This window comes from Pongo abelii, chromosome 5 (genome assembly GCF_028885655.2).
Source record: "Pongo abelii isolate AG06213 chromosome 5, NHGRI_mPonAbe1-v2.0_pri, whole genome shotgun sequence".
In the NCBI taxonomy this organism is placed as follows: Eukaryota; Metazoa; Chordata; class Mammalia; order Primates; family Hominidae; genus Pongo; species Pongo abelii.
This window is the reverse complement of record NC_071990.2, coordinates 18,985,251-19,057,339: the sequence shown is the minus strand read 5'-3', so window position 1 is coordinate 19,057,339 and position 72,089 is coordinate 18,985,251.

The following is a 72,089-nucleotide window of genomic DNA, read 5'->3' as shown; positions in this document are numbered from 1 at the left end:
TAGGAATACAGTGCTGAATACAAAAAGAGGGTCATCAATTTTGTCTTTCTTTTCATTTTCTCTCCTCGACCCTTTTCTCCTTAACTATTCTTCTAATTTTTTTCTCTAGCTGACATGTTTTCCATGTCTGTCACATACACAGGGTTTCTTAGGGACTAGAAATGCATAAGAAGTTTAACAAGGGGCGATTTGCCTGCTTAATGTTATTGTTCACATAGCACAGTCATTCATCATCAATTCAATAATGTTTGTTAATCACCTTGATGTGAGAGACACCGTTCTAGACATATTATATCCTACAGAGCAACATCTCATAAGGTATATGCTAAAACAGAGAGAAGACACAGACTTCAGGCAGGTCCATTCTGCCCTGATTTGGGTTTGAAATCAACAGCTCCATATTTGTTTTCATTTTTAATATAAATTTCATCGTGTATAGTTAGTATACAACGCGATGTTATGGGATACATATATATAGTAAAAAGACGATTATAGCAAAGCAAAGTAACCTATTTGTAACTGTATTAGTCTGAATACTCTTGAATATTGACCATGTGAATGTCTGTCACTTAATTATTTTCATTTTCTTAGCCTTACATCTTGAGAAATATTAAGTTCTCAGAGTGGAAGCAGTTCAGATGAGCTATACTGTAGGAAATACACTGAGATTACTATAAAGGATACTTGCAGGAGAGCTGTGTGCATTTCCTCCCTCAGTGTCAGCCAAATACACATATCAAGTTGGGGCAGTGATACAATTAAAATGTTAGTTGAAGGATGCCTACAAGACCAGGCACAAAAGTGTCACCTGCCTGACATCCCTACCATCAGCCTCTCCTTCTTCCTATTATAACAAAAGGCTTTCTTAAAAATATAAGTAATATTTACCACTTATAAAATTTTAGTTTCAGCTGTGCAAGGTAGCCCTCACCTGTAATCCTAGCATTTTGGGAGGCTGAGGTGAGAAGGTCGCTTGAGACCATCAGTTTGAGACCAGCCTCGGCAACTTGGTGAAATCCTTTCTCTATGCACGTGCACGCACACACACGCATGCACACGCGCGTGCACGCACACACACGCATGCACACACACGTGCGCGCGCACACACACACACACACACACACATATATTAGCCAGGCATGGTATGAGTACCTGTAGTCCCTGCTACTAGGGAGGCTGAGGTGGGAGAATTGGTTGAGCCCAGGAGTTTAAAGTTGCAGTGAGCCATGATCACACCACTGCACTCCAGCCTGGGCAACGGAGTGAGACCTTGTCTCTAAAAAACAAACAAATCAAAATTCAGTTTCTTAAAGAACATCTTAATAGGGCTCTGAGCCATTTTTCAAATCACATGTATGTTTTCACAGGAAATAGGGCAGGGGGATAGGAAATAACTGAAATACAGGCTGTATAGAGGAATATCCGCATGGGAAGACAGAAGTCAGCAAAAGAGCATGGTATGGAGGATGGTCTAACTGAGAAAGAGAGACATTACTAGAATATAAGATCTGCTGCAGTTAGAAGAGACCCAAAATAACATTGTGTCAAATGGAGACAACTTTATCTCTGTTGTTTAATGGCCCAGAGAGACATGGGCAGGGCTAGCATTGTGAGTCGGCTCCATGGGGTCATCCAGGGACCCAGGCTCCTTCTACCTTGTTGCTCCACATCCCTAAAGTGTTACTCTCCCTCCAGGTCTCACTACTATGGGCTGAAAATTCCCAAGTTTATTACACCTGTGCTTTCAATCAAGTCTGCTCTGCCAAGCCCCATTGCCACTCTACTTGGCCACATCCCTGGTACAGCCTTCTTGTCACTACTAGATACCCAATAGGTGGCAACACTGGCACTGATGGATCCTACCGGGTTCTGACAGGCTCTAATGCCCACTGACTGTCTGTTTTGCTAAATCTGTAGGGTTATCTGTGGTTAGGTAGGGGAAAATGCTTTTTTCTCTTCTGGTTACACCATGGTCTAAGAGTTTCCAAAGTAAGATTGTTTATCCAGTGTTCTGTAAATTTTTCTCAGAAAAAAACTAAATAAAATAATTTCAGCTTTAATGGACAGTCCCTATTCTCCACTGCTCTAGATATGTATCCAAGAGGAGCTAAGTTGTAAGATACACATGGAAGATAACAATCACGCTGTGTTCAGAATCACTTCCCCTAACTTACAACTATATCTCTATTATACTAAGCTCATTTACCTAGGCTCCCCATTCCCCCAAACAAGATCTCCTGTCCTCATCCTACCCTTCTAAATATCTTCTGTTAGACCTTCCCCACCAGTTCAGTGGCATGCTCTGATCACTTATATTTAAAGTGAAGTTCAGCTAGACACAGCATTGGCACAAGGAAATAGGTTGGGGCATAATACTTTGAAAATCGTAACACATGAGAAACAGAACAATGCATCAGTTTGTTCATTGGGAGCCCCTCATAGCATGAGGTATACTATTCAAGACAGTAAAAGTGTCTCAAATTGTGACATCTGTATTATTCAAAGTAGCCAACTATTGGATATAGCATCCTGCTTGAGTGTTGGGTCTATTGATTGAAAGTTCTATTATAATTCTAAAGTGGATTTAATCTACCATGTTGTAAATGTCAGTAAATATTAATTTTGAAACAAAAATGTCATTTTTTAACAATACAGCAATAGTACTCCTTAGTATTTACACAAAAGAGTTAAAAACTACAATAAGATACTATCTCACACCAGTCGGAATGGTGATTTTTAAAAATTCAGGAAACAACAGATGCTGGCAAGGCTGTCAAGAAATAGGAACGCTTTTACACTGTTGGTAGGAGTGTAAATTAGTTCAACCATTGTGGAAGACAGTGTGGCGATTCCTCAAGGATCTAGAACCAGAAATACCATTTGACCCAGCAACCCATTACTGGGTACATACCCAAAAGATTATAAATCATTCCACTATAAAAACACATGCACACGTATGTTTATTGCAGCACTATTCACAATAGCAAAGACTTAGAACCAACCCAAATGCCCATCAATGACAGACTGGATAAAGAAAATGTGGCAAATATACACCATGGAATACTATGCAGCCATAAAAAAGAATGCATTCATGTCCTCTGCCGGGACATGGATGAAGCTGGAAGCCATTATTCTCAGCAAACTAACACAGGAACAGAAAACCAAACACCGCATATTCTCACTCATAAGTGGGAGTTGAACAATGAGAACACGAGGACACAGGGAGGGGAACAACACATATCAGGACCTGTCGGCAGGTAGGGGGCAAGGGGATGGAGAGCATTAGGACAAATACCTAATGCATGCAGGGCTTCAAACCTAGATGACAGGTTGATAGGTGCAGGGAACCACCATAGCACATGTATACCTATGTAACAAACCTGCATGTTCTTCTGTACATGTATCCCAGAACTTAAAGTAAAATTAAAAAAAAAAACAAAACTTATGTCCAAACAAAAACTTCCACACGATGTTTTAGTTTCATTCATAATTGCCAAAAAGTAACCAAGATATCCTTCAGTGGGTGAATGAGTAAATAAACTGCAGTACATGCAGACAACAAAATATTATTCAGTGTTTGAAAAATGAGTTACCAAGCTACAAAAAGACATGCAAGAAACTTAAATGTATATTACTAAGTGAAAGAAGCTAATTGACAAAGACTACATACTGCATGATTCCAACTAGATAACATTCTGAAAAAGGCAAAACTACGGAGACAGTTAAAAGATCAGTGGTTTCCAGGAATTAGAGAGAAAGAAGGGATGAATAGCTGAGCACGGAGGATTTCTAGAGCAGTGAACCTACTCTGTATGATACAACAATGTTAGACACGCCATTACACATTTTTCCATACCCATAGAATGCACAACACAAAGAGTGAACCCTAATGTAAACAAACTATGGACTCTGGATGATTACGATGTGTCAATACAGGTTCATCAATTGAAACAAATGTAGTACTTTGGTGGATATTGATAATGGGGGAGGCTATGCATTTGTGTGGGGAGAGAGTATATGGGAAATCTCTGTACTTTGCACTTAAGTTTGCTGTGAACCCAAAACGAGTCTAAAAAGTCAAGTCTACTTTAAATGAGGGAAAATGTAGTTCATCTGAAACAACTGTTAATATCCTCAGTGCAATCCAGATTCCAACAACACAAATACAGCCCTAAAGTCCACCTGTGGACATTTCTATTCCCAATTTATAAACACCAATATTTTGTCAATAATAAATTATATAGATGTAGGTAAAAATTTTGTAAAAGTTTCCTGAGTAATTTAGAGAAAACAAGAAAAGCTTCACACCCTTCCTTTTGGGGGATCACAGGAATATATCCCATACGTTCCAAACCTGAGATATTAAATAAAAACAACAATCTGGATGACAGCCTGCCTCTAGGGAGCACAGGGGAGACTGATTAAATGTTGGAACACGCCAGTGTATGGCAGCAATATGAAATGCATTATATCATTTTAAACTCTAAAGTAACTTTTAAGCAGACATTATCATTCTCACTTTATTAAAATTTTGCATGAGGTAAGGTCAGGATCTGATGTTACAAACACGTTTTATTTTGTAGTCTCATTCTCCAGGTACTCAAATTCCCTGGTTGTAAAAAGAGACAGCATTTTTATCCAGCTTATTTGTCAGGATTATATGAAAAAACTGAACTTGGCCAGTGGCCTTGAATAGGAGATAAACCTGTAGAAATAGTCCTATGAACTAGAAGTAGGAGAGACTATAAACGAGGCAGAACTGGAGTTGAAGAATCCTCAGAAAGGAAAGCAGCATTACAGAACCAAGAGAGGATAAGAAAGGCAGTTATGGCAGGGCATTCTGGCTCACTCATGTAATGCCAGCACTTCAGGATGCCAAGACATGAAGATTGCTTATGGCCAGTAGTTCAAGACCAGCCTAGGCAATATAGTGAGACCTGTCCCTACTAAAAAAAAAAAAAAAAAAAAAAAACAAAGGAAACAAAAGGAAAAAAATGCAGCCATATTCTCAACTGGGAGGAGAAGGTTGAAGTAGGCTAGAGATGAATATATATACATATATTATATATACATCATATACATATACATATATATCTTTATCTCATAAATATATGATAAAGACGAAGTTGGGCCAGAAGTGGAGGCTTCCACCAGTAGTGGGCCAGTGACAGGGGTTGGGGAGTAGTGGTGATCGCAAACCATGAGGAGGAGGAAGGAAGGGATAGGAATACAAAACAATTTTTTATGTTTATTTTTCACTCCTGAGTCTCAGCTCCAGCTTGAAACTGATCTCACTCTCATCAATTGGTGTCTTAATATGGAAAGTGGCATAATTAAAGCAAAAGCAAGCTTGCTTCTGAGGCTTTGAGCCTAAAATATTGGGGTGACTCTAACATTGGAAACCTGATCACTTGCTCAACACCAAGATCAGGGTCTTTCCAATCAGCCATGTCACTGCCATGGAGTAGGAACATAAAATAATGATTTTCAATAATTTAGGAACGTTGAAACCAAACTAACATTAACTTTTCTTTGCCTCTCTTTCCCCTCTTCCTCTGGCTGAGTTACAGGTTTCTGGTTCCCATCTTTTTGTTCCACTCCATGGATGAGAATTGCCCAAAGTTGCAGTGGTTCTCAAGCCTTACTACATATTAGGCTCACCCAGGCAGGTTTTAGAACTGAAAAGCCTGGCCCTACTCCAGAGAAACTGAACCCAAACCTAGGAGATGGGGAAAGCCTGAGCAATGGTGTGTTTACAGCACTCCCCAGGTGACTCTAATATGCAGCCAGGGTGCTAAGCATCTTTCTATCTGAACCATTCAAGGGAAAGCAAAAGGGTAGGATGTTATTTAATTCTTGACCAGGTTTCCAATTCTTATATATGAGCTAGGGTCTTTGTTGTGAGACAATTTGTCTGTCAATAAAATTACCTTCCAAATGTTTTGAAGACTGGGATTTCTTGTTCTTAGCACAAAGAACAGCATATGCCATTATCAAAGTACCAACAGGAATCTGGATTTAAACCAATCTGGCATTTTTCCTTTATATCTTTTTCTTTTTGTCAATTCATTATCATATTCTCTAAGAGAAACAGCAAGAAGTGAGCATTTCCTCAGGGTAATCACTTGAATATGAGTGCCAATAATTTCATTCTACAAAAACCAGATACTCAACTAGAGTCTGCTAAGAAGAAAAATAAAATATATTAAATTCATAAGAACAACTTCCAAATACTGAACCTTTAACATTATCTCTGATTATAGGTCGTTGTCATATCTAGGGTGTAACCAGCAATGTCAAAAAGCTATAGAATCCTGGAAAGTGCTCCAGCACTAGAAAATGACAAAATGAAAAACTTACAAAGAAATTCCTGTTCCTAGAAATACAATACCTTGTTAAAAATAAAAATTATTAATTTTTGGAGGGGAGGTGTGTTCCAGGACTCTGTCTTATGACTAAAGTACTTGTTAATTGGATAAAAGTAAAAAGAATATTAAATCTCAGTATTTGATGGCAGAAGCCAAGGATGTTTCCCTAGATACAGTCTCCGTTTCTCTTCCCCCTGGGCATCCTGCCATAGGGATTGCTGAGGATGTACATTTGTGATGATGTGCACATCTGGTAAAATGACATACGTGTGACCTTCAGTATTTTCAACGTGTGTGCAGCTTGTAGATTGCCTTTGGTGTTGACTTTCCTTCATCTAGAATTTGCAAGAAATTTCCATAGTTTCTAGGTCACTTCATGGAGCTTTTCACAATCTCTAATTTTAATTTTTAGACAGATATACAAATGTATTCATCATAGAAAAAAGTCCAGAAATCTCACCTGCTATAGAAAGATTTAAGAAAATTAAATTTAAATGTACTCAACTTGTTCATAAGACTCCAGCAGTTATTCCCCACGGATAACTTTTGTGTACTTGCCTGGGTTCACTGTCCCTGAGAACTATATCCCCACCTAGTTTCACATGTAAGGAGCTTGGAAGTTACCACTCTGTCCTAATAACATGGAGAAAGCAGAACAAACTGAAAATATCAACAACGCTTCTTGAATCTGTAAGACAGGTGAGACACAGGGCGAAGCATTGCCCCCAAGATTGGAGAGACAGGTGAATGCAGGAAGTCACAGCTTACTGGAGCAGAGACTCACAAGCAGAAACCTCTGCAGGAATCAGTACCAGGGAAGGAAAAAATCTGAACTGTAATTGACAAATTGCTAGAGGCCCCGTGCAGGCAACTCTAAGACTTAAAAACTCTAGAGGGCACCCAGTCATAGGGGGACCCTCCCAATTTTGTGAGATTTACCTCCAGGATCTTGTCCAGATTCCCACAGTAAATAAGGGAGAAAACAAATCCCTTCGGGCTTTTGGCAAAGGTAGGGGTATTTATGTAAGCATATTACTTTAAAATTACCTTTTTCTCTCTCATCTACATATTTTCTGTTTCAATTTTATTTATTTCCCTCTCAATATATATAGAGAGATTGCTTAAATAATCTACAGGGAATATTAGTGATAGAGATTTCCATTTTAAGTAATTTATTGCTTTAAATAAAATCATGTCAAATTAAAATTACTAGATGCAATTTCAATATTTTCTTTCCAACTTTTAGGTTCAGGGTACTTGTGCGTGTTTTAATTTTTTAATTTTTGTGGATTCATAGTAGGTGTACATATTTATAGGTTATGTGAGATATTTTGACACAGGCATGCGTGCATAATAACACTAGGATAAATGGGGTATCCATCACCTCAAGCATTCATCCTTTGTGTTATAAACAATCTAACTATACACTTTGTCATTTTTAAATGTACAATTATTTTTTACTATAATCACCTTGTTGTGCTACAAAATACTAGATCTTATTCATTCTTTATAATTATTTTTTTGCACTCATTAACCATCTGCACTTCCCTCCCACCACACCCCCACTACTCTTCCCAGACTCTGGTAACCATCCTTTTACTCTTTATCTCCATGAGTTCAATTATTTTAATTTTTAGCTCCCATAAATAAGTGAGAACATGTGAAGTATGTCTTTCTATGCCTGGCTTATTTCCGTTAACATAATGACCTCCAATTTCATCCATGTTTTTGCAAATGGTGGGATCTTCTTTTTTTATGGCTGAATAGTACTATATTGGGTATATGTACCACATTTTCTTTATCTATTCATCTGTTGAAGGACACTTAGGTTGCTTTTAAATCTCATTAAATAGATCAATTATGTGTTGCAGGAAATTGGTGCACAGATTATTTTGCCACCCAGGTAATAAGCATAATACCTGATAGGTAGTTTTTTGACCCTCACCCTCCTCCCACCCTCTACCCTCAAGTAGGCCCCAGTGTCTATTGTTCTCTTCTTTCTGTCCATGTGTATTCAATGTTTTGCTCCTATTTATAATTGAGAATATGCAGTATTTTGTTTTCTGATCCTCTGTTAGCTCACATGGGATAATGGCCTCCAGCTCCATCCACGATGCTGCAAAGGGCATGATTTGAGGGCTTTTTTTATGGCTATGTAGTATTCCATGGTATAAATGTACCATATTTTCATTATCCAGTCCACCATTGATGGGCGTTTAGGTTGATTCCATGTCTTTGATATTGTGAATAGTGCTACAATGAACATACACATGCATGTGACCTATCACAGAACAATTTATATTCCTTGGGGTATATACTGACTAATGGGATTGCTGGGTCAAATAGTAGTTCTGTTTTAAGTCCTTTGAGACATCTCCAAACTGTTTTCCACAGTGGCTGAACTAATTTACATTTCTACTAGCAGTGTATAAGCATTCCTTTTTCTCTGCAACCTCACCAATATCTATTATTTTTTGCCTTTTTAATAATAACCATTCTGACTGGTATGAGATGGCATCTTACTGTCATTTTGATTGGTATTTCTCTGATTCTTAGTAATGATGAACATGTTTTCATATATTTATCTGCCACTTACATGTCTTCTTTTGAGAAGTGTCTGTTCATGTCCTTTGCCCATTTTTTAATGGGGTTGGTTTTTGCTTGTTGATTTGTTAAGTTCCTTATAGAAGCTGGATATTAGACCTTTGTCAGATATATGGTTTGTAGATATTTTTTCCCATTCTGTAGGTTGTCTGTTTACTCTGTTGATGGTTTCTTCTGCTGTACAGAAGCTCTTTAATTAGCTCCCACTTGTCAATATCTGTTGTGTTGCAACTATTTGGAGGGACTTAGTCAAAATTTCTTTGCTAGGGCTGATGCCGAGAAAGGTATTTCCTAGGTTTTCTTCTAAGCTTTTTATAGTTTGTGGTCTTACATTTACATCTTTAATCTTTCTTAAGTTAACCTTTGTATATGGTGAAAAGTAAAGGTCTAGTTTCATTCTTCTGCATATGGCTAGCTAGTTATCCCAGTACCATTTATTGAATAGGTAGTCCTTTCCACATTGCTTGTTTTTGTTAGCCCTGTAGAAGATCAGATGGTTGTAGATGTGTGGCTTCATTTCTGAGATTTCTGTTCTGTTCCATTGGTCTATGCATCTGTTTTTGTACCAGTATCAGGCTGTTTTGGTTTATGTATCTTTATAGTGTCATGGAGTATAGCAGGCATGGCTGGGGAAGCCTTAGGAAACTTACAATTATGGAGGAAGGTGAAGGGGAAGCAAGCACATCTTCACAAGCTGGCAGGAGAAAGAGGAGAGAGTAAAGAAGGAAGTGCTATACACTTTCAATCAACTGGATCTTGTGAGAACTCACTCTCACAACAATAGCAAGGGGTAAATCCACTCCCAGGATCCAGTCACCTCCCACCAGGTCCCTCCTCCAACATTGGGGATTAATTCAACATAAGACTTGGATGGCAACACAGAGCCAAACCTTATCAGGTAGTGTGATGCCTCTGGCTTTGTTCTTTTTGTTTAGGATTGCTTTGGCTAGTTGGGCTCTTTTTTGGTTCCATATAAATTTAAAAATACTTTTTTGTAATTCTGTTAATAATTATATTGGCAGTTTGCTAGGAATAGTGTTGAACCTCTGAATAGTTTTGGGCCGTATGGCCATTTTAATAGTATTGACTCTCCTACTTCATGAGCATGGGGTGTTTTCTGATTTATTTGTGTCATCTTTGACTTATCTGAACAGTGTTTTGTAGTTCTCATTGTAGAAATTTTCCACATCATTGGTTAGATATTTTTCTAGCTATTTCATTTTCTTTGTGGCTATTGTAAATGGGATTGTGTTCTTCATTTGATGCTTAGCCTTGATGTTACTGGTGTACAGAAATGCCACCAATTTCTGCATATAGATTTTGTATTCTAAAACCTTGCTAAAATCTTTTATTTGTTCTAGTAGCCTTTTGGCAGAGTCTTTAGGGTTGCCTAAGTATAGAATCATGTGATTGGCCAAAAGAGATAATTTGACTTTCACTTTTCTATTTGGATGCCTTTTATTTCTTTCTCCTGCCTGATTGCTCTGGTTAGGACTTCCAGTAATATGTTGAATAGAAGTGGTGAAAGTGAGCATCCTTGCCTTGTTCCAGTTTTCAAGGGGAATACTTCCAACTTTTGCCCATTCAGTATGATGTTGGCTGTGGGTTTGTCATAGATGGCTCTTATTATTTTGAGGTATGCTCCTTCGATAACTAGTCTGTTGAGGGTTTTTATCATGAAGGGAGGATTTTGGATATTATTAATCATTTTTTTCTGCATCTATTGAGATGATCATATGATATTTAATGCTGTTTATGTGGTGAATCACATTAATTTGTGTATGCTGAACCAACCTTGTATCCCGTGAATAAAGCCTAGTTGATCGTGTTGAATTAACTTTTTGATGTGCTGCTAGATGCAGTTTGCTAATGTTTTTTAAGGATTTTTTCATCTGTTCATCAGGAATATTGGCATGAATTTTTCTTTCTTCATTGTGTCTCTGTCAGATTTAGGTATTAGGCTGATGCTGGTTTCATAGAATCAGTTAGGGAGGAATCCCTCCTCTTTGATTTTTTGGAATAGTTTCAGTAGGATTGGCACCAGTTCTTTGTACATCTGGTAGAATTCAGCTGTGCATCCATCTGGTCTAGGACTTATTTTGTTTGTAGGTTGTTTATTACTGCTTCAATTATAGAGCTCGATATTGGTCTATTCAGGATTTCAATCTCTTCCTGATTCAATCTTAAGAGATTGTGTGTTTCCAGGAATTTGTCCATTTCCTCTAGATTTTCTAAATTGTGTGTATAAATTTGTTTATAGTATTCTCTAAAGAGCTTTTTTATTTCTGTGGGATAGGTTTTAATATCATCATTGTAATTTCTGATTGTACTTATTTGGATCTTCTCTTTTTTCTTTGCTAGTCTAAGTAGCACTCTATCAATCTTGTTAATTTTTTAAATAATCCACTTTTGGTTTCACTGATCTTTTATATGGATTTTTGCATCTAAATTTTCACAAATTTTTCTCTAATTTTAGTTATTTATCTTCTACTAGGTTTGGGGTTTGTGTGTTCCTTTTATTTCTAGTTCTTTTAAGTGCAAAGTTAGATTGTCAATTTGAGATATTTCTAACTTCTTGACGAAGGCATTTATGGCTATAAACTTTCCTCTTAACACTGCTATAGCTGCATCTCAGAGATTTTGGTAAGTTCTGTCCCTATATTTGTCAATTTCAAATAATTTTTTTTAAATTTCCATCTTAATTTCAATGTTCTCTCAAGAATTATTTAGGAACAAGTTGTTTAATTTCCATATGTTTGTATAGTTTTGAGAGGTCTTTTTGATATTTACTTCTACTTTTCTTGCACTATGGTCCAAAAATGTGCTTAGTATGATTTCCCTATTTTTTTGTTGTTGAGTGTTGCTTTATCACTGAGTATCTGATCAATCTTAGAATATGTTCCATGTGCAGATGAGAAAGATATATTCTATAGTTGTTGGGTGGAATGTTCTGTAGATGTCTCTTATGTCCAGTTGGTCAAGTGTTCAGTTTAAGTCCAGAGTTTCTTTGTTAGTTTTCTGCCTTGGTGATCTATCTAATGCTGTCAGTGGGAAGTTAAAATCTTCACCATTATTGTGTGGTTGCCTACGTTTTTCCATAGGGAAAGAAGAACTTGTTTTTTAAATATAGGTGCTCCAATGTTGGGGGCATATATATTTAGGATAATTCAGTCTTCTTGTCAGATTGCACCCTTTATCATCATGTAATGCCTTTCATTGTCCTTCTTCATTTTTATTGATTTAAAATCTGTTTCATCTGATATAAGAATTGTGACTCTTGCTCTTTTTTGTTTTTCATTGCATGGTAGATTTTTTTTTTTTTGCCATCTTTTACTTTGAGGCTGTTGGTGTTGTTACATGTGAGATTGGTCTCTTGAAGACAACAGATGATTTGGTCTGATGTTTTTATCCAGTCTGTCTTTTACATGGGGCATTTAGCCCATTGACATTCAAGGTTAGTATAGATATGTGTGAATTTGATCCTTTCATCCTGTTGTTAGCTGTTTTTTACATAGACTTGATTGTATCCCTTGCTTTATATTTATGCCTGTGAGCTACGTGCCTAAGTATGTTTTTGTGGTGGCCAATAATGGTCTTTTGTTTCCTTGTTTAGCACTCCCTTAAGGACCTCTTGTGTAAGGCTGGTCTAGTTGAAAGGTATCAACTTAGCATTTGCTTGTCTGGAAAAGGACTTTACTTCTTCACTTATGAAGCTTAGTTTGGCAGGATATAAAAATTCTTGGTTGAAATGTCTTTCCTTTAAGGATGTTAAAAATAGTACACCATTCTCTTCTGGCTTGCAAGGCTTCTACTGAGAGGTCTGCTGCTACCTTGATGGGGTTCCCTCTTTATGTAAATTGACCCTTCTCTCTAGATGCATTTAAGACTTTTTCTTTTACATTGACCTCTGTGAATCAGACTATGTGCCTTAGAGATAGATAGTCATCTTACACAGTATCTAGCTGGGGTTCTCTGTGTCTCTTAGATTTGCATGTAAAATCTCTCTAGTGAGATTAAGAAAATTTATGTGGACTATGTCCTTGATATAGTTTGGATATTTATCCCTGCCCAAATCTCATGTTGAAATGTAATCCTCAATGTTGGTGGTAGGGCCAGGCAGGAAGGTGACTGGATCATGGGGGTGGATTTCTCATGAATGGTTTAGCACCATCTCCTTGGTGCTGTCTTTGTAATAGTGAGTGAGTTCTTGCAAGATCTGGTTGTTTAAAAGTGTGTGGCACCTCCTCCTCTCTCTCTTGCTCCTGCTCCCCAGTGTGAGATGTCTGCTCCCCCTACACCTTTCACCATAATTGGGAGCTTCCTGAGGTCTCCCCAGAAGCAGATACCTATGTTATGCTTTGTATACAACCTGCACAACTGTGAACCAATTAAACATCTTTTCTTTATAAATTACCCAGTCTCAGGTATTTCTTTATAGCAAAGCAAGAATGACCTAATTACAGTCCTCAAATATAGTCTCTAAGTTGCATATTCTCTCTCCTTCTGTCTTAGGAATGCCAATGAGTCATAGATTTGGTATCTTTACATAATCCCGTATTTCTCAGAGGTTTTGCTCATTTTTAAAAATTCTTTTTTCTTTCCTGAGTTGATTTGAAGAAGCAGTCTTCAAACTCTTGAGATTCTTTCCTCAGCTTTATCTATTCTAATATTAATATTTCTGATTGTAATATGAAATGCTTATAGTGAGTTTTTCAGCTCTAGAAGTTTAGTTTGGTTCTTTCTTTAAATGGCTATTTAATCTCTCAGCTCTTGGATTATTTTACTGGACTCTGGATTTGGTTTTAACTTTATCCTCAATCTTGATGAATTTCCTTGCCATCCAAATCCTGGGATGCTGTCTGCCACTTCAGTTACTTTAAAGTGGTTAATAACCATTGTTGGGGAATTAATGGATTCATTTGGAGGTAAGCGGACACTCTAGTTTTTTGAATTACCAGAGTTCTTGCACTGATTCTCATCTGGGTGGTTGGTGTTCCTTTAACTCTGGTTTAAGTTAGGTATAAGCAGTTGGCTTTGTTTCTGTTGTTTTCATAGCGCAAGGGCTCTGTACAGGACCTTTATGTGTGGATGAATTCTTGCAGTTGGGTTCACAGGTATACATATTAGCAGCAATCTTTATGGTATTGTCTTTTGGGCTGCAATCCAGTAGATGTCACTTAAGAGTAATGGTCAGTAGCTAGGTTAATACCCACTCTCACAGCTCTTTTGTATTTTCTGACATTCAAAGTGTACTCTGTGGTTGAGATGGGGCATAGCCTCCTCACCAGGTTCATTCCTGGGACTTGGGGGAGCCACTTCTGATCACTGACAATGCACCCGCATTGCTTTTGTTAGGTGTTCTGGGCTGTGGGGCTCTCTCAGGCAGAAGCTGCAGCAGGGAGATATGCCACACCATTTCTAGACTGGCCTTGTAGAGGAAGGCATGCCCCACTCCTGCCCTGGCCCAGGAACCCATGCATCTTGCCCTTCTCAATGCTCTGAGGGTCGGGGTTCTCGCCTGCTCTTCTGTCAGCCACATATCTCCATATTCCCCAGCTGAGCACCACAGCCCTTGGGACACCAGAACATCCCACAGCTTGGGGTCGGGTTCCAGCTGCACAGGGGGATCTTATGTGCTCCCAGGTCACCAGGAAAGTACTCAGGTACAGAAATGCACTCAGTATGGCATGACAGGGCTGCACTGTGCACCTGCTCCTGCAGTTGGCTAGCCCTGGGCCCTGGGAAGGGCTGGTGGGCAGGGGATCTTGCATCTTCCCATTGGAACAGATGCATCCTAGGTCCAATGGGGAGCTAGCCCTGCTGTCTCCTGGCTCAGAGGTCAGTTGAGACTTCCAGCTCCCGGAAAGAGATGGGGAGCCCTGGGGGATGGGCGTCCATGGCCACTCTCTGGCGAAGTTGCCCAGCTCACGAAAGCTTCCCAGCTCTATGTCATCTGAAGCCTGTCTCTGTTTCTGCTGAGAGGCAGATCCCTATGCCTGCTCACATAATCACAGGGGATGCAGAGTCACCTGTAGCTAGGATCTAAGAGGTCCACAGTGAGAGTGAGCCATCTTTCAGTTCCCTCACTCATCCTTTTCCCATGAACCATTCAGGGCCAGAAACTACTCCTAGTACTCCTAGTACCCCACTCAAGGGTCTAAACTTCCTTCTTCGTTAGCTTCAGCTTCAGTATTGTTTCCACATCCACTCTTGGCATTTTCTATCTGAAGATACACCCAAGTTATGGTGGTTTACTCAATAATTTTGTCTCCTTGGTGGGAGCAGCACTTCCTGGTTGTATCTAGTAGGCCATCTTGTCCCACCTCCCTAGGCACATTATTTTCAAACTACAGAAAACTGAAGATGAAGGAAAAGCCCTGAAAACGTCAAAATAAAAACACTTTACCTTTAGAGGAACAAGGAAAATAATTATATATGACTTTTCCTCAGAAATAATACATGTAAGAAGAGAGTGGAAGAGATTTTTAAAGTGTTGAGAAAAAAAACCCCACTAACCTAGAATTCTGCACTCTGCAAAATTATCCTCCAAAACTGAAGATACAGGAAGACTTTCTCAGAGAAATAAAAATTGAGGAATTTGTTGCCAGTAGAACTGCCATGTGAGAAATGTTAAAAGAAGTTCCTTAGAGAGAAGGAAAATAATATAGTTCAGAACTCAGATTTACATAAAGAAGAGTGTTAAAAAAAAGAATGAGTGAAGATAAAATAGAAATTCTTGTTTTTCTTATTCTTAATTGATTGAACAGACAACAGTTTGTTCAAAATTCATAATAACAGCAATGTATTTGATTATTGTCCTTGTCTATTTTCTGCAGTTATAACAGAATACCAAAGACTAGGTAATGTATAATGAACAGAAATTTATTTGTCACTGTTCTGGATGCTGAGAAGTCTAAGACCAAGGCACCAGCATCTGGCAAGGCCCTTTCTTCGTGACTTCTGGAGGGGAGGAACACTGTATCCTCACATGATATAAGGTGGAAGGGCAAGAGACGAAGTACACTCCCTCTTCCACCTTGAGAATTTTTATGAGTCCTCATCTCATCTATGGGAGCTCTGTCTTTATTACTTAATTACCTCTTAAAGACCCCACCTTTCGATACTATTACATTGCAGACTAGGTGATTGGGTTTCAATCTATGAATTTTGGAGAGGACATAAAAATCCAAACCATAATAATTATGTGTGCTTATTTATATATAATATATAGTTGTAAATATACACTACAAACTCTAGGGCAACCACTAAAAATAAAAATAGAAGTATAACTGATATGCTAAGAAAGGAGATAAAATGGTATCATATAAAATGCTCGATTAAAACCACATACAGCAGAAAAAAGGACAAAAATAAGAACAACAAGAAAAAGAAATAGAGAACTGTTCCAAGTAAATATTAATCTAAATATCTAAATATCAATAATCACTTTGAATGTCAGTGGTCTAAATGATCTACTTAAAGAAAAAAGATTGTCAGAATGAATTAAAAACAAGACCCAACCATATGTTGTCTACAAGATACCTACTTTAAATATAAAGATACACATAGATTAAAAGTAAATGGATGGAGAAAGATATACCATGCTACACACACACACACACACACACACCAGAACAGACTTCAAAGCAAGGAGAGTTATCAAAGAGAAGCATTACATTACAATAAAGCAGTCAATGCTACAAGAAGACATAACAATTCTTAATGTGACAACAGACAGTCGAACTGTGTGAGGCAAAATCTCATACAGCTGCAAGAAGGAAAAGGTGAACTCATTATTATAGTTGGAGACATCAACACCCCCATCAGAAACAGAGAAATCCAGCAGGCAGAAAAGCAGCAAGCATATATTTGAATTCAACAGTACCATCAGTCAGCTGGATATAATCAACTTCATGCAACAAAAGCAGAAAACACATTTTTCTGAAGCTCACATAGAGCATTTACCAAGGTAGACCACATTGTGGGCCATAAAACATACCTGAACACATTTTAAAAAATAAAAATCATATAAGTTCTGCTCTCAGACCAAAATAGACTTACAAACTAGAAATTACCGAAAAAATAAATGAAAAATCCCAAATACATGAAGATTAAACAACATACTTCTAAATAACACACGAATTAAATAAGAAATCTCAAGACACATTCAAAAATATTTCGAACTAAATGAAAATGGAAAACACAGATTGACATTTGTGGGAGGTACAAAAGCAAAGTTTACAGGGAAATTTATAGCACTGAATGCACACATTAGAAACGAAGAAAAATCGAAAATCAACAATACAAGTTTCTACCTTAGGAAACTAGAAAAGGAAAAGCAAATGAAATCCAAAGTAACAAGAAGGAAAGCAGTAATAAAAATTAAAGCAGAAATCAGTGAAATAAAAAACCTGAAATCAGTAGGGTAAAGCAATAAAACCCAAAGCTGTTTCTTTGAAAATATCAGTAAAATTAATAAGCCTCTTCCATGCCTAATATGCAAAAAGAGAAAGGATATAAATTACATCAGAAATGAAACAGAGAACAATACTACAGATCCTGTAAATATTAAATGGATAATAAAGGAATAGTATAAATAACTCTATGCTCTCAAGTTTGGTAATCTAAATGAAGTGAATCAATTCCCTGAAAGATACAACTTGCCAAAAATTCCACAAGAAGTAATAGACAATCTGAATTATCGTCTATCTATTAAAAATTTGAGTTTCTAATTTTAAAATTTCTAAAACACAAAGCATCAGGCCCAGTCACTGGTAAATTCTACCACATGTTTAAGGGAGAAATTATTTCAATTCTCTGCAATCTCCTTCAGAGGATAGCAGCAGAGGCAATACTTCCTAACTCATTCTATGAGGCAAGAGTAACCCTAATACTAAAACCAGCAAAAAGTGTTAAAAGTAAGGAAAACTACAAACCAATACCTCTCATGAACACAGATGTAAAAATTCTCAAAAAAAAAAAAAAAAAAAAGAAAAAACCTAGCAAATCAAATCCAACAATGTATAAAAAGAAGTATACACCATCACCAAGTGAGATGTATCCCAGGTATTCAAGACTGGATAAACATTTAAAAATCAATCAATGTAATCTATCACATTAACATTATAAAAAAGAAAAATCACATGATCATATCCATAGACACAGAAAAAAAGAATTTTAAAAAATCCAATACTCATTCATGATAAAAATTCTGGAATGTGTTTAACTTGATAAATTTTTTTTTTAAATCTACAAAAACCTATAGCTAACATCTTAATTAATGATGAGAAACCTGAAGCTTTTCCAATGATTTGAAAATTGTGAGGAAGGCAAAGATGTCTTCTCTCACTACTACTTTTGAGCATCATATTGAAAGTACTAGCTAATGCAATAGCACAAGAAAAGGAAATAAAAAATATACAGACAGGAAAGGAAAATAAAACTTTTTTTGCAGATAACATAATCATTTATGAAGCAAATCTTTAAAAATTGATGAAACAAAAACACTATTACACAATTATGGCAAATTGTAGGATATAAGATTCATATACAAAAGTCAATTGCTTTCCTATATACCAGCAATGAATAAGTGAAATTCTAGATCTAAAACACTATGCCATTTACATTAGCATCCCCCAAAATTAAATACTTAATTATAAATCTAATAATATATGTATAAGAGCTATATGCAGAAAACAAAATTTTGATCAATGAAATCAAGAATGAACTAAATAAATGGAGAGCTATTCCATGTTCATAGTTAGGAAGACTCAATATTTTCAAGATGTCAGTAACTCCCAAATTGATATATAGATTCAATGCAGGCTGGGCTTGGTGGCTCACACCTGTAATCCCAGCACTTTGGGAGGCTGAGGCAGGCAGATTACGAGGTCAGGAGATCAAGACCATCCTGGCTAATGCAGTGAAACCCCATCTCTACTAAAAAATACAAAAAAAAAAATAGCCAGGCGTGGTGGTGGGTGCCTGTAGTCCCAGCTACTCAGGAGGCCGAGGCAGGAGAATGGTGTCAACCAGGGAGGCGGAGCTTGCAGTGAGCCGAAATAGCACCATTGCACTCCAGCCTGGGTGACAGAGCGAGACTCCGTCTCAAAAAAAAAAAAAAAAAAGAAAAAAGAAAAAAGAAAAAAAATAGAAAAAATAGATTCATTGCAATCCTAACAAAAATCCCAATAAGTTATTGTGTAGATATCAACAAAATGATTCTAATGTTTTTATGGAGAGGCAAAAACCCATAATTCCTCAGGCAAAATCAAAGAAGAACAAAGTTTGAGAACTGACACTACATGACTTCAGGACTTACTATGAATCTATAGAAACCAAGATAATGTCATATTGGTTAAAGAATAAAGAAATAGATCAATGGAAGAGAATTGAGATCCCAGAAATAGACCCACATCAAGATAGGCAACTGATAGTCTTTCAGTGAATGGTGTTAGAACTGGAGAGCCACATGCAAAACAGTGAACTAGACAAAGACCACACACACTTTACAAAAATTAACTCAAAATGCATCATAGACACCTAAGTGAAAAAAAGAAAAACTGTAAAACTCCTAGAAGATAACATCAAAGAAAATATAAAAGACTTTGGGTATGGTAATGACTTTTTGAATAAAACACCAGTCACAAATAATGAGATAAAAATTGAGAAGCTACACTTAAAAAACCCCAAAAACTTCTGGTTTGTTAAATACAATGACAAGAGAATAAGAAGACAAGCCACAGACTTGGAGAAAATTTTGCAAAAAGACACATATCATAAAGGACTATTATGTAGTCCTATTAGTATGATTATATAGGTCTTTATCACATGTCTTTTTGCAAATACTTTTATATCAAAATAATATATTAATATATAAAATAATATATATAAAATATATCAAATAATATATCAAAATACAACTATTTTGATATATTATTTATATCTATTAAAAATTTGAATTTCTAATTTTAAAATTTCTAAAACACAAAGCATCAGCCCCCAAATACAACTATTTGGATATATTATTTATATATATCAAATATATTAAAAACTTTAAAACTCAACAATAAGAAAATAACCTGATTTAAACAATAAACAAAAGACTGCAACACACATCTGACCAAAGAAGATATACAGGTGAAAAATAAGCTTATGAAAATATGTTCCACTTCCTATGTCATCAGGAAAATACAAATTAAAACAATAATGAGATAGCAATACACACCTATTAGAATGGCCAAAATCTGTAACACTGACAACACCAAATGCTGACAAGAATGTGAAACAACAGGCACTGTCAATCATTGCTGGTGGGAATACAAAATGGTACTGCAGCTTTGGAAAACAGAAGTTTCTTACCAAACTAGACATATTCTTACCATATGATCTAGCAATTACTCTCCATGGTATTTACTCAAAGGAGATGAAAACTTATGTCCACACATAAGCTTGTGGACTAAACTCGTACTCAGGTGTTTACAGCAGTTTTATTCATGATTACCAAAACTTGGAAGTGACCAAAATGTCCTTTAGTAGGTGAATGGATAAACTGTGGTACATCCAGGCCATGGAATATTATTCAGTGTTAAAAAGAAATTAGTTATCAAGCCATGAAAAGACATAGAGGAAACTTAAATGCATATAATTAAGTGAAAGAAGACAATATGAAAAGGATACATACTTATTATTCCAATTATATGACATTCTGGAAAAGGCAAAACTATGGGGACAGTAAAAAGATCAGTGGTTGCCAGGAGTTGGGGCAGGGGGCATGGATAGACAGAGCACACAGTATTTTTAGGGGAGTGAAACTATTCTATATGATACTATAATGGTGGATATATGTCATTATGTTTCGTCAAACCCATAGATTATACTGTGGTAAACTATGGACTCTGGGTGATAATGATGTGTCAATGTAGGCTTATTAATTCTAACTAATGTACCACTCAGAAGGGGGATGTTGATAATAAGGCAGACTATGCATGTGAAGGGGCAAGGGTCATATGGAAAATCTCTATACATTTCTCCTATTTTGCTGTGAGCTTTAAATCTTCTAAAAACATAGTCCTTAAATAAATGAAAAATAAAGGAACAAAAGAAAAAGGGAAGGAGGGAGGGAGGGAGGGACTGTGTCCCATTTTATCATAAAAAGTGTAGGGCAAGTAGATGCTTCTACAGCAGAGAAGGACTTTGGGCTCATGAATTACATGCTTCATTATGGTTGGCTCAGTAAAGATCCTTTGCAAGACGGAAAAATATTTAAACCTTGGTCCTCCTTGTGAAATACCAGACAGTGGAAGAACAAATTCAAAAAGATTTCTATTTTCTTTTTGTGAAATATTCAGCAATTTCTAAAATATTTGCAAACATTTAGCTCTTATCTTTAGTATAAGCCTACTACCACCCACTTAGGGATTAGAAGCAAAAGTGTTTATTATGCACTGAACATGGCATCTAGAATATATGATAGAAGAGACTTAATAAATGTGGATTACTGACCTCTTTATTTCTCAGAAATGTAAGTGAACACTACACAGGACTTTCAAGGAGCAGAATTTTGAAGCTATATCTTAATACCTTATTATATTTTTCCCTCAAGCACTGAAGAAGTACAGGATGAAGCCAGTTCTTTGAATCTGAAAGGCAAAATCAGATCCCTATATTTTTTTAAGTTGGGATGTGTAATCTGGTGCTTCTGGGCTGTTTTTATCTAGGATCTTGATGACCTGTTATGAGTGTGCTTTAGCGACTTTGAAAATGGATAACATCAAAATGCAATTTACTGTACAGAAACGGCATGAAACAATGCATCTTTCAAACATGCTCTGAAATGCTGATCATGATGGTGTCACAAAAATTAACAGTAAATTACAAAATAAGTACATGATAGCATAGCAGTGCATTGTTAAATGAAAATGGGTAGGGGAGAGAATGAAAACATAATAGGCATCTTCTTTCTGAATTTCTTATTGCCAAATCTTAAATGAAACAAGAGGCATAATCACAAGTACATTAGGAGCACAGCCCAGAAATTGTTCAGGACAACGTGCTTTTAAAAGTTGAAGGTCATGTCACTTTCTCCATTTTGGCCTCTATTACACTCATGAAGACAAAGGTAAGTATGTTTCTAGTTAATAGAGTAGCCACAAAATCAATATAGAGAAATAGTAAATACATAGTGCAAATGTTACTTGAAGGAAATACTATCAAGGAAAAGACACTTTCAGAAAAAGAGAGGACTTCAGAAGCAATTTTGTTCAACTGTATTTTTATTGGTGAGGAAAATGAAGTTCTGAGATGTAAAGGACATAGGGTATTTTATGTGTGTGTATGTGTGTGTGTGTGTGTGTGTGTGTGTGTGTGTGTTTTCAGCGTAGAATTGAACCCAGGCCCTGTAAGATGTTAGTGTTTCTCTTACCTTTTACATCCTATTGGATTTAAGAGCGTGAATTGAAAGGATTTAAGCATAGCTACAATTTCCTTTCTATAATAGGGCTCGTAGAAAGTCAGGTGGACTTTCGAAAATAAGTGAAAGGCAATTTTCAGCAATGAAAAGGTTTTGATTCTAAACTGTCTCTATTTAATAATCTGTAATTCTGCTCACATCAAAAAGAATGTCAGAAGAGAATTAGAGATGGGTTTTTCACATGAGGCTTAAGTGGATGTGGTTTGATAGAAAACAATCATTGTATTTTCTAATTAAGTTTATACAATTTGGCAACCATATCCATTTCCCAAAAAGAATTTCCTGTGGATTCTACAAACTGGAAGTCAGAAATAATACTGCTCAAAAGTCTCTCCTTCCTTTCCAAATTCCAGTTTAAATTTGTCTTCTTGACACGAAAATCCAAGCAAAGCTTTGCCCAAGCCTGAAAAAGCTTTATATGAGGTTCCAGGGAAAAACAAGGCAAAATAATACAAACAGCAACTCTGACAGCAGAGACCAGAGCTCTGCTCTCTGTGATTTTCCTGGCTGTTCAGTAAAGGTCTTGATGCCTGGTGATGAATAGACTGCATGTGTACAGTAGAAGATAAAAATGATCTCCATTGGCCCTTTCCCAGCTACAGACGCCATTGCCTTGACCTTAAGCATCATATTACAGCCCCAGTTTGCTGAAATGCTCCAAGGCAAAATACTCTGTATCACTCTGCCTCAGTGTGGCGAGAGGCTCCTGGGCCTGGGAATGTGCTCATATTTGGTGATGTCTTCCTGCGTCACTAAAGCAATCAGATGGATCCAGATTGAAAAGACAATAAGGGCTGAACAAAAGCCGATAGGGCAAACAGATGGGTAATAATCCCCTCTTCTATCATTCGTGTCTATAGAGAATTATTCAGCAAAATTGAACTCTGATGAACAGAGCCCAAGATAGCTTTATGCAATGAAAATAATGGGATTCTTCCTTTCTATTTCTTCTGTGCTCTGAGAGAAATGGTAAAATGATATTCTTATTCATGGTAGTAGAAAAAAAAAGGATCTACTGATGTTTGTTACAGTCAGTAGTGTGATACCAGAGAATGAGAACTTTATTCAGTCAGGCTCCCTTTATCATGAATCAGGATGTATATGGGAGATCTGTCGACACCTCTGTCAGTTCCCAGGGCCTCCGATCTGGGATAGATAGCGCCTGGGGAAAGAAACGGAACATCTGCTTTTCTAAGTTGACTCTGGAAATCAAGAGAGCCAAGTGGATAATAACTTCTCATTCAGTAAGTTTTGAAATAATTTCAGTAAACTATGATTTGAAAACCTGTAGCGATGGACTTGGGAAAAGGAAGTCCCCCATATCTAAGGATGTGGAGGCTAGAAAGTGGGCAGGTTATTTGCTAAAATGAGAAGTTCATTGGTTACTTTCATATTTTATGTACCCCCTTCATCCCAACTGCATGCCTCTGAAAGGGTGTTACAGGAACTGTGGGTACCAGTGGCAGTACCTCTGGTGAGGCATAAATCTAGTACTGCTTACCACTGCAGAGGTATCCCTAAACAAATGCTATTGCAGTCTTGCTGGGTGTAGGTTTTGTGGCCCTGTTTTCCCCTGAAACATAGCAGAAAACATCTTTTAAGCTTAGGTTTTGAGTTATCATGGTCTGTGTTTCCACCAAGGGAGAGTGAGTAACGAGCCACTTATGAGAGATACCTGTCAACCAGACAATCTAGAAGAAATTCTTTCAGAATAGATGAGTAATATCTTTACCTTTGCTTTTGGGCTGCTGTTCAACAGAGGTTTAAAAAGGGTAACTGGGATAATGTCCTATTTTATCCCATGTCTGAAAAAAAAATCTATTTCTTATCAAGGATGTTTTTTATTAAAAATAACAACAGCTACTACTTCTTGAGTTATTGAGTCTTAAGGATACATACAGATTGAGTATTCCTTATCTGAAATGCTTGGGACCAGAAGTGTTTTGGATTTGTACTTTTCTTCCATATTTTGGAATATTTGTAGATATATATCTTGGGGAAAGGACGTAAGTCTAAACACAAAATTCATTTATGGTTTTTATACTTTCTACACATAGCCTGAAGATAATTTTATATAACATTTGTATTAATTTTGTGCCTGAAACAAAATTGTGTTGAGTACTTACGTGTAGAATTTTCCACCATGGTATCACGTCAGCACTTAAATAATATTGGATTTGGGAGCATTTTCGATATCAGATTTTTGGATTCTCACTCTGTATATATGTATATGTATATGTACACACACACACACATACACATACACACACATACACACACACTGTTAGAGATTAAGTGACTTGCTTAAGATAATGCAAGTAGTGAACTTTGGGGCCCAGGGCTGCCTGACTCCAGATCTCAAGGTCCTTGTACTAAAACCAAGCTAGCTTATCTCTGGCACTCAGTTGCAATTGATTCTACATTGCCTTCTACTCTTACCTTCACATTTCCTTTACCATACTGTAAGTTCCTCAGAAGCAGAAGCTATATCCTATATTTGTCACTCCCATGGAGCCAGCACCTAGCAAGTGTCATTACCAGACTTCATGTGATGAAAGCCTGTTCCATACATAGAGTGATTATTTGTCAGTGTCATGAGACCTCAAGCCTTCACTGGGTTTGAAAGATAGGTGGAAATAGCCACTCACAGATTACTGAGGTCCTTGCATGCCATATGGGGCTGAGAAAGCTGTTCATTGCATATCCATATGTGCCCTACATTTTCCAGCCCTCAGCTGCCTTTGGGACACGACAGTGCTGAGGAATGGACTGTGAGCAGAAATGACATATGTCACATCTAGGCCATGGCAACTAAGAATCAATTTCCCTTCTCCATTCTTCTCTTCACACACAGGGTGACATGAGATGATAGTATCACAAGATAAACTCAGCCTGAATTTCTCAGTGATCAAATAGATGAGAACTCTTTCATCAGACTTTGCTAGAGAAAGAAATACACTTTTGTTCCCAAACCATTGAGATTTGGGGGCTTATATGTTGCTGCCACAAACCCTGTCCTTTTCTTGTCAATATGCCATGCTATAAAGTTTGGACTTTTAAATATTAACCAAGTCAGCTCATTAGAAGCTTTTATGCAAGGCAGCAGCAATCTAAAGTATCTTAACTATCAAATTAGCTCTTTTTAAGTCATGCCTTCATATTTTCTTTCCTTCCAGCATTTTCCAGGGTCTTTTACTTTTCACTTATTCATTCAACAATTGATTGTTAATTATGTTATCTGACTACTACTGTATGTCTGGTGTGGGACATTCAGGTCACTTAATTATTTGTTAAATATTGAAGTAAAGCATATCATGTACCAGACACAGTTCTAGGGTGCTTGTCAAACATTTAATCTAGAAATGCTAGAAGGCACTATCATCACCCTCATTTTATATATTAAGGAAACTGGGTCACAGAGAAATTAAGGAACTTGCTCAAGAGCTGGTAGTAGGAAATATTGAAACTTGAAAACAGCCAGACTTGGCTTCAGCACCTAAGCTCTTAACCAAAAAACTGTATTGATGATAGTGTTATAGTTGAATCAATGCAGGAGATGGAGTCCTAACAGATCATCATGGCCAACCCAGTCCTTGCCCATGGGCCTTACTGAAGCTGCTGCTTCCCTCCTATTTTATCACAAACATCAGCTCGGCTTTAAGACCAGGAAGTTCTCAGGAAAATGCTGAGAGAACTCTCAGGGAATGTATCCCATCTCTACATTCCTTTAATATCTTCTTTACCTTTCCATCAAGTCACTGCTTGTCCCATATCTTTATTTAGTTAGTTAGTTATATACAAGATTTATTCATATTAGTATGCCCACAGTATTTATTTCACAACATGAATATGCAGAGTAAATGCTTTACAGATGATGTAAATGAAGAATGAGTAAACTAATTAATACAAGTTAAGCCATAATCTACTGCTAAAATTTTGGGTATTTCTGTCTACCCTACCCTATAAATGGCAGGGTAGACAATACATAGCAGTAAATATATCTTTTTTCTGCCTGACTATAAAGCCTAATTATATAACACTATCAATGAGTGTTATTTAATATCTTGTGTTGTTGTTTCCAACTGTGGAGGGATCTTTTACTGTTCTAGTACTGAGAAAATAATAATAGAGGGCATATATTGAGCATTTACTGTGAGTTAGGCAGTTGCTATGGACTGAATGCTTATTTCCCAAAATTTATGTATTGAAGCCCTAATTCCCAATATGACGACACTAGGAGGTGGGGCCTTCAGGAGGTAATTAGGTCATGAGGATGGAGCCCTCATGAATGGGATTCCTGTCTCTTAAAGAGATATGAGAGAGAGGATCTTTCTCTTTCTCTACCATGTAAGAATACAGCAAGAAGTCACCCATCTGCAAACCTGGAAGCAGGTCTTCACAAGGAAACGAATCAGCCAAGTGTTAGTTTGTTCTCACACTGCTATAAAGAAATCTAGACTGGGTAATTTATAAAGAAAAGAGGTTTAATTGGCTCCTGGTTCTGGAGGTTGCACAGGAAGCACTGTTGTTTCTGCTTCTGGGGAGGCCTCAGGAACTTTCCAATCATGGTGGAAGGCAAAGGGGAAGCAGGCCTGTCTTACACAGCTGGAGCAGGAGCAAGAGAGAAGGAGGGGCATGCTACACCGTTTTAAACAACCAGATCTTGTGAGAACTCTATCACGAGAACAGCACTAGGGGTATGGTGCTAAACCCGTCATGAGAAACCACCTGCTGCCATGATCCAATCACCTCCCACAAGGCCCCACCTCCAACACTGGGATTACAATTCAACATGAGATTTGCATGGGGACACAGATCCAAACAATGTCAAGCTAGTAGCTTGATCTTGGATTTCCCTGCCTCAAAAATGGAAAATAAATGTTGTTTATGCCACCCTGTCTATGGTATTTGTTATAGCAGCCTGAACTAGGACAATAGTCTTGTAAGGACTTTATGTATAAAAATGTATTTAATCTTCATAATAGCTTGATGAGTCATATTCAATCAATTCTCATTATTCACAGTACTTACGTTCTGTACAAACAATGAATTGGACTGCTGCTCCTAGAAAAAAATAAATGGTCAGTTTCCTTTGAGCCCCTGGTGACAGCATTTTCATCAACTGAACAATATACAGCCCTGTTTTATGTGTGCTTGTGTTTAAAGACACCTCATGTAACATATAATGTTGTTTTATTTACATTAAACTCATGGCCAACAGCACTATAACTCCTGCCTGAATAAAACTTATCTAACACATGTATTTTCTCCATAAAACACACCACGGCCTTCCTGCACACAGAAGCACTAGACAGACAGCACTTTGGCACTACACTTAGGGCCAGTTTAGAAGGTGAAATCACCAACAGAAATGCACAAAAATGCGAAAATGTGGCATCACCTAGACTGTGGAAAGGACACGTGTTTACAGCATGTGAGCTGAAACCAGAAAGCAGAGCATCGCCTTGTTTGACCTCAGCTGGGAGCATGTATATCAGGTGAATAAAATTGTTCACAGCTCTGTGCATATCTTCAAATAACCATGAAAGTGCCACAAGTATTGATTTTGGAGTTATAAATTGTAGTGAGCAGACAAATTTGCAAATATGAAATCTGTGAATAACGAGTGTTAAAGATGAAATATTTGTGCCCTGAATTGATAGGTAGGTCCCCTATCCCACAGTGTGGATGTATTTGGAGATGGGGCATGTAAGGAAGTAACTAATGTTAAATAAAGTCCTAAGTGTGGGGTCCTGATCAGATACGACTAATTTCCTTATAAGGAAGAGACACTGGAGAGTTTTCTCTTTCTGCACCTCATGCTCTGAAGAAAGGCCATGTAAGGACACAGTGAGGAAGGTGGCCATCTGTAAGACACGAAAAGAGCCCTCACCTAAAGCCAGATTAGCCAGAACCTTGATCTTGGACTTCCCGACCTCCAGAATTTTGAAAAAATACATTTCTGCTGTTTAAGCCACACAGTCTAGTATTTTGTTATGGTGGCCCAAAGCAGACTAAAACAGTAAGTACTGGTTGTACTATTGTAATTCCACTTTAAGAATAAGGAAACTTGGGCACAGGGATGATATGTAACTAATACCTGACTTTCCTATCTACTGTTTAATGGACCTGGTTTCAAACCCATGCAATCTGATTCCAGATGATATATTTTAAGTGCCAGAACACTATGCTAGACTACCTCCTTGAACTAGACCATGTGATGAGGCTGCCGTTCCCTTTTGGTCTAAATTGGTCTGTGAAATCATCAGGTTGAGCTCTGAAGCACACTTCTTCCTTTCCTGACAAAGCAGATTCTCTTTGTATCTCTCCGACTCCTCGATAGCTCAAGATATAAAAAGAGAACACCAACATGACACATTCTTTTTTAAAGCTGAACACCACTTCTCCCAGCTGCCAGCCAGCAGAGTCAATCTTCTCCTGGAAATTTCCTCTCGTTGACCATGTTGTATCCATTAACTAGGGAGAAAGTTTTCCCAGTGCATTGTCCATATTACTGCATTGTCATAATTGAAACCATTAGGTTACATTCTTTCCATATGTGAGAGTGTAGCCAATGCGCCTCATTTGGTGATACTTCAGTTCCTTGGTTCTTAATGTGTTTTGGGTAATGGACCACTCTAAGAATTTGAGGAAAGTTATGGACATATTGCCCCAGAAAAAAAAATGCACATGCAAAGTGATACAGGAGCTTTTGCACAAATTTCAGGGACCCAAGGACCAACAGAAGCCCACTCTCCCTTCTGAAAGCCCTTGCTCTAGTAATACTATTTCATTTACACAGAAAGGATAACAGCCTCTATCTACAATCTATATAGTGGTGACAACAATAAATGGAAAATCTACTTTGGAAGACTTGGCGTTTATGTGAAGCTGTGTTTCTGGCTACTGCAGAACCTCTTGTTACATTGTATCATGCTTATCTTCATCAGGTATTTCAATATTTCATCTTTATTCCCACAGTCCGTTAGCTGTTTCCAAGCCCTTCTCACTAAGAAACGGGCAAAGCACAACATGTACTTGAAAAGAAAGAAATGCTCTGCTTCCCTTTAGAGGGGCATTGGTTTCTGAACCTTGGGAAACGGGTGATGTTACCACACAGCCAGCCAAAGTTTCCAATGGCAACTGAAAGCAGAATAGCAAGAAACCAGTTCAACAGCTGACACCAAAATGCTTTTCCATATGTAAAGCTGTCTTAAACCCACAAGAGACACTGAGAATAAACTTTGTGCTTTCTTTTCTTTTTTGCTTAATACCAAATGGGTCAGGGAGAAGCGCTGGACGCTTTTAAAAATGTACTTATAATTTTGAATCCAAGCTGTGCAAGTACCCATTGGAGACAACTGTTCTCTCATGGCCTGCTTTGAATAAACAATCACAGCTCTGTGTGATATTACTTCTTAACCAGATTCTAGCATTGAGCTGTTGGCTCGCCATGGTTACTTGCATTCTAAACCAGTGGCTCCCTTTCCTTCCCCTTGGCTAAGATTTCTGCCTACTTGGCAGTGGCTCCCTCTCATTTGAACTTTTGCCCTCTTTTAATCTCCACCAAATTTTAGTCTAAAAGAACCTTTCATGGGCACCTTTTGTTACTCTGAGTTTCTTTCTCGTGTGAGAACCAGCTTAGGGAGCTGCTTACTGGAAAACACTCAAGGGCCTGTCTTCCTCCTCTGTGAAGCCAGCAGTGACAGGCTGTTTTGTGTATGTACTTTTCTCCCCCACTTTTTTTTTTTTTTTATTAAGGAAGCACAAGATGCAAGCTGTTTGCTGAAAACAAAATGTTTGCTTTCAAAAGCAAGGGAACACACACATATTTGCATATGTCCGTGTGGCTCCACTATTGTCTGACTCCAGGGCCACTCCTCTTTATTTCTCCAGCATATAGCTCTTTCAAAACTTATTTCAGATCAAAAGCCAAGCTAATGAAAAGTTTTAGTTCTTCCTAACTTCCCACACCAGTCACAATTCAGCAAGGCCTTCCAGGACCTCAACATCCATGGAGCCCGGTCCTCTTTCCAAAGAATAAACAACATTTCAACCCCTCTTCCCATTTGATGGTTAGACAATCTGCTTCCTATATAAATGGAGTCTGCCATTTTATTCAGAACCCGCGGCTTCATCCTGTTAATTCTCTGGATTCTCTCCTCAGCCTGGACTCGTAGCCACTCAGCTTTGTGCTATCGTCCTCTCCTCACCCTAACTAACTGTGCCTAACCAAAGCTATATCAGTTCCTTTCCCAAAAGCAAATCCACCGTCTCTCTCTCTCAGTTTATTTTCCTGAGCCTCACAGCATGGGGGTCTGTTCACCAAAAAATCTGGTGTTCACTCCAGCTGGAACCCACCCTGATGCCTGGTAATTCAGTTCTGCAAATTCTCTCCCACCCTTTGCAAAATATTGTAGACCTCTCCTTTCTCTCTGCCACTCTCAATAATCTTCTTGCCTCTTGACTCAGAAGATAGGGGTTTACTGGCTCAAGCTACTAACTTGTCCCACACTCACTCTTTTTTCACACCCTGGTAAATACTCAGAAGCTGCCATCCAGTCTTGGAGGGGAAGTGAAATTCCTCTTTCCCAAAGCCAATCCCATCTTCGTGAGCTCAGGCCTTCCAGATGCAAAGGGACTATGCTTTATATTTTCTTCACAGTCACAGCCATTTATTCCCAACCAACTCCTACTCTTCTGCCTTCAAACATACTTAAATGTTTGAAAAACAAAAACAAAACACTTCCGAGCAAGCTTTCTTGTTCCATATGCCCTTCTCACTACCATCCAACTTCTTCCCATCCTTATAACTCCACACTTGAATTGCCTGCATCTGTCACTTTTATTTCTTCATCTCACCTCCTCTACTCTCTTATCTCTCTTTTCTCACTTTCAGCTTCACCACCATTCTAAGAATTTTCTTATGAAGGCCATCAATAAAAATAAGGATGTTTCCTTCACCTTCAGTGTCTTTGTCTTCCATGCTGCAAATGGTCTGCTTTTCATAAAACTCTTGTTTTCTGTTTATCCCATTCTCCTGATTTCCTTCTCCTTTTATGCCTACAGCTCCTTCAGCTGTTCCTCTCCCCAAGGCTCTGACCTTAACTCAGTTAAGTTTATCAAACATTTCTTCGACATTGACTCCAACAAAATGTGGAGTAAAACTTTTTTTATTATCTGGAGATTTTAGCTCAAGCTTCAATTCTTTTCAAGTACATGTTGTGTTTTGCCCCTGTTTCTTAATGAGAAGGGCTTGCAAGTAATCCTGAGGAGAATAGGAAATAGGCAGAGCTCTCAGGCACTTGGTTGCTAAAACATAGAAATACTTCTAGAGAACTGATAAATAGCCACTTCCCTGATTCCCACCAAGAGGCCTTCGCCTCTTGCCTGGAACCCCTTGATTTCCTAATGGTTCAGAAACTAAAAGATTAAATTCTAAATCATCAAGGCCTTTACAGAATACTGTTTCAACATTATGGTCTGAATCCATCTAATGACCTGCCATAGGAGCCGTTAAACACACTGGCCGTTAAACACATTGAGGACCACCACTGTCAATAAGTGCTTCTGTGTTCTAAAGAGCGGCCAGCAATCCTTCAAGTGTTTACTAAGGGGTGATCAAACTGGAACTTATTTCTCCCACTTACCTTTTCCATCTATCCAGTATAAGCAATAGACAGGAGTTCCTAAAAAGAGACATAAGTTGGAGAGAATTATCTGCCTAGGGACAAGAGCTGTTACTAGGGGCAAATGCACATGAAGAAAAGGAAAGAGGGCTCTCCCCACCTAACCAAGTAAGGGGAGCTCTGAAAGAGACCTTTGTAGAGATTTTGGATGTCTGCCAAAGAAGAGACACCAGATTGTCCTCTCCAATTGGATACTTTCAACTCACAGACAGTTTTAGGTTTAGTCAGTACATCAGAGTTTGATGAGGGAGGCCTTGGGAGCACTTGACATTTAGGAGGAATTTATTTGTGTCCCCTGAAGTTTGACAGTATACATAAAAATAGATACTGGTGTCTGCTGCCAAACTGGAAAAAATCAGAAGATAAAAGGCTGGCTGGAGCTGTCTTCCATGGCAAGACAAGGAAGGGAGAGTGGAGCCTGGGGGCAGCAGACTACCCAGAGTCTGGCATGGAAATGAGGCATGAGTTTCCTTTAGTCCAAGTGAGCTTAGGCTGTCTCTATGGGATCCTACTTTAAAAAGTGCTGGGGGTGAGTGGATCCTAACAGGATGGATCCCTGTGGACAAAGACTGAAAGGATGTCACTCTAGGTCAGCTGGAAAGCACATTACCCATGTCATCAAATAATAACCTGGAACAATCTCAGTGAACAATGTTTAGAGATATTGGCTGAAGAACTCAAAAGGAAAATAAAGGGAGAAAAAAGAAAAGTTATCCATGACAGAGCAGTATTTAGAAGGCTGCTCTAATGGAGAACACACTAGGCATTTACTATCAGCCAAGAAAGAACTACAAAAAACAGCAGCTAAATAAAGGCTTGAAAGGCTAAGAAGGAAATCTGAAAGTTGAGAACATGGCCCCTCCCCTACTACAGGCCCAGAGCCATGGGTCTGGCTTGAGCTGTGAGAAGAAAGATATTCAAATCAAATAAGAAGTGAGACTGGAATTTTGGCTTAACCTTATCCAGAAATTTTACTTCCTGAAAGTGTCATATGTATCTAAACATTCTTATAATTGAACATTTCTAAGAAACTGTGGAATCGTCTCAGGAAATCAGATGAAGGAAAGAAAGATATGACCAGTCAGGTCAGAAAACGGGGATTAGAGAAAAATAAAGACATTTCATGTGTATATCCCTGCTCAATAACTAGTTATACATGTTTACAAATACCTAGTTTACTGATACACTTTTATTGCTAACTGTCTGCTTTTTTGTTTATGTCTCTTCCAGTTGCAAGTGATGAAATCCTAACTCAAATAGGCTTAAGCAAAAGAGCTCACATAACAAAGATGTCTACAGGTATTTTAGATTCAGAAATAATCCAGGACCTCAAAATGTTATCAAGGTCCTGACTTTCTTGTTATTTGAAATCCATTTGTCTCTGCTTGGCTTAATTTTGCATGCATATTCTTTCTCAGTTGTAGGCATGATGGATCATACCATGCCAGCTTAATAAATCTTGCACACACACAAAAAAAGTGGGGTGGCATAGCAGCAAATTTCCATTGAGTTCTCTAACTGACCTATCTTGGATTCTGTCTTAACTCTAGAGCCTGTGGTATTCTAATTGGTGAAATGTGCATCATATGCCCATTCCTGTGGTTGGAAAATTAGGGTCAGCCTCACATAAACCATGTGAAATGAGTTCCCCCAAAATAGGGGTTCTATTAAGAAGAGGGAATATTGAACAACCCAAAGATATTAAAACAAACATAACAGAAATCCATTAGAATATCCTCATTTGTAGCTTCTTCCAGGTTATCACTCACTGTCTATTTCTCCTTTCAGTTCTGTCAGGTTATGCTTCATGTATTTTGGGGCTCCCTTATTAGGTGCACATGATTTTACTATCATAAAATGTCCTTTTTCTCTAGCAACAAATTTTGTTCTAAAGTCCATTTTGTCTGATATTAGTATAGCTAAAAAATGAGGTAAAAAGACAAAGAAAACTAGATGATGGATTATATCTGGAGAGTGTTATTGAACAGATGAATATGATTTTGAGATTTGCGGTTTGGTTGTCAGGGTATGGCTATTCACTGAGATTGGGACAGAGAAGGAACAATAGATGTGAACATTAAAGAGATGAGGGGTTTTTTTGTAAAATATATTATTAGTTTCAAGATCTGTGAGAGAACCAAAAAGTCCTTGGTGGCTACTTCAGAACTGTATTATTATCTAATTATTTTTATGTAATCCTATTTTGAAATTTCAAGCTTTATGTGGTCAAGACAATAGTCTACTTGAAATTTTCTCATGCTTTGTGCAGAGTTGAGCTCAGATTAGATGAAATGCTTTTAAATGGAAGGATTGATTTAGAAAACTTGATGTTGGGCTGGGCATGGTGGCTCATGTCTGTAATCCCAGCACTTTCGGAAGCCAAGGCAGGTGAATCATTTGAGGTCAGGAGTCCGAGACCAGCCTGGCCAACATGTTGAAACCCTGTCTCTACAAAAAATACCAAAATTAGCCAGGCATGGTGGTGGGTGCCTATAATCCCAGCTACTTGGGAGGCTGAGGCAAGAGAATCAATTGAAACCATGAGGCAGAGGTTTCAGTGAGCCAAGATCATGCCACTGCATTCCAGCCTGGGCAACAGACTAAGACTCTGTCTCAAAAAAAAAAAAAAAAAAAAAAAGAAAAGAAAAGAAAAAGAAAGAAAACTTGATGTCCTTATGAGTGTCTAGCCAGTCTGAACAAGATTTAGTTCCCTTAGCCTAATGGGTTGCTTTTTCTTTTGAATCATGGGTCATTGAACACTCTGCTTTCTTTCCTTAGAATGCCCTTCTCTTCTTTCCATACAATTCACTTGGCTAAGCCTACTTGTCTTTCAGTCCTCAGCTATCTCCTTCTACAGAAAGCCTTTTCTAATGACTTAAGATTTTCTGTGCAATTTCTTCCATTTACCCCACTGCAGTCCTTTTTGCACTGCATTGTTTAATAGCCTTTTCCATGAAGATAGATATTGCTTCGTGTTTATTATCTTAGTTGATAGCATAATACATGGAAATTCAAAAAATTCTTTTTGAATTAACTATTGAACAGACGTATTTAGCTATAAGGAAAGAACTATCTTTCTAATTGCTTATTTTACACTCCTATACCAGAATATCCAGGCACTGAATGTATTGACTTTTGGTCAAAACTTAGGAAAAGAAAACAGTTTCAGATAAAGAGGAATGGATATCTCCAAAGTAGATGTCCAGAGAAATATAAAAATAATTTATTTATGGAAGCTACATCAACTAAATCCTTTTCTGGAATTGAAATTCCATTCATCTCTCAAAGACGCCCAGGAATACGAACTAAGTTGGTTTTGAGATGATTGGCTGATGGATGATGCCATTATCCAAGTTTGGTATCTTTGGGGCGCAGTTATCAATTACACAGCATATTTCATCAAAGCTAAGATAGCGTTCATTGTAAAATGCACCATTATTTTATGTACCTTCAAAATAGTAAAGGAAAACCTGATAACAGTTCTGTGACAGTGACTAAGAAACATTGATTGTAAGACACACTTCAATTTTAGAGACACTAAAATGTGAAAAAGATGTGTGTCTTGAACACAATTAAATGTTAGATAACACACGAATTATAGAATGTGGAAGGACCTAAGACTTAATCTACTCTAGTCTTCACCAACTTATAAATAAACTAAGAACTAAAGATTTGTAAGTATACAGGTACACAAAAATTGGGGAAATCAATCAACCTTAAAAACCAGATGGGCTGGTTTGTTCCAGTGTCAACATTTTATATTTCTGTTCTAATACTAATACTAAAAAGAGACCTAGGAGAATATATGTATCATCAAATGACAAATGTCTCCTTCCTATGTTAGAGATAGCTAATTTACCTCAACAAATATGTTACTTTAATTTTCTATACTCACATGCCTGAATCATAGTATCTCTTCCCAGTGAGTCAAGGGTTTTCCTAGAAAGAAAGACTTGAATCCAGGGTTTGATAGTCAAGCAAATACCTAATGAGATGTATACCAGATGGTACATGTAACTATTTTCCTGCCATTTAATAATATCTCATTTAGGCCAGGTGCGGTGGCTCACACCTGTAATCCCAGCACTTTGGGAGGCCGAGGCAGGTGGATCACAAGGTCAGGAGTTCGAGACCAGCCTGACCAACATGGTGAAACCCCGTCTCTACTAAAAATACAAAAATTGGCTGGGCGTGGCAGTGTACGCCTGTAATCCCAGCTACTCAGGAGGGAGGCAGGAGAATCTCATGAATCCGGGAGGCGGAGGTTGCAGTGAGCTGAGATCGCATCATTGCATTCCAGCCTGGGCGACAGAGTGAGACTCCGTCTAAAAAATAAAAATAAATTTAAAAAAATCTCTCATTTAATATCAAAGACCATTTCCATGGCATGAGACACTCAATATTTCATTAGAAGAACAAATCAAACTTGCTATAATTATGAATTTTGAATTCACGATTTCTAATGGCAACTTTAGACTTAGCTTTCTTCAGTCAATTTTAGTTTCCTTGACACATAATGCTCCAGGTTTTGTTTTAAAAAGCCACTTATTCCCTTTCTCTTTCCTTCATTTCCCCCTTCCCTTAACACCACAATTGAAAAACTCTCCCTCAATTCCACCTCCTCTCAAATTCCCCTACCTCTAGAACCTCAGGCCCTCCTTTCATTACATTGCTAATAACAAAAGCATCTTCATTTTCTCTGGAACTCATGCAGAAGAAACATTTTAAGCTCAACTAAATAATTATCCACCTACTTTATATTTCCTAAAAGAAATCCTGATTGACTGAAAAATCACCAGGCTGTTGTCACCAGAATCCTTAATGTGAAACCTTCCTTACAATCTTTCTTCAACTTTCTGTTTTTGATGTGGGAAGTAGCAAAATTAAGGGAATTTGTGAATTTTATGAGAAAATGCCACCAGATAAATGAAGGTACATTTAATTGAACAAGTCATCATAAATGCATTCAGTATATGAGTGACATGACAAAGGAAACCACAGAGTGTAAGAGGTGCATGGTTGTCTTTCAGTTTGCCACCAACCCTTAGAGTGGGCTGCAAGGTACGCTCAAGGGAATGCACTCAAGGTCAAGATCACAGCACAGGCAACAGTTGAGAGCATGGTGGGGGACAGGTGGAGGTGGGAGTAGCTTAAGAATGACTCACCAAGGCAAGTGAAGACAAAGCCTTTCTCAGCAGGCCTAAATCCCGGTTGCTTCCTCACCTTCATTTTGCAAAAAATACCCTTTGCTTAGAAAGGATAAGAAGAAACCATGATTCCACTGAAGAAGTTCTCTGACAAAACAACCTCAAGATTGTCAATGGATTCTTCCTGCTTGTGAATACATAATATACAAATATTTATATATACATGTGCACGCATACAAAACCAGTATTTTAAATGAGTATAAAGCCCTTTCTGAAAGCAGGGCTGGCCCCTGAGCAAAATAGTAATTTAGCAAAGTTTGACTTGCTGTCTTCTCACTTCTTTTAATGCTACCTTCTTGCCCCTTATCTTACTCAAGAGTCTCATTCCTGTTGTCTCTGACAGCTTTAAGCTCCTCCCTGTTAATGTGCTAACTAATAACTAAGTGTTCTAGCCTATTCAAGCTATAACAAAACATCTTAAACTGGGTAATTTATAAGCAACAGAAATGTATTTCTCATAGTTCTAGAAGCTGGGAAGTACAAGATGAAAATGCTAGCAGTTTTGGTGTTTGGTGAGGGCTCTCTGCTTTAATGATGGAGCCTTGGCCAGGTGTGGTGGCTCATGCTTGTGATCCCAGCACTTTGGGAGGCTAAGGCAGGAGGATTACTTGAGGCCAGGAGCTCGAGACCAGCCTGGGCAATATATCAAGATCCTATCTCTACAAAAAATAAAATGTAAAAAAATATATAGCCAGACATAATAGAACATGCCTGTAGCCCTAGCTCCTCAGGAGGCTGAGACAGGAGGATCCCTTGAGCCCAGGAGTTTAAGGCTGCAATGAGCTACGATAGCACCACTGCACTCCAGCCTAGGCAACAGAGTGAGACCTTGTCTCTAAATAAATAAAGATAGTGCCTTGGTGCTACATGTTCACATGGCAGGAGGAGCAGGGGCACTCCCTTCAACGTTTTTCAGAAGGGCATTGATCCCATTCATGAGGGCAAAGCAGTCATAACCTAATCACTCTCCAAAAGGTTCTACCTCTTAATGCTATAACAATGGGTATTAGGTTTCAACATATGAGGTTTATGGGGGACAGCGTCATTCATACCACAGCAGTAAGTATTTGAAAAGTGCTGCTATATCTGAGGCCTTTTTAGAGAATATGAGAGGGTCTTCAAGGCTGTGAGTAAGTCAATGTGAAATGTGGACTTGGGAACTGGCAATTTGGAAATAATCCTATCCTTTCTTGACTTCAGCAGCTTGATAGCTAGGAGGGGTCTATTTGATATATATATATTTTTTTTTAACTGGTAATGGACATTATCTATAGATATTTTAAAAATTGAGGGAGCTGGAAAAGATTTTGACAGTCATCTCAAACCATGTCTACATTTTATACATTTGGTAACTGAGATGTAGAGAGGCAAGAGAGTTATTGCCAGAGGCCATCCTCATTCCCATCATATTTCCAGATCAGTAGTTTCCAGAAATTCTGCCTTGGGAAAACTGACACTGATTAGAGGTTTGAATTTTTGGCACTTAGCAAGCTAAATGATTTAGCATGTGTTATCTGAGAAGGCTGAAGATATAGGTCTAATTTATGGACCCTCATGTTGAAGGGACATCTAAACCAGTTTGTTTTTGTCCATCAGTAGGTCAATGGTTGCTTAAAAGAAGGGTTTCAACTTCATCATATGGTGCCACAAGCCCTGGATAACATATATCAAATGCCCACGTATTGAAAAGAAGCTGTCTGCTCCATTCCCCTAGATAAGAAGGCCTTGGGAAAATCTTTTTGGCTATCTGCTTTTAGCACTATGGCTGACTAGGTAGGTGCTCTGAAAACCTCCTGTTACTATCTATTACATACGACAGAGTCTTCAAAGCATTGTTTGCCTTTAAATTGGTGGAGATTTTCAAACCTTCTCCCCAAATTCCTGCCGTGTGAACTGCAGTGAAGAACTGGGATCAGAACAATCAGGGGTCAGGAGGAACAGGGTGACCTAAGGTAGATCAGGAGAGGACCAATGCTGTTGGTCACTGAGTCTTGAGCAAATATTAAAGTAGGGACTCTGAGTCAAGAATTCTTGAACTGACCCAAGGTAAACAGAAGTTTTCTACCATTAATGACAGAAGCCATAGTCAGAAAGCATACCCAGACTGAAATAAAGCCTTCTCAATTTTTGACCTGCAGGATTTCCACCAAAGACATCAAGTAATGTGCTCACAATCAAAGATCATTAGCAAAGTAGAAAGGAAGCTGTATTAGTTATCTATTGTAGAATAGCAAATTACTCTAAAAGTGAAAGTTTTATAAAATGACTATAAGCATTCATTATCCCTGCCATTTTCTGAGGGTCAAAATAGGAGAACTTAGAATTTGGGTAGTGGGTCAATGTTTGTCATTAGGGCACTGATCTCATTCACAAGGGCAAACCACTCATAACTTAATCATTTTCCAAAAGGTTCTACCTCTTAATGCTATAACATTGGGTATTAGGTTTAAATGAGGGTTTCTCATAAACTTACGGTCATTTGAAGGCTTGATGAGTGCTGGAGGATCCAATTCCAAAAGTACCCACTCACCTGCGCTGTATTGGTGTTGATTATTGATTGGCGACCTCAGTTCCTCTTTGTGTGGGCCTCCCATTAGGCCAGCTGAGTGTACTCGTGACATGGCAGCTGGTTTACATCAGAGTAATTGATCAAAGACAGAGTAAGTCAGGAAGGAGCTATTCTTTCCATGTCCTAACCAGAAATGAAAACAGGGGCAAATTCCTTTGTAATCTTGGGGAAAAAAAGGCTAACCATAAAAAAAAAATCCAATCATATTTTAATATTTAAATTAAATTTTTAGTATTTAAGTTAAATTTTTTATATTTTAATTAAAATGAAAAATTGTGTTCAGCAAATACACCATCAGAGAATAAGAAAAATAAATGGCAAACAAAGGAAGATATTTATAAGTCACTTAACAACAAAGGATTAATATATTCCAGAATACATACATAATTTCTACAAACCAATAACACAACCCAACAGAAAAGCAGGCAAAAGCCAAAACACACTTAAGAGAAACAAGCATGGCCAAAACAGATATAATGAGGTGCTCAACCTAGCTAATAATCAAGGAAATACAAGTTATGACCATAATAAGATACAGTTTTACACCTATTTAATTATCTCAGATTAGAAGATCTGACAATACCCAGTATCAGAGAAGAAGTGAATCAATGGGAAAGCCAGTAGGCACTAAATTGTTACCATCACTTTGGAAAACAACTGAGCTTTCTCTTGTGAAAGTGAATACTTACATATTGTCTCTACCCAGCAGTTGTATTTCTAGGTAAGTGATTTTGACCCCTAGAGTACCTTTGGCAATGTCTGGAGACATTTTTGGTTGTCACAACTTGGAGACACTACTGACATCTAGTGGGTAGAGGCCAGGGATGCTGCTAAACATGTTATGATGCATAGGACAGTTTCATACAACAAAGAATTATCTGGCTCCACACAGCACTACTGCTGAGGTTGAGAAACTCTGTCCTAGGTATACGTGTTAGTGAAACTTGCATATATGTGCAACAGGAGATGTAGAAGAGTGTATTCGTGACAGCAACAGCTAACTGGAAGCCATAATTCTCCTTTAACAGGAGAATAGATAAATCAGTTGTGACATAGCTATTCCATGGAATACACATGATTGAACTATAGCTACAGACAACCATGATGCAAAGTGAAAAACAATAAATTTCATAAGAAGATATCCCATGTAATATGTTTAACGAACTGCTCAAAAAGAAGCACAACTGAAAAAATCTGTTATTTAGGCCTACCAACAAGCAAATGACAAGAGTATAAAAGTAGAGTAAGCAATAATTACACAAAAGTCAAAGTACTGGTTACTGTGTTTGTGCAAAATGAGGGGAATATTTCAGCATGGAAGTGGGGGATAAATACAGGGAAGCATTGCAACCATGTTTGAATATTTCGATTGGATGATAGGTTCACAGTTGCTCATTACACTATCACACTTTATAACTTACATCAGCAGTTCCCAACCTTTTTGGCACCAGGGGCAGGTTTCATGGAAGACAATTTTTCCGCAGACCAGGGATATTAGGGACAATTTGGGGATGCAAGGGTATTATTAATACATTTATTGTGCACTTTATTTCTATTACAACACTTAATGAAATAATTATACAACTCACCATAATGTAAAATCAGTGGGAGCCCTGAGCTTGTTTTTTTCTGTTTGTTTTTGTTTTTTGCAACTAGACAGTCCCATCTGAGGGTGATGGGAGACAGTGACAGATCATCAGGCATTAGATTCTCATAAAGAGCACGCAACCTACATGTGCAGTTCACAATAGTGTTCACGCTCCTATGAGAATCTAATGCCGCTGCTGATCTGACAGGAGGCAGAGCTCAGATGTTAATTCAATCAATGAGAGGTGGCTGTAAATACAGATGAAGCTCTGCTCACCCACTGCTCACCTCCTGCTATGTGAGTTTCTAACAGCAACCAGTACCAGTACCAGTACCTATCCATGGCCTGGGAGTCGAGGACCCCTGACTTACATATACATATATATACATACATACATACATACATATGTCACATATATTCTTTTGTACTATTGCATTAAAATGTAAATAAATAAGTAAATAAAAATCACTAATCAGGCAGACATGGAGAGGTAGATTGTACAATATAACCACACAAGGAACTACCTGAAATTACAGCAACCAACTTGCTTTTGTCCTTTTGGAGAGGAGATGCTGCTCTTTTTATGTTAGGACTAGGCTCAAAATCCTAATCCTAACATGAATTTATCTCATGAGTGTAATTTATCTCATGAGGTCTGTCCCAGTAGCTCACTAGAGTAGCAACCATCACATCAATATTGTTGACTTAAGTACCCCTTACCTTTAAGTTATGTTGGCAATAAACACAAAGAACACAAAGCAAATAAAGGATAGCATGGGGATTGTTAAGACATTTCTCTCTATATATATATACACTGTAGTCATACACTGGTAGGGGCATAATACCATATGTAACAACAGGGAGTAGGTGGATGATCTGCCGGATTTCTTTGTTTCTTCAAGAAGACCCTGATTCTTCTTAAAAGCCAAATTTTCACAATCATGTGCCTTTAAAGCACAAGTTGGAAAACTGAGACAGCCCAAGTGATTTGGAGTGCTCGGGCCACCTACCAGTTTTAAACAAAATTGTAAAGATTTCCTGTCTTTTTCTTTCTTTCTTCTTATTCTAACCAGGCTTTGCAAGTGCCAGCCTGCCTCTATTTCTATTCTCAGCCGACTTTCAAATAATCCCTGTTAGAGTGTTAATTGAAAAGCAAGGTATTAACTGATTATAGCTTAGTATGATCCCTCCTAGGGTGATTTTATTTTCATAGGGGACTCGTAAAGGTTGGTGTGGGTAACAGGGAGTGAAAGCTCAGAGATGACCTTCAGGAGGCTATAGCTAACTCCAACACCTGACGGAGCAAATAAAAAATATTTGTTATGCAGCCTCTGAAAGGTTGGCAAAACCTTGCTTCAGGCCCTGTTTAAACACCCAGTCTCTGTCTACTACTTTTGGAACTGAACTGCAATAAAACCTCTTATTTTCCTGACCCAAGAGGAAATATTTTATAAATTATAGCATAGAGAATTATTTGGCCAATATTTAGACCTGAAATACCCTGAAGAGTGAGAAAGGTAAGGAAAAGAATAGATTTGGAGAAAGCACAAAGGCCAAAGTCAATCAACAAAATGCTTAATAGTGTAAAGAGAAAAAACTTTTCAAGTGTCCAAGCATAAATGTCAAGAGTATTTCAATAAAACCCAAAAGGCTCGAAGTTGAAGCAGGTATGAGAAAAGGGGAATAGAGAAGATCCCCAAGGAGAATACAAGCATGTGGGATGTGGATCTCTATTTACACAATAATTGTTCCACCACCTTCCTGTTTCACAGTACTTAATATTAGCAACTGCTTCGCCTGATAAGAAACGGTATCAGCCCTTTATAAAAGAGGTATCCCTGAGTCAGGATGTTTAAGCCAGCAAAAACTGGTCACAGCTGAATCCAAATCCAAATGTTCAATAGCTGTTCTTAAACTTCACTGTGCATAACTCGTCTGACAATGTTCATGTAACATGAAGATTCCAGAATCACAGCTGAGGTGATTCCAGTGCAGCAGTTCTGGGGCATGGCCCAGGAGTTTACAGTTTAGGAGCATGCCAGTTGATTCTAATGTAGGCAGTGGGCCACTGTGAAACAGGTTTCAGAAAGCCTAACCTAGGGTTTGTATTCAGTGCTTGCACCCCTCCTTCCATCTCTCAAACTGCCATTTGCTCCAGCAACATTCCTGGACAAACCAGCTTTGCTGAAGTTGAGACTGAAAGCTCCTCTCCTCATTGGCACCATGCATCTCTCACCTTCTGTTCCGAGTGGGTCACCTCCTACGCAAGCTGCTGCGTGTGACGCCTGCAGGAACCTACTCTGTGCTCACACAGGGGCAAAACTGGAAATGTGAGGAGGGCTAAAACTCCCAGGGGGATTCCTTGATCAATGGAGGCAGGAGCCAGTAGGTAAACATTCCCAAGTTGCCATTCCTCAGGACAATTTTCTGAAACTTACTCTGTATAATTCCCCCAGAGGGTCCTAGCAGGAATGAATCCCAGTTGCCCACAGGGATGGCCAGCTATATAACTCTTCTTCTCTTCCCAGTCCAAAAGTAAACTACTTATCCAAAAGTAAACTACTACATGGGAGCTCTTGCTGCAAACCCTGCCATCTGAGAAGAACACAAGCTCAGGGAAGGTTCACCTGAGAGACTGGCTCTGGAAACCAAGAGGGAGAGGGTGAAGTGGAGGGACAAAGAGCCCTTGGTGTATTCTTCCCATGCAGCCTCACTCAGAGTAGCCCCATTTTGTCTGTTTTGTGCATTACACTTCTCGTTTTAGTTTCCTTAAAAATAAAATTATGGAGATAAAAGGCATTTGAAAATAATCAGTCTAAGAAAAAGGTTCAAATCTTGGCAGCAAGAGCCCAAGATTTACCACTAGTACAACCTGAAATCAAGTACATAATATCCCCAGCATTTGTTTTCTTGTCTACATGACAGGGTTGTTGAGACAATAACACACGATTATTATTAACTGATAATATAAAACAAATAGGAGTATGTCATGTGGCCCAGACCCAATCTCTCTCTCCATGCAGTTGTCATCAGGCTCGTTTGATTCCGTGATTTTGTTCACACTAATAAGCCACTGGACACAAGTCACACATACCCTAAAGTGGTTAGTTAGAAATCTTACGATGTTTGTGCAAAATTTGGCTTCATCTGTTGATGCTGCATCGATATGAGTTTGCTGTTAATACACGTTTCAAGAAAGGAAAGGAAATGGAAGGGAAAAGAAAGGAAGGAAAGGGAAGAAAAATAAATTTTCACTAAACACGAAGCAAAATTATATGACTTCTACATCCTGTCTAGGATACAGGTGCCCATTTGGTCCACTCTTATTCTCTCTTTTCCTCCCCAGTTTCTTTCCTGGGTTACCTGGTAGTCTGCTGCCATCCATGTACTTTCCTCACATTAACACTAGGCATTTTCCTGGATTCTTCCATAGGTTCTTCTGACGTGGAAGTGCAATATAAACATAAAAGCCTTGTTTGTTATAGCAGAAACTATGGATCCACAGACTTTTCCATTTGTTCCCAAATTTTGCTCTGTAAGAACAAAATAAAACAGAACCAAAATGAAGCTATTATGCCTCATGTGTGATATCCATATATTCAAATAATTTTCATTGAGGTATAACATGCATAGAAAAAGAGTACATAAATCATAAATGTACAGCTTGAGAAATTTTCACAAGATATATCCTCTTGCGTAACCAGCACACAGGCCAAGAAGATTACAAGTACCCAATTACCCTCCCTATACCACTCTCAGTCATTACTTACACTCCAAAGAGAGCTGATATACTGACTTCTAATACCATCAATTTACTTTGCTTGTTTCTAAGGTTTGTATACATAGAATCACAATTTATACTCAAATATATCTGGTTTAATTCAATATTGTAAGATTCATCCATATCATTACTTATAGTAGTAGTTTATTTTCATTGCTATGTGTAGCATTTACTTGTATAAATATAAGACAATGTATTCATTCTACTGTATTGAACATTTTAGTTTTTCTAGATTTTGCCTATTTCAAAGAGTGCTGTTATGAGGATTCTTGAATGTCTTTTGCTACATCATGCTTGCAGTGCTTTGGGGAAGGTACTTAAAGTGGAGTGCCTGGGTATATAGGTTTAACTATGTACTCAAATGCTTTCCAAAGGAATTGGAAATTAACAAGATCATTTAAAACGTATATGTTAATATGTAGGGCCACATACACCCCAGACATTCTAGGAAAAAAACAAAACACCACTACCATCAAAGTGGAAAGACACTACCAAGTATGACTTATTATGAAACTACACTAAGCAAGACAGTGTGGTACTGTTGCAATAGTCAAATAATGGAATATAACATGGAGTCAAGAACTATCCTTCCTTCCTTCCTTCCTTCCTCCCTCCCTCCCCCTTTTCTGTCTTTCTTTCTTTTGTTCATTCTTTCTTTCCTTCTTTCTTTCCCTGTAGATGTTAATGTGTGTGTGTATTCATTTGTATATTATATACAGATTTGATTTACAACAAAGATGACATCATTGACAATTGTGGAAAGAATGGTCTTTTCAATACATAGTATGAGGTCAATATTATATCAATTTTGAAAAGAATAAATCTTAATCCCTGTCTCACACCATATACAAAATCAATTCCATGGTCTATCTGAGGTTTGCACTCCTTACCAGGTGTATACAGTTCATCAGAAAGAAATGAAGTTCCAAGGCTTAATCAGTTGCATATATCCTTTAATAAACTTTAATTTGTATTAAAATTCAAATTAGAACTCCTGATATTTTCTTTATTGAGACTAGTGGGGGTGGTTAATGGGTATTAAAAAAATAGAAAGAATGAAAAACACCTACTATTTGATAGCACAACAGGGAGTCTATACTCAATAATAACAGTACATTTTAAAATAACTTAAAGAGTATAGTGGGATTGTTTGCAATTCAATGGATAAATGCTTGAGGGGATGAATACCCCATTCTTCATGATGTGTTTCTTTCACATTGCATGTCTGTATCAAAACAGCTCATGTACCCCATAAATATATACACATATTATGTACCCATAAAAATTAAAAAAAAAAACAGTAATAAAAATCCTTATGTATATTGTAGATAACTGATTTTCTTCTCTCTGTTTCCCTTCTTTCCTTCCTTTTTCCCTTCCTCCTTTACTTTCCACCTTCCCACCATTTGTTTTCTCATTAATCTAACAACATACATCAAATATCAGTGGTTACAAATCAGTAGCCCACATGCCAACTATGACCTGAATAGTTATTTTAAAACACTTTGTGTTAAAAATAAATCCTGTTGCCAATATGATTGTGAGAATTTACATGAGATCCAATTATGGGGCATCTCTTGAAAATTTGGCAGATCTGGCAACTGCAGGCCAACAGTATTCCATAGCAACAGTCTGCTGGATTTTGTGAAACATTTGCCAGCTTAAGACAGGGCAACCCACTCAGGTTTACCTTAATCCTCACTGGGCCTGTTTCACTCAGGTCTATTTATTACCTGCCTGACCCCTGTAGGAATTTGCATTCAAGGTTTCTGTTACCATAAATGTTTGAATAGAGTAGTTAGACATAAAAACATGTTTCCAAAGAAATTATAGATGCATAAGTGTCAATATTGTTTTCTATTTATATACAGTTTTCAGTGTTCTACATATGGCAGCTAAAAAGATTCTTTCTTCTTCTTCTTTAGTTTTGGGCATAAATCCCTTCTTGTTTCCACAGGAACATTAGCTCAAATTTGCAGATACTGTGTGATACAGATAAAATTGTTGCATTTAAAACCATATGTCACACTGAACTGCTCAAGAGGCATCAAGCCTTTCTTACTTGCAGATCTTTAAAGATATAATTTTATGCTCAGTTAAGATGGAAAAGAGCATTAGGTTTGAAGATAAACCTATTTGCTGTGGAAGCACTCGCTAAATTATTTCACCAAATTACTAGGTAGAGAGACATTAGTAGAGCATGTTAAAAGTGAACTTTTTCAACTTACATATGTCTTCCTCCATATTAATCAGCTGCCAGAGATTATCATCTTGATAGTATCTGGATACATAATGATATGACAGACCTTGGCCCTATTTTTTTACACATTTGTATTTACTTTTTAAAAGTTGTAATAAGGATCTCAATTCTTTAAGTGGCTATGAATCATTTAAAATTGTATGGGAACTGTTGCTGTATTTCAGGCAATCATTATATTATGGTGATAGGCATAAAACTCTATTACCATTTCACAGAGATAAAAAAAAATCAACTTGAGTAATACAAAATAAAGTAGTTCACAACTGTGAAAAGTCCTTCAGGAATAAGATGCATTTCAGTATTACTATCCTTCACTCCCATACATATAATTTGTGCATCCTTTTCAGACACAGAAGCACATAATGGAAGTACATGTCTTGTTTTAAGAAAATATGACCCCTAGGGCCCTGTTCTCTTAAGAAGTATTTAATACATCTCATGCAAATAGAGAGTTTAAATGACAAGCACACTGAATTCAGATCTCGGATATACAAAACTGGCTCCATTCAGCTGTCTTATATGTGTATATAAATGTACCACATATATTTTTCTTCTTCTTCAAGTGAATATTAAAAGCCAAGTATGAAATAAAGAGGATTGGAAGTGATCAGAGAGAATATCAGTGAAAAATTTCCTGGCTCACAGGTGACCAGAACCCAGAACCCCAGTACCACTTAGCCAATCTAAGTCTTGAAAACAATGACAGTAACATTATGATAGTCTACACAGAATATTTACACTAGTAGTAAATAAACAGAATGAATAGTCGGTTTGGGGCACGTACACACATATCCAACGTAAGGCCATTTCGTACTTAGGAGAACCTAAAGCTCAAATTGCTCCCATCACCGTTCACTGGGACCTTATTTTCAGTTTCCAATTTTACTCAGATCTTCTCACTCCTACCTCCCACCTCTGGTCCATTTCCTCCCCTCTACCCTGTCCCAGGTGTTGATTTTGAGATCCACGGACTAAAAAGAAAACATGGCCTCTACTGTTCTCCCTCACATCTATATTTGCTTCTTCCATTGTCCCAGTTCACTGAATGAGATGGAAAAAGGGAGGTGGTACTGAAGATGTAGAACTGTAGTTAGAAATAAAAAATCATAAGGAAGACAATTTTTATAAGCTTCTCACAGTACATTTTCAGCCACTATTCCTTCCTCTGACATAAACTTGGTTCTGAGCCTGTTCCTCCAAGTTCTCCAGTCCCTAAACATACTAAATGTTCTTTCTCCAGTGAATTCCTTCTCTCTCCAGCAGGACATCCACCTTGAAAATTGATCTTCCATACTCAATGGCCTTATTTCCTTCTCTAACACCCAACAGGTCCCCATCAGCTATTACTTTTTCTTGCTCTAAAAGTTTTCCCAAATCCTTGCTTTGCAATCTTCAGATGCCCAATCAATAAATACGTCACAAGTTTCAAACACAAAAGGTCATATGAAAGTTTCCTCTTATATTGGTCATACACTAATCCCAAATGAAATTCCTAATAAACCAGTTGTCATTCAACTCTTGCTTCCAGGTCATCAGTGTTGTTGAGGAAATTTCTAATAAAGTTTCAGAGTGGGACTTTACGAGTTTATAACTGTGAGCTTTGTAAGAAAGCCTCTGACTTTACCCCAGTTTTTTCTGTCCTCTCAATCCCCTTCTTTAATTTTCTTGCTGTCAAACTTTAAATATGAGAGTGGTGTGTGTATGTGTATGTGTGTGGGTGTTTGTGTGTGTGTAAGATAGACAATAATCTGAATCCAGCCAGTTCTCTTTCCTGTATTCCTCAGATCAATATCTTCTTCCTCCTTTTCAAATTCAACATTGCCACTCGGGTTGTGCTCTTTATTGCATTTCCATCTCCATGGAGACCACACAAATCCAGTGTTTCTATCTTATACTTAATTCTCTTTGCTAATTTCTATGCTTCAGCTGGGAAATATATTCTGACCTTTTTTATCCCTAGCAAGTTCTCTTTAAGTTTTCCTTTCTTTAGCCATACAACTTTAAAAAAGTATATAATACGTATTAACCATTTCCTTCTTTCCCCTTCTCTTCTCTTCAACCTCCCAATCTTTCCTTCCACATCCGTATCCCCAGCAGCACCTCTGACTTTTATTAAAGCTCCAAGCTTGTGGCACTATCTGCTTACTGGATATCTTCAACTGGAGATTTTATAGGCACCTCTAATTTAATATGTCTGAAACCAGATTTATTATTTTCCGTTTGCTGAAATAGTCTCCTTCTCTGCTATCTCTCAAACCACTTATAAATATCACTCAGAATGTTTTCTGTTTTTGATTCTTCATGTTCAATAAGGACTGAAAGAATTGTAAAGCAGGGGGTTAATGCTTAGTTGTCCATGTAGCTAACATATCTAGGTAACCACAATGCATCATTCATCAGACATTCAGGAATAACACAAGTATAGACAGTCTATTTTTATTTGGGTGCTTCATTTGTGTTCCTTGTTGTATCATCTTAATCAAGAAAAGGAACTTGTAATAGCTGTGGATTTCCCTTCTAGATGAAACTCATTTGTGTTCACATTTCCATTTCAGAAAAGAGGAAGGCAGCACCAATTTTAATTAAAAATCTCAAGATAGACCTAAAACCATAAAAACCCTAGAAGAAAACCTAGGCATTACCATTCAGGACATAGGCATGGGCAAGGACTTCATGTCTAAAACACCAAAAGCAATGGCAACAAAAGCCAAAATTGACAAATGGGATCTAATTAAACTAAAGAGCTTCTGCACAGCAAAAGAAACTACCATCAGAGTGAACAGGCAACCTACAAAATGGGAGAAAATTTTCGCAACCTACTCATCTGACAAAGGGCTAATATCCAGAATCTACAATGAACTCAAACAAATTTACAAGAAAAAAACAAACAACTCCATCAAAAAGTGGGCAAAGGACATGAACAGACACTTCTCAAAAGACATTTATGCAGCCAAACAACACATGAAAAAATGCTCACCATCACTGGCCATCAGAGAAATGCAAATCAAAACCACAATGAGATACCATCTCACACCAGTTAGAATGGCAGTCATTAAAAAGTCAGGAAACAACAGGTGCTGGAGAGGATGTGGAGAAATAGGAACACTTTTACACTGTTGGTGGGACTGTAAACTAGTTCAACCATTGTGAAAGTCAGTGTGGCGATTCCTCAGGGATCTAGAACTAGAAATACCATTTGACCCAGCCATCCCATTACTGGGTATATACCCAAAGGACTATAAATCGTGCTGCTATAAAGACACATGCACACGTATGTTTATTGTGGCACTATTCACAATAGCAAAGACTTGGAACCAAGCCAAATGTCCAACAATGATAGACTGGATTAAGAAAATGTGGCACATATACACCATGGAATACTATGCAGCCATAAAAAATGATGACTTCATGTCCTTTGTAGGGACATGGATGAAACTGGAAATCATCATTCTCAGTAAACTATCGCAAGGACAAAAAACCAAACACCGCATGTTCTCACTCATAGGTGGGAATTGAACAATGAGAACACATGGACACAGGAAGGGGAACATCACACTCTGGGGACTGTTGTGGGGTGGGGGGAGGAGGGAGGGATAGCATTAGGAGATATACCTAATGCTAAATGGCGAGTTAATGGGTGCAGCACACCAGCATGGCACATGTATACATATGTAACTAACCTGTACATTGTGCACATGTACCCTAAAACTTAAAGTATAATAATAAAAATAAATAAAAATAAAATAAATAAATAAATGTTTAGTGATAAAAAAAAAAGAAAATGTGGCACATATACACCATGGAATACTATGCAGCCATAAAAAATGATGACTTCATGTCCTTTGTAGGGACATGGATGAAATTGGAAATCATCATTCTCAGTAAACTATCGCAAGGACAAAAAACCAAACACCGCATATTCTCACTCATAGGTGGGAATTGAACAATGAGAACACATGGACACAAGAAGGGGAACATCACACTCCGGGGACTGTTGTGGGGTGGGGGGAGGGGGGAGGGATAGCATTAGGAGCATAGGGATAACATTTGCCTAATGCTAAATGACGAGTTAATGGGTACAGCACACCAGCATGGCACATGTATACATATGTAACTAACCTGCACATTGTGCACATGTACCCTAAAACTTAAAGTATAATAACAATAAAATTTAAAAAAAAATCCCAAGATATAAATTCACCTAGCCAGATGTTATTCTACAGAATGTTCTTTCTTAAGATTGTTATTTCCTAATTAACACACTGGGTATATGTTATATTTATCTAAATGGAGCTGGTGTTAAGAATAGGGTAAGACACATTCTTTTTGATAATCAATCTCATACAAGTATGACCCTCCTTCAGTAAACTACACCTATTTTAAGTGTACAGTTCAATGAGTTTTGGCAGCTGTATACATGTGTAACCACCTTCATAATAAAGGTATAGAACATTTTCATAAAACCAAAAAGTTTATCTGTGCCCCTTTGCATGAGGGGCCTTCATTCCTTCTTAACCCTAGGGAAAGTATTTACCTACATCTGTCACTTGCATTTTTTGGAATTTCATGTGAATCGAACCATAGCAATCAACTCTTCTGGGTCATTTGCACAGTATGATGTTTTTAGAGACCCACTTGTTGCATGGATCTTGATTTTTGTTTCTGAGTAGTTTTCTCTCATATGACTATTCTACAATTTGTTTATTGTGATGCACTACTTGTTTCTACTTTGGGGCTGGAAGTTAATGAATAAGTTTCAAGAACATTCATGTACTTGTCTTTGGGTGTATACATGGCTCCATTTCTCTCGGGTAAATACCTAGGAGGGAAGTGGTAGGGTTATATATTAAGATAAGGAGGTTCCAAACTGTTTTCCAAAGTGGTTGAAATTGGCTGGGCATGGTGGCTCACACCTGTAATCCCAGCACTTTGGGAGGCCAAGGCAGGTGGAGCACCTGAGGTCAAGAGTTCAAGACCAGCCTGGCCAACATGGTGAAACCCCGTCTCTACTAAAAATGCAAAAAAAAAAATTGGCCAGGCGTGGTGGCTCATGCCTGTAATCCCAGCACTTTGGGAGGCCAAGGCAAGCAGATCACAAGATCAGGAGTTCAAGACCAGCCTGACCAACATGGTCTACTCTCATCTCTACTAAAAATACAAAATTAGCCAGGCGTGGTGGTGTGCACCTGTAATCCAAGCTACTCAGGAGGCTGAGGCAGGAGAATTGCTTGAACCCGGGAGGTGGAGGTTGCAGTGAGCCGAGATTGTGCCATTGCACTCCAGCCTGGGTGACAGAGTGAGACTCGGGCTCAAAAAAAAAATTATATTCAACCATATATATATATGGTTGAAACATTTCACATTTCCATCAACAGTGCTACTTCAGTGAAGTTGGTGATTGTGTTTTTCAAGTCTTCCATATCTGAAATTTATAACTACTTGTTTTATTAACTACTGAGAAAGAAGTATTGAAATAGCCAGCTATGACAGAGAGTTTGTCTATTGCTAATTTCAGTTTGGTAAGATTTTTCTCCTGGTATGTTTTGAGGTTCTGTTATTTGGTGCATACACATTTAAGGGTGTTATGCCATCTTGGTGAATTTACTCCGTGATGAAATGTCCCTTTTTATTTCTGATAATATTCCTTTATCTGATATGTGCATTGATCAGTATTAGTATGGCCATTCTAATTTTCTCTTGATTTGTATCTGCATATTAAACTAAATATATTTTTATACTTTGAGTATATTCTTTTTTATTATACTTTAATTTTTAGGGTACATGTGTACAGTGTGCAGGTTACATATGTATACATGTGCCATGCTGGTGTGCTGCACCCATTAACTCACCATTTAGCATTAGGTATATCTCCTAATGCTATCCCTCCCCCCTCCCCCCTCCCCCCACCCCACAACAGTCCCCAGAGTGTGATGTTCCCCTTCCTGTGTCCATGTGTTCTCATTGTTCAATTCCCACCTATGAGTGAGAACATGCGGTGTTTGGTTTTTTGTCCTTGCGATAGTTTACTGAGAATGATGATTTCCAATTTCATCCATGTCCCTATAAAGGACATGAAGTCATCATTTTTTATGGCTGCATAGTATTCCATGGTGTATATGTGCCACATTTTCTTAATCCAGTCTATCATTGTTGGACATTAGCTGTGTTTGCTTTTTAACCCAGTCTGACAGCTAATGTTTTTTAATTAGACTGTTTAAATTCAATGCAATTTCTATATAGTTGGTATTATATAAATCCTCTTGATATTTTTCTATTTGTTTCATTTGTTCTTTATTCTTTTTTACTTCTTTTTGTGTCTTCTTGTAGACTATTTTTATTTTCTGTATCTATAATGTCATTTTATTTTTTAATAGTCATTTGCATCTTTAATTGATGAGTCTGCCTTCAAATAATATACCACTTCAATAATACTATAAGAACCTTGAAACAGTAGATTTATATTCCCCTCCTCCTTTTTGACTTCCAGTTATGTTGCTCTAGCTGGACTCTCTCCTATATCTCAGGTCTCAGTTGAAACAACTGGAATGACTTAGCCCTATTTCATGTGTTCTATGCTTAGTCCCATGGTGGTTGTGATTTTCCAAAAAAGCAAGTGGAATTGTTTAAGTCTTCTTGAACCAACACACACTTTTACTTGCATTCTTTTGGCCAGTGCAAATCACAGGGTCAAACCATGTTTAAGGGTTGGAGAAAGAGATACCCTCCTCCACCCCTGAAGTCTCTTGATGAGAAAAGCTGTATGACATTGCAAAAAATTCGGTTATGGAAAGCAGTGGGAAGTTTGGGCTATTTTTACAATTAATCTATCATATAAACTTTACCTATGTAAAATGACCTTATTTTTGGAAACTGACTAATGACTCAGATTACAGTGATCTGAAGTTTTCTCTGCTAAGCTTCACTAATCATGATGACTCACTCTAGCATATGGGCAATGGGAATGCTAGGGAATCTCATTAATCAGCCATCTATATCTGTCTCCTCAGGCCTCTGCCTATTACTGCCTCCATCTTCTTCATTGTTTTTTGTTTTGCCAGATCCTGTAAATATGTCACAACTTATGATGAAGCAAATACCATTTCATGAAATCTATCCTGAGTGCCTTGGAGAATATATTTTCATAGCACTTTGTACCATCACCCTTATGGCATTTATATTTTACCTTTCATTTTATTTGTTCTGTTGTGTGATCCTCCCCTACGCCATATAATCCTTGAAGCCAAAATCATGTCCTTTAAACTTTGCATCTTCTTCAAGATTAACTCATAGCCTTTCACATAATAGTTGCACCATTGAATAAGCTGAGTGAGAAATAGATTATTGCGTACATGCCATGGCTGCTTTTCTAATGTGCAGAAAGAAAGGCTTTAATGGTAATTTAAATCAAGACTCTAAATATTAATAGCAATCATTTATTGTATTCTGCATCCAAATACTGTTTTTAAAATGTTAAAAACATTAAGGAAAACTAGTAATTCTTCATTGTTGCCTACCTCTTAACTTCAATCAATATTACGAAATTTCAGCCAATGCCTGCTCTGCTGCCTAATCAGTTTTGGGGAGGAAAAAAAAAACAGGTCTTTGGAGACAGAGATTAAATTCAAATCTCTCACTGCTACTTCTCAAGTGTTATTCATCCTGAGATTCTTTCCAAAAGCTTACCAATATTAACTCAATATTAAAATAAATAGAGGGAGAGGGTCTGACAGATAATAGGGACTTGTTCCTTGTTCACTTAATTCTCTTGTGTGTCTCAGAATGCAGGTCTGCTTTAATGGCAATTACTGTAGAACACAAGTGGGCTCTTGTACCTTTACAGAGGTGGGTTGGAAAGAAGATGAACATGAAGGAGAAAAGAGAGATTTGGTTTTTGTTTAACTTAAATATCTTTTCACTTCACTCTAGTTTATTGGAGAGAAGTTTTATAGGTATCAGAAGAGTTGAGGACCACCATGGAATAATATCCCACCATCTGCAAAAGGAAGTGGACTGCTCTTCCCCTTCAGCCTTTGCAATGAAGGGTAGCATCCTCGACAGGATATACTGGAGAAAGTTTTACCCTTGCCTCCTCCCCTTTCAGAGAGGCTGATGACCCATGCCCAGTGCTCATAGTTTGTTCACATCCTGCTTTTGTTCCAGTTTTTCTTCTCTCCTTTTGGTTGTTACAACTGATCTATCTTTGAGATTGTTCACCTTTCAAATGTCCCAGAATTTCCCATCTCCAAAATCATTAAGAGATATTTCAGATCTCAGAGTTCCTTATACCAATAATGCCACTTCGGGCTGCAGCAAATATGTAGTTTCCCCCATAGCACCACACAAAAAAATCTGAAGATATTAGAAAAGAGAGAAGGCTAGAGGACATTGGATAAAGAGTGGGTATGGTAGGCAAAACATTGCCCCTTTTCCCCTCAAATATTGTCTTCTAATTCCTGAAACCTGTGGATATGTTACCTTAATCTGCAAAGGCTCTTTTTCCAGGTAAGTTAAGGTCCCCGCAATGAAAAAGTTTTCCTGAATTGTACAGTTGGGCCCAACCTAATCACCCCTCCTGGTTGAGGTGAGAGAGAGATGTGAGAATGGAAGAAATATCAGGGAGATGTATTGTTGTTGGCTTTGAAAATCGAGGAAGGGACCACTAGCCAAGAAATGAAGACATTCCCTATAAGATGAAAAATGCAAGGCATCAGATTCTGCCTACAGAAGCCTCCAGAAAGGCCTATAGCCCTGCCAACACCTTGATTTTAGATTGGTAAGAACCATGGTGGAGATCTGAACCTACAGACCATAAGATAATAAAATTGTGTTGTTTTACATCATTGCTTGTGGTAATTTGTTATAGCACAATAGGAAACTAATATAGTGGGAATGAATAGGGGTAAGTAAAAGAGGCATTTTCTAAGAATGTCCAGCTGTTTCCAGATGAACACTTGAGAATCCTTTACCCCAGACTTAAAAGCATTATTTTTAAAGCCTTTGAATATATAAGCATTCTTGGAGAATGACATTTTCTCTTCAAGGTAAAAGTATTTAACAAGAGGTTTTCTTTTCCCTCCATAATGTTGTGTGTCCGTGCCTATGCATATCTGAGATTAAAATTAAAAAATAGAATTAGAGAAACAGGTGGTATAGGTAGGTAATATCAGAAAGCTTCAAATCTCTATTGCTATCCTTGCCACAACAATCTGCCAATTGCCTGCTGCATAGAAGTTATGTTGCTATGTACTGAAGATACATAAAATTAAACATTTGGCCTCTGCTATCAATAAAATATTATATGATGTTTTGATTAACTTAATATTTTTCTGAACATCGCTTTTAGGAGGAACTCATAAATGACCTGAAAAAGTATATCTTTTTCTATGTTTTACAATGGTACCTGATTTTCCCTGTGGGCTCTGAAAAGCAACAAACCATCAAAGTAGAAATTTTATTCACTGTTCTGTACCTACTAAGGCAAAATTTCTAAATGATACATTTTAGGATGATCTAACAGGAACTGGAACAGCAAAGGGATTGACACCAGCAGAAGGTCACAATCCCTTGAGTTCTGGTTAATGGAGACCATATTGTGCATTTATCATCAATTAAATGAGGGTATAGAAGGCCATTCACAAATGTTAGTTATGTAGAGATAGAGGAAATAAGGAGGAAAAAAACCTTATTGGACATATTAATGAAAACTGGCCCTTCAATAGAGCAGATGATCTGAGATCAAGCCAATCTCTGATACTCTGTAGTGGTGTGATATTGAGAAAATTCCTTAACTTCTATGAGCTTGCATTTTCTTAATTTTAAAAACATGTATAATAAAATTTGAATCACAGAAATTTTATCAGTGTTATATGAGTAAAAGATTTTAGAAGCACCTAATGATATGTTTGATACATATAATATTAATTAATGATCTTTTATTCAATCTTTCATTTGTTCAAAACCCACTTAGCATTTGCAAATACAGTGACATAATCCTTGAATATAATGACTCTGTACACCTAAGAACTGCTGATTTCCAAATTTCGAGATTTGCAAATGGATTCACCAGTCTGCCAAGATCTGCACGAAATGTTTCAACAGAGCAATTATAAGTTAACTCTCTCTTTTGTTTCATGCTTCATTTTTAGATGTTTCATAACCAACTCCTTTGGAAAGAAAAAAAAAGTAGCACATCAGCAATTTTCAAGCACATTAGGATTAGAACAGCTGAATGACAGTATCTCCTGGATGAAAGATTTTCTACTCACAGAACCTGAGATGAGAGTCATCTGTCCCAGTTTTACAAATTAAAAATGAAAAAAGAAACTCCAGTGTCTTTTCTGCCAGTATTTTTCTGATGTTGAAATTCTGATACAAATATTCAAGTTCAATGCAATCCCATCATGAGCGTGTGTATGTGTATGAATGAATATGTATACATATATATGACAGACTCCTGACAATCAAAATAATGTTCTACAGGCAAGAATTCTTTAAATTAGAAAGCTACTAAAATGCATTTAACTTGCTTTGTGAGAAAGCTAACCCTTTGTCTGTAACTCCCAACCCTGGTTGCAAAATGCAATGACCTAGGCTGACTTTTTTTTTTTTTTAATCCTGTATCTAGAAGTTTCTCATTCTGATTTAATTGGTCTGGGATGGGGCCCAGACTACATTGGGATAATTAAAGTTTCTCAGGTGATTTTAACATTTACAAAGTTGAGAAATAATGCCCTACACCAGTGATTAGTGGCACACGGCCTTGGTAGTACATTACAGTCACCTGGGGGAACTTTAAAAAATACTGATTCCCAGGGCATACACCAGATTTATTAAATAATAAGAATAAGAGGGGAGAACCACAGTCATCAATATTTTTAAAACTCCCCAGCATGGGCTACCTGGGTTGAGAGACACTGCCTGTGCTCTGCCAGTGATATAATGATTATGATGTACATTAGGCATCAAATGATTCATTATGCCGCCTTATATCTCAACTCACTGCAGCTGGGACTCATATTAGACACCTCATCTTTGTTTCACATATAGAATTAACAATTAATTTCAGGTTCTATCATACCTTTACTAACACGAACATTGTGTCAGTGATCAGAGAATTGCCTCTAGTGTTTCTGACATGTTTGCTTTCACAATATTTTGAGAACTAATAGTCTACTCTAAGCAAATATTAATATCATTCCATGTGAGTAAATTTCGTCCTGGAATTGACTGTGGGCAGTTCGTGATTTCATGAGCATTGGGGTCTCTATTCCTTTGCTGGAAATTTTGATACCACCGATATATGTTACATTTTAGGCACATTTAACTGTGCAGCCGGTGTTGGGTTAGACTATACCCTTCATGTTCATGACTCTTTAATATCTGCTAATTTCAGAAGATCTTTTGAATATCGTAGGGAAGTGTAGGTCCCTTTTACTTATCACCATTTTTCTAAAGCTCATCACTCTCCAACATTAGAGAAGTTTCAAGGAAGCTTCATCTTAATATTGACACCTTGATATGACCTGTCCCCAAAGAAGAACTGTCACGTTTGTGATCAGTATCTTTCCTCAAATAGCAATGGAAGCATTGGTCTGGAATTATTGAGTAATTTGACTTAGTGATAGTTATGGTAGTCTATAGATACTAGAGATTATTATGCATTTATTACATCATCTTTGCTTAGAACCATTTTTACACGGTCTTTGTTGGCTCTCTTGTAAATCTGTTTCAGAGCAGGATCCTCAGGCAGCTGTATTTGAAATGAAGCTTTGTTAGATGAGAAATCAAATTCACAATCCTTCTGTGGTTTTGGTGCAAGAGCTCCATCTGGAAATGGAGCAGCCCTTACTGCCTCAGCATATGTCCCAGGGACTACATTCTCCCAATAATTGAACACTTTGATTCCAAATACAGCACAGTTTTCTCTCTTCATGCTGTTATTCACCTATCTCTGAGCATGCAAACTTCAGGAAGCCAAAGTGAGTGTAGAAAGATATTTATAATGAAGAAATTAAAAAATCCTCATCATAATTAAGTGATGCTGAAATATTCTTCTAGTTTGTATTCTGCCTAGGATTTTAAAGGGTTTTTACTTAGTTCTGACTTTGCTTACCTGTAAACCAACCGAGTTCCCTCCATTTCCCTGCAGTTTGGCATTTTAGTGCTACAAACCATTATTCATTGGACTTCATCAAAAGACAAGGGACCTTTTTCATTACAAAGCTCCTGGGTGAAATAAAATGGCTTACATTGTTGAAGGGAAAAGGGGGACAAGAAATGAGTATTTTCTTTCTAGAAAATACACACACACACACACAGACACACACACACACCTGTATATCTGCAATCCAGATGGCCATGGTGCCCTGGATGGGGAAGAAATAATCCACTTACTGCTTCTTTTGCCTTTTATATGGACTACCACGAATGGCCAATCCTGACCCTCAGGGACTGCTCTTTAAATGTTCTTAAAATTGAAATAGAATTGGAAGTGTCAGTTTCTGGACCATGTCCGTGTCACCACAGGTGGAAACACAATGGTTAAACTAGGATGGACAGGAACTAAGGAGTCCATCAACTTTGACCTGGATTGGCATCCAATATGGAGGATTTCCATAATAATAACAGGACAGTTCTCTTTAGGCTTCCCTTTATCCTTATCTCTGATATATTAGATCCTTACATATTCTCTGATATCCTTGTCTCTGATATATTAGATTCTTACACATTTTTTTTTTTAACTGAAACAGCCTGCTGCTAAAGCCTTCAGACTACTCTAATTCTGGAAGCCTAATTTCAGACTACTCTGCCTCCTCCCAGAGGGAATGAAAGCCAGGGAGAGATTCTAAAGCCATTATCCTGAAAGGATAGTTCTGCTTGCAGATCTAGGGCTTTCATTTAAAAGAATGACTCAAAAGGCCATTTCTAGGCTCATGAATCTCAAAAATCAATGTCAATGAGTATTATCTCAGACACTTGTGAGAAATGCATACATTCAAGCCCCTTTTTTCTGATTCGGAAGTCCTGAGTTCAGGTTTGGGGCCAGGGGATCTGATATTTCACTGCATATGATCCTGATGTAGTCGTTCTGTGGAATACACAATAAGAGTCACTAAACTAAACTACAATAGACTTGGGAACACAGAAATAGGAAGTTTCTTAGATTTTTCTTTTTATTATTATTATACTTTAGGTTTTATGGTACATGTGCGCAATGTGCAGGTAAGTTACATATGTATACATGTGCCATGCTGGTGCGCTGCACCCACTAACTCGTCATCTAGCATTAGGTATATCTCCCAATGCTATCCCTCCCCCCTCCCCCCACCCCACAACAGTCCCCAAAGTGTGATGTTCCCCTTCCTGTATCCATGTGTTCTCATTGTTCAATTCCCACCTATGAGTGAGAATATGCGGTGTTTGGTTTTTTGTTCTTGAGATAGTTTACTGAGAATGATGATTTCCAATTTCATCCATGTCCCATTTAAGGTATATTTGTTATATTTTCTCTTAGTTTATTTTAAATACCAGGTAACCCTGAGACACATTGAAACCTGACAGTCATATAAAGGTATGTCTAATTTAGTGTGCCTGAGTACATAAATTGGTTCAGATTAGCTAATGAGGACACATTCATTCATTTGGCAAATAATTATTAACCTTTTTTTTTTGAGATAGTCTTGCTCTGTTACCCAGGCTAGAGTGCAGTGGCATGAACACAGCTCACGGCAGCCTTGACCCCCTGGGCTTAAGCAATCCTCCTGCCTCAGATTCTCAAGCAGTTGGGACCAGAGGCGTATGCCACCACACCCAGCTAATTTTTTTTTTTCATGGAGAGAGGGTCTTGCCATGTTGCCCAGGCTGGTCTTGAACTCCTGGGCTCAAGCAATCCTCCTGCCTTGGCCTCCTAAAGTGTTGGGATTACAGGCATGAGCCACTGTGCCTGGCCTAGTTGAACTCTTGCTCAGCTAAGAATTGTGCAAGGTACTGGTGGCACAAAGGCAAATGAAATGCAGTTCTTGCCCCTTGAGGAGTTCATTTTAGTGGAAGAAACAGTGATATAAATTAATTAAATACAGTGATATGAAAAAGTGTTATCAGTGCGTGTAGGACAATATAATTTACTCTGCAAGGGAAGATTTAACAGAGACAATTGGAGTTGAGCTTTGTTTTCAACTATTGCTAGGAAATTGCAAGACACAGAAGAGAAGAAAAATTTTGAGAAATAGGAAAAAAATATTATGCAAAGGCAAGGAAGTAAGAAATAGCCTTTTGTATTCTAGACATGCTACAAAGTTCAAAGAGTTTAGAAAGATGCACAAATGATGCGGAATGGCAGGAAATAAGGTGGGCAGGAGAGATCCTTGAGACTGTAGTATAGTCTGCTATGACAAAATAAGGATCATTATGGGAGAAAATAGACACCTAAATAAATGAAGGAATGCGCTATACTCATAGATTGAAAGACTCCATATTTTAAACATAAACATTTTTAATTGAAGCATAAATATAAAACAATCAGAATATTTGATTAATATTTGATTAGTTTTGTGAAAGTAGGTAAACCTATCCTAAAATTTGTGTACAAATTATGAGGTCAAATAATAGCCAAGATAGGCTGGGCATGGTGGTTCACGCCTGTAATCCCAGCACTTTGTGAGGCCAAGGCGGGTGGATCATCCGCGGTCAGGAGTTCACAACCAGCCTGGGCAACATGGTGAAACCCCATCTCTACTAAATATACAAAAAATTAGCTGGGTGTGGTGGCGGGCACCTGTAATCCCAGCTATTTGTGAGGCTGAGGCAGGAGAATCGTTTGATCCTGGGAGGCGGAGGTTGCAGTGAGCTGAGATCGGGCCATTGCACTCCAGCCTGTGTGACAGAGCAAAACCCCGTTTCAGAAAAAAAAAGAAAAAGAAAAAATAGTCAAGATAATTTTGAAGAAACAGAACAAAGTTAGAGGTCTTACTCTGAAATCTTGTGACTTGCTATAAAGCTATAATGATTTGGGCAGCATGGTATTATTATAAGGGTACCTAAATAGATCAATGCAATAGAATAAATATTAATAAAGAATATTAATAAAGAAATGCACTCAAATATGCAATAATCAGTTTATAAAGAGATACCACTATACTACAGTGAAAAAAAGATGGCATTTTCAATAAACAGCATTAGGTTCATTGAATATATATATGGAAAAAACATAAATTTTATCCATACCTCACACCATGCATAAAAATTAATTCCAGATGGTCCATAGATCAAAAAGTTAAAGGTAATTTTCTTTTTTGAGATAGGGTTTTGCTCTGTCACCCAGGCTGGAGTGTAGTGGTATGATCTCGGCTCACTGCAACCTCAACCTCCTGGGCTCAGGCAATCTTCCCACTTCAGCCTCCCAAGTATCTGGGACTGTTGGCACGCATCACTACATCCAGTTAATTTTTTGTATTTTTTGTAGAGATAGGGTTTTGCCATTTGCCAAGGGTGGTCTTAAACTCCTGGGCTCAAGTGATCTGGTCGCCTCAGACTCCCAAAGTGCTGGAACAACAGGAGTGAGCCATAGCGCCCAGCCAGTTAAAGGTAAATTAATAACCATTCTAAAAAATCGCATCTATGCAGAGATTTTTTTAAAGAAAAACTAACCAAAATGAAAAGCCTTGAAAAATTGGATCATATTAAAATGAAAAGCCTATGTTTATCAAAAGACTCACAAGAGTAATAAGGCAGGCCACAGAGTAAAAAATTCTTGCCATGCATATGTCGAGAATGGAATCATGTGCGAAATATGTAAAGAACTTCTACCAAAAAATCAAGTCAAAGCAACCAACCAACTTTTAAAAAATGTTTAAAATGTTTGAAAGGGCATTTCATCAAAAAAGGTATTCAAATCATCAATAAACATATAAAAATAGAACAAATCTCATTAGTCAGCACAGAGTGTAATTTAAATCCAGCGAATAAAACTATATGCTCACTAAATGCTAAGATTGAACATACTAATGACACAAACTGCTGCCAAGATTTGAATTAAGAGACACTCCTATGTACTGTTACAAGAAACCAAAAAATGCTATAACCACTTGGGAAAAGCATTTAGCAGTATTTATAAGTATGAACGTTTCTACAACCCAACAGTTGCCTTCCTAGGGACATAGCTAATAAAATTGCATATATATTTAACCCAAAGATGAGTAAAATATGTTCACAACGCACTCTTTACAGTAGCCTAAAACTGAAAAATTCAAATGTCTATCAATGGCAGACTGGATAAATTAACTGTAGTATATCCACACAATGGGAATAGTATACAACAATAGGAATGAAAAAAGTACTGCTATACATAACATAAACATCAACTTTATAGTTGAACAAAAGAAAACGGACACAAGTGAATTATACCATTATTCCATTTATGTAAAGTTCAAAAACTGAAAAAGCTAATTGATAACAATAGAAGTCCTACGAGTGGTTACCTTTGGGAAGAGAAAAAGCAAGAGGCTTTGGGCAATGCTAGTGTTCTTTTTTTATGTGTGGTGGTTACACATAAAAAGTTACTAGTGTGTTCACTTTTTGAAAATTCACTAAACTGTACACTTATGATTTGTGCATACTTCTGTCATTTATAATTTAATAAAATTCACATTAAACATTTTTTCAGTAATTTAATTAGAGTGAAGGAAGCATGTCATTTTCTCAGATGGGACATGGATTTTTATAGCATTATGTTGAAAGAAAACTTTTTTCTTGCTGTATTTTGTTTTCCCTTGGACATGTTTTTAAAAACAAATCTGGAAGTGATTTGCCTTTAAAGAGAAAGAGATTATCACACAAGTGCAGAAAATAGATGATGAGAGCCTAAATTGTGTGGAGAGAGGGACATGAGGCAGACTAGAAGCAATGTTTCAGAGATAGAAATCACAAGATTTGAAGTTCAATTATCTGTAGGATGATGGAAGAGGAAGATAAAAGTCACCCTAAAGTTTCTAGCTTGATAGATTTGAATGATTATGCAGTTGGATCTAATGAGTCTTCTTTTTTTTAATGTTGGACATGTTTGTGGTATTAGAGAGTCAGGACATATTTTTATGCAATTGAAAATATAGGTCTAGAACTTAGTGAAAAGAACAAGAGTAGAAATATAAATCTGGGTCTTTTCAAATGTGTTTTATGTCTTGAATGTACGTTTTATGGCTAAAGCCTTGAAAATAGACGCAATACCCATTTCATTATCCTGGGGAAATGTGCAGTATAAAGAAAGGGGAGAATAACTGACAGAGGTGGAAAGTGAAGTGAAGGAGATTTCAAGCAAGGAGCCCATTTGCAATTCATCTTAACTACTTATATTTTAAGTATTCCCAACATGTCTCAATACTTAGCTGACCTAGGTAATTATTACACTCTCTTGTTGTCCTCTGGTATTTATTTTCTAAATATAAAAATTTTTAAAAGCATTACAAATAGTACCTGGTGTTCCACAAAACTTAATTTATCGCTCACTTCTGAACTGTAGTGTTACCAGAGAACAGTATTACATTGAATCTGTTATAATGTCAGTTATTTCAGGGATATTTTACAACTTAAGTAAAAGTGATGTTAACTTATCATGTTTACAGCCTCACAAGGGAATTTCAGAGGTCTGAATCAGATATTCGTAATAATTTCCTGAAAAATGAATATTTTTTAGAAGAACCACATTTTAAATCAGCATTGACCATGTAATATTTCCAGGTTTGAATAAGATGGCCAACAAGTAATTATAAAACTATCTTAGTTGCTAAAAATATCATAGCTTTTTTTAATTCTATTGATCCATTTCAATTTACTGGCAATCACAACACATCCTCTGAATCCATACTAATAATTCCTATAGTGAGAGAAACACATTGTACTCCCTTTTGGTAAATCTATTGTTGTGATTATCTATTGTTATGTAGCCAATTACCTCCAAAACTTAGTAGCTTAAAACAGTCCCTGTTTGATTATATGACACAGTTCTAGGGGTTAGGAATGCTGGCAGTGCCCAGCAGGGCAACTGTTCTGCTCCCTGTGGCATTAACTGGGGCGCATTAGTGGAATTCAGCTAGTGGTTGTACTACATAGAGGGCTGAAGATGATGCCACTCACATGTTTGGCATCTTGGCAGGGGTGGCTGGAGGTGTGGGCTCAATGTGACCAGCAACTGAAGCAGCTGCAAGTGACCCCCTCTCGCCATCATGGTGGTCTTAGAGTAATCGGACTTCTTACACGGTGTTTCAGGGTGCCTGGAGACAGCATTCTTAGAGAAAAGAAGGGAACATTGCTAATTTCTTAAGGCCTGAGCCAGTACAGCATTGTTTTGGCAATAATCATTTTGTTAAACAGTCACAGAAACCATTCAGATTCAAGAAGAAGGGTGTAGACCCTAACTCTTGATGGGAGGAATATCAAATAATTTGAAGTTTTCTTTAATTCACTACACAAATGTAATAATAATTCATTTATGATTCTGTTTACTAAATGTTTTGTGTATACCAACATAGATTTTAAAAATAAAAGCAAACCTAAAAATAGTCCAGTTTAATAAAGTACATTAATTAGTCTCTTTTTAAAAAGACAGATGATGTATACAGATCTGAACCTGGTAATATCTAGAATGAAAATTTCAGAATAAAAATGAAAGAGAATTCTGAATATTTATAGATGGTATTAAATAAGAGATATGGTGAAAGCAGAGAAAGACTGAAAATTAACTCAATTATTTTTGATGCCTTGATTTACTGGAAATAAATTTAGACTCTTCCACTTAGAAAATAAATTTGATCCTTGATTCTTTTCTCTGGTAACCACTGAAAGTAATACATATTAAAATTTTTCTAACTGGTTACATTTCCATGTATTCGGTTTTAATGCATAAATGTCAGGAAAAAGAAACTCACTACAATTGAGTTCCTCTTGTATGCTAGGCTTTATGTTAAGTGCATTATTTATATAACTAATTTAATCTTCAAACTAATCTTAGAGTTAGACATTGTAACCCGCATTTTATAGATGAGGAGATTGAGGTTCAAATAAGTTATATTTAAATAACACATACGACTATATACATGCTCTGATATTATATATAAAGTACGCTGTATTATGTGTATATATAACACATGTTCATAATATAATAGGTATGTATGTTTATAATACATAATATGCACATATTATATATTTATAATTAGTCACATAATATATATAGTATATATTATAATATTATATATGTTCATATGTATTTTGGGGTGGAGGTACATTTTTCAGACCATTTGCCGTCTTTCTGTTTCTTAGGCTAGGAATTAAGTACCATGGTAGTCTGTGGGATGCAGCATCCTGCTCTGTAGAGTGCAGCATGCCAAGATAGCTTTTAAATTATGACATGTTCTTATGTACACTGCAGGTAAGCTTTCTGAATATATCTTTAAGCATAAACAAAATTGAATGCATATTAATTATGATCAGCAGTCTTTGCTGTACATATGACAGGATATTTTCAAATGGGGTTTCAAAACAAAATCTGTACCACACCATAGTTTGAGTTCCAATACGCATTGTTTTTCTCCAGACGATCAACCACACTGGGCTGGCAGCTAAGAAAAGTGGAGAAGATCACCATGATGTGACTGGGCAGGGCAGGACTAGTGCTGGCAGGATGCACAGGTCTGGTTTTCAATCATCTTAATAGCACCCTACTGAGCCAGAGCACAAAGAACCTGATTGGTATTTGTCTGATGCTGATTAGAGATATTTGTGCAAGAGCTTCATTTGCATTAATCTTTAGGAGAAGTGACCTGCCTAAAAGGAGAGGTTGGGGATACTGGATTCAGACATGCTTCTATATGTCAGGAAAGAATGTCATGGAAAATAAAAAAGAGATAAAGAAGAAAAGTAATTCTTTCTGGAGTAATGAGGTTCACTTCTCCTCTTACTATAGAAATGCTCCAAAGACTGTAAAAATTTACAGATAAGAATGAAATTTTGCTTCATTACTTATTTCAATTGGATAGAAGCCAAGTTGAGACTAAGAAATAGAAACTATTTCTCTGTACAGACAGCAATCTTCTGAGAGCATCCACAGAAGAAAGGATGGGTCTGGATCTTAGTCACTAAATTGTGAACTCTTAACTAACTGAAACAATCTAAACTCATTTTACATGACACAAAAGTCGTAGTTTGGGTTCCCTCCAGAAGCATACACTTAGACAAGGATTCAGATCTACAATGAGTTGAATGGCATTCTCCTCCAAAAGATACATCCACTCAGAACCTGTGAATGTGACCTTATTTGGAAAAAGAGCCTTTGAGAGGTAATTAAGCTAAGGTTCTTGAAATGAGATCATCTTTAAATAGGGGACCCTAAGTCCAATGACAATTTCCCATAGAAAATGGGGACAGAAGGATCTTTGACTATAGGAGAGGAGAAGGCAATGTGATGATGGAAGCAGAGATTGAAGTTATCCTGCCACAAGCCAAGCTATCTGTGAAGGCACTAACAGCTGGAAGAGGTAAGCAAGGATGCTCCTGTAAAGCTGGCAAAAGGAGTTCTGGCCTCTAGAACTGTAGGAGAATACATTTTCGTTATGTCAATTTCTCATGACCACCACAGAAAACTAAAGTAAGGTCCAAGTAGTTTACTGATAAGGTAAAGGAAAAAATTAGTTGGGGAAAGGGAAAGTGAGACGGCAAAGAGGAGGCAAGCAATAAAGATGGTTATCTAGCTAGCAATGTAAGAAGATGGATGCTGGGGAAAGGCTGGGAGGTGGCATAAAATGCGTCAAAGTTAATGGATCTGAGGAGAAGGGAACTGGGATATTTATACACTCATTCCAGTTAGCCATTGGCTGAGAGCTATTCTCTGGGGGTGTTATTTCTCCAGAACTTTCAGCTTTCCATATGAACAGCAAAGTTCACTCCAGCAGCAGGAGAGTGAGCCCACAAAAAGAAGCACACATACATCAGTTAGAGATCTTGCAACGGTGGTATGTTTCATTAATAACTCTGTTACCTTGGGTGAGGTAGGTAAGGCCATACATAGATCAAGAGAGGCTAATTGGAAAGAGTTGTAGTTTTATGCCCACACAATTTTCTTGGGAGAACACAGACACCCACCAACCCCACTACCTCTAGCATAAGACCACTCAAGGGAAGCACCAGGGTCAGTCCTGAGGCAGAGGGAAAAAGCAGAACTGTGGGCAAGCATGCTGGTTTCCAAGGGAAGGAATAGGCAAGAGAGGGTAAATGAGTTTACGATTGGCTACTCTGAATAAGTTCAGCAAGCACTGGTGCATAAGGGCTGTCTTTAGTTGTCTGGTACCTGGCCCTGAGGTGCTTAGCAAAAGGGGATCATGGCCTGAGTCTCATGAGAATTCCATAATGGAGGTGACTGGGGTATAGACTTAATTTGGCTGGTCAGGAAGAGGAATTCACTGACTTTTATGCAGGGTCTCAGAACTGGGTAAAGATGGCATTTAAAAAACTATACTAAAAATTATACAAGTCTGATGAAAGAAATCAAAGAATAAATGGAGAGATATTTCATGCTTATGAATAGGAAGACTCCATGTTGTCAGTTCAGTTCTTCCCAACTTGATTTATAAATTCAATGCAATCCCAATCAAAATCCCAGCAAGTTATTTTGTGAATATTGATAAATTGATTTTAAAGTTTATATAGACAGGCAAAAGACCCAGAATACACAATATTGAAGGAGAAGAACAAAGTTGGAAGACTGACACTACCTGGCTTCAAGATGGACTATAAAGCTACAGTAATCAAGACAGTGTGACACTGGCAAAAGAAGAGACAAATAGATCAATGGAGGAGAAGAGAGAGCCCAGAAATAGACCCATATAAATTTAGTCAACTGATCTTTGAAAAGGGAACAAAAGCAATACAATGGAGAAGAGGTGATCTTTTCAGCAAATGGTGCTGGAAGAAGTGAACAATAACATGCAAAAAATAAATGAATCTAGACACAAAACTTCAACCTTCACAAAAATAAACTTGAAACAAATCGCTAACCTAAATGTAAAATGCAAAACTCTAAAACTTCTGGAAGATAATATAGGAGAAAATCTAGGTGACCTTAGTATTGGGGATAAATTTCAAGATACGACACCAAAGTCATAATCCATGAAATAAAGAACTGATAAGCTGGAAATCATTAATATTAAAAATTCTAGAGATTATGGTGCAGGAGGGCACTCTACACTCCACATGCAGGCAGATTCTCCAGGCCTCTGGAGCACCCACTCTCCTGAATTAGTTTAGGCTGTCCTGCTCCCCCTGTGCAAGAACTTGGGGCTGAGGGAGTTTCCCAGCTTCACACCTAGGCATGCTTCTGAGTGCTTTATGGGTGTCTACTGAATTATCCCTTAGAGCTGGTGCTGGTGCTTGTGCCTGCCATTAGGGGACCTGTAGGCAGACCTGCCTTATATGTCCCCACCCATTTTGCCCCTCGTCTCCTCAGGGCTGGGCAGGGAGCTCAGGCCACTGTGCACTTCATGGACTAGCCCATTGTCTGAAGTAACAGAGAGCTTCTCCAGTAAACACGGATCAGGTGTATATCCAGCCACACTGGCCACAGCAAGCACTTACTCATAAGTGCCATCTACTGGCTTATAGGTCATACAACACAGCCCAATAAAGAACCTGCCAATAGAAGTACTTATGCCTATAGAAGCAAAACCAAAAGACCTTACTCAGCATTCTCTAAACTCTCAGCCCCTACGGAGGAAGGGAAAGAGAAAGGAAAAGAAAAAATAATAAAAAGAAATAAAAGAGGAAGAAAAAAGAACAATAATATTATGTGGAAAGAAAGAAACAGAAAAATTCCTATGTGTACAAAAATAATTACAAAAACTAGAAGTGTCAGTGTCTCCAGATGAGAAGGTACCAGCGCAAAAATTATGGCACTATAAAAAATCTGAATGTAGTGACACCACCAAAAGATCACATTTGCTCTCCAGCAATGGTCCCTAACCAAAATGGAAACTCAAAAATGACAAAAAGGTAAAAAATTCAAAGCGTGGATTGCAAGGAAGCTGAATGAAATGCAAAGTAAGGTTGAAAATTAACAAGAAGAAACTTTTAAAGCAATCCAGGAAACAAGGGAAGAGATAAACATTTTGAAGAGAAATCAATCAGAGCTTCTGGAATTGAAAAATTTACCTAAGGAAGTTCAAAATACAATTGAAGGCCGGGCGCAGTGGCTCACACCTGTAATCCCAGCACTTTGGGAGGCCAAGGCACAGTGAGCCGAGTTCATGCCATTGCACTCCAGCCTGGGCGACAGAGCAAGACTCTGTCTCAAAAAAAAAAAATACAATTGAAAATTCTACCAATAGACTGGACTGAGCAGAAGAAACAATTTCAGGACTCGAAGACTGGCCTTTCAAATGAACCCAGTCAGACAAAAATAAAGGAAAATGAATTAAGAAAAATAAATGAAGTCTTCAAGAAATATGTGATTATATAAAGCAACCAAATCTACAAATTGTTGGGATTTCTGAGAGACAGGAGAAAAAGTAAAAAACCGGGAAAATATATTTGAGAAAATAACTCAAGAAAATTTCCCTAATCATGATAAAGAGACAGACATCCAGATGCAAGAAATCCAGAGGACACCTGTCGCTCTAAAAAAAAAAAAGAGCATCCCCAAATCATTTATTCATCAGACTGTCCAAGGTCAATGCTAAAAAAAAAAACCCAAAAACAAACAAACAGAAAAAACTCTTAAAGGCAGCTAGAGAACCCCATCAGGCTGATAGTGGACTTCTCAGCAGAAACTTTAGAAGCCAGTAGAGATTGGATGTCTAGTTTCCGCATTCTTAATGAAAAGAAATTCCAACCAAGAATTTCATATCCTGTCAAAATATGCTTCATAAGTGGAGGAATAATATATTTTCCAGACAAGCAAAGGCTAACGGAATTTGTTACTATTAGACCAGCCTTACAAGAGATCTTTAAGACAGTTCTAAACATAAAAATAAAATATCTACTACCACAAAAACACTCTTAAGTACATAGCCCATACACCCTATAAAGCAATCACACAATAGAAACTGCAAAGCAACCAGCTAACAACTTCACAATATGATCAAAACATTACATATCAACATTAACTTTGAATGTAAATGGTTTAAACACCCCACTTAAAAGGCATAGAGTGGCACATTGGATACAAAAGTAAGACCCATCCATCTTCTGTCTTCAAGAGACACATCTCACATCTAATGACATCTAATGGCTCAAAGTAAAGGGCTAGAGAGAAATCTATCACACAAATAGAAAACTAAAAAGAGCAAAGCTCACTATTTTTATATCAGATAAAACAGACTTTGAACCAACAACAGTAAAAAAGGACAAAGAAGGGCATTACATAATGATAAAGGGTTCAATTCAACAAGACGATCCACTATCCTAAATATATACTCACCCAACATAAGAGCACCCAGATTACAAAACAAGTACTTATAGGTCTACAAAAAGACACAGACAGCCAAACAATAAGAACATGGGACTTTAATACTTACT